General features: G+C 34.3%; 9 protein-coding genes across 16 annotated transcripts in view; 5 read left to right on the top strand and 4 right to left on the bottom strand.

Annotated features, from left to right (window-relative positions):
• Positions 1-4577, bottom strand: part of LOC106711690 (zinc finger protein 226) — a 9852-nt gene extending 5275 nt beyond the window's left edge. Inside the window, exons 1-6 of the mRNA XM_045684864.1 lie at positions 4329-4577; positions 2961-3117; positions 2194-2250; positions 1238-1303; positions 1099-1152; positions 467-628 (exon numbers count right to left, since the gene is read on the bottom strand). Coding sequence (XP_045540820.1) covers positions 467-628; positions 1099-1152; positions 1238-1303; positions 2194-2250; positions 2961-3117; positions 4329-4472 — 640 coding nt within the window. The 5' untranslated portion in view covers positions 4473-4577. The remainder of the gene's footprint in view (positions 1-466; positions 629-1098; positions 1153-1237; positions 1304-2193; positions 2251-2960; positions 3118-4328) is intronic.
• A 1259-nt stretch (positions 4578-5836) lies between these two features.
• Positions 5837-10403, bottom strand: LOC106711712 (zinc finger protein 28-like). 3 transcript variants are annotated; one of them, XM_014504095.2, is made up of 6 exons: positions 10360-10403; positions 10116-10258; positions 9838-9976; positions 8966-9037; positions 7561-7692; positions 5837-7264 (listed from the first exon to the last, which is right to left on the bottom strand). In XM_014504095.2, the coding sequence occupies exons 2-6, from the start codon at positions 10242-10244 to the stop codon at positions 6102-6104; spliced, it is 1635 nt and encodes a 544-aa protein (XP_014359581.2). In that variant the 5' UTR covers positions 10245-10258; positions 10360-10403; the 3' UTR covers positions 5837-6101. The 3 variants fall into 3 exon arrangements, with proteins under 3 accessions (XP_014359581.2, XP_045540866.1, XP_014359582.1); XM_045684910.1 differs by having other exon boundaries at positions 10116-10379; XM_014504096.2 differs by lacking the exon at positions 5837-7264 and having other exon boundaries at positions 7296-7692; positions 10116-10379.
• Positions 10404-11021: 618 nt separating this feature from the next.
• LOC106712988 (zinc finger protein 93) lies at positions 11022-32547 on the top strand. 6 transcript variants are annotated; one of them, XM_014505724.2, is made up of 6 exons: positions 11022-11274; positions 11813-11954; positions 12677-12766; positions 13303-13407; positions 31509-32368; positions 32473-32547. In XM_014505724.2, exons 1-6 carry the CDS (start codon positions 11137-11139, stop codon positions 32485-32487), a joined length of 1350 nt encoding a protein of 449 aa, XP_014361210.1. In that variant the 5' UTR covers positions 11022-11136; the 3' UTR covers positions 32488-32547. The 6 variants fall into 6 exon arrangements, with proteins under 6 accessions (XP_014361210.1, XP_014361202.2, XP_014361183.2 ...); XM_014505716.2 differs by lacking the exons at positions 31509-32368; positions 32473-32547 and adding exons at positions 20650-21438; positions 22317-23464; XM_014505697.2 differs by lacking the exons at positions 31509-32368; positions 32473-32547 and adding an exon at positions 29791-31501.
• LOC123722609 (zinc finger protein 93-like) lies at positions 26794-27523 on the top strand. The gene has a single exon (XM_045684924.1). The coding sequence runs from the start codon at positions 26860-26862 to the stop codon at positions 27481-27483; it is 624 nt and encodes a 207-aa protein (XP_045540880.1). The 5' UTR covers positions 26794-26859; the 3' UTR covers positions 27484-27523.
• Positions 30148-34972, top strand: LOC123722607 (zinc finger and BTB domain-containing protein 41-like). Its single transcript, XM_045684919.1, has 2 exons — positions 30148-30223; positions 33980-34972. Exon 2 carries the CDS (start codon positions 34015-34017, stop codon positions 34891-34893), a length of 879 nt encoding a protein of 292 aa, XP_045540875.1. The 5' UTR covers positions 30148-30223; positions 33980-34014; the 3' UTR covers positions 34894-34972.
• Positions 32517-33584, top strand: LOC106712938 (zinc finger protein 423). The gene is made up of 2 exons (XM_014505624.2): positions 32517-32631; positions 32929-33584. The coding sequence occupies exons 1-2, from the start codon at positions 32604-32606 to the stop codon at positions 33582-33584; spliced, it is 684 nt and encodes a 227-aa protein (XP_014361110.2). The 5' UTR covers positions 32517-32603.
• A 3482-nt stretch (positions 34973-38454) lies between the features above and the next one.
• LOC106712930 (exportin-7-A) lies at positions 38455-63004 on the bottom strand. Its single transcript, XM_045684927.1, has 25 exons — positions 62748-63004; positions 58707-58853; positions 56667-56762; positions 55954-56057; positions 55433-55532; positions 54638-54745; positions 53587-53711; positions 52422-52605; positions 51296-51511; positions 50995-51141; positions 50000-50172; positions 49325-49503; positions 47914-48062; positions 47026-47192; positions 46211-46355; positions 45771-45921; positions 45197-45356; positions 44905-45095; positions 43930-44059; positions 42382-42463; positions 41732-41870; positions 41230-41307; positions 40788-40894; positions 39539-39753; positions 38455-38963 (listed from the first exon to the last, which is right to left on the bottom strand). The coding sequence occupies exons 2-25, from the start codon at positions 58809-58811 to the stop codon at positions 38864-38866; spliced, it is 3351 nt and encodes a 1116-aa protein (XP_045540883.1). The 5' UTR covers positions 58812-58853; positions 62748-63004; the 3' UTR covers positions 38455-38863.
• On the top strand, positions 59542-61776 carry LOC106712981. Its single transcript, XM_014505677.2, has 2 exons — positions 59542-59647; positions 59922-61776. Exons 1-2 carry the CDS (start codon positions 59590-59592, stop codon positions 61739-61741), a joined length of 1878 nt encoding a protein of 625 aa, XP_014361163.2. The 5' UTR covers positions 59542-59589; the 3' UTR covers positions 61742-61776.
• Positions 63005-64305: 1301 nt separating the features above from the next.
• Positions 64306-68560, bottom strand: LOC106713053 (hemolin-like). Its single transcript, XM_014505761.2, has 6 exons — positions 68436-68560; positions 68178-68235; positions 67446-67575; positions 66670-67272; positions 65074-65276; positions 64306-64610 (listed from the first exon to the last, which is right to left on the bottom strand). Exons 2-6 carry the CDS (start codon positions 68224-68226, stop codon positions 64318-64320), a joined length of 1278 nt encoding a protein of 425 aa, XP_014361247.2. The 5' UTR covers positions 68227-68235; positions 68436-68560; the 3' UTR covers positions 64306-64317.
• Between the last annotated feature and the right edge of the window lie 2139 nt (positions 68561-70699).

Raw genomic sequence — 70699 nt, 5'->3', positions numbered from 1 at the left:
GGGAAACCATTTAAAGGGTATCATAGCGTCCCTTTATATGCGACTCTGTTGCCTGGGGTGCACAGGACGGTTGCCAACCTCACCCACCCCTAACACCGATGCGGAACAAACACTGACTTTAACACTCGTAAATTCCAAAATATTTAACTATTTCTCACATAACTATATTAAGAAATAAGGATATTATATATATATAAATAATTAATATCACTTCACTTTATGTCAAACTTTTTAAATAACTAAAAAAAAAACAAATATTGTAATGGTCGGACTGTAGGAAATTTGACATGACTCTAATGAATTTAGGCTTTCAACAGAAACAAAGAATAGAAACATTATTGTCCTATCTACTTTTATACTTGAAAGTACATTATCTTTATTAGCTAAAATGGAAAATATAGAAAAAAATAATACATTTCCATTGAAATTATTTTTATAATAGGCATTTTGTATTAAAAAAACATACCTTTATCATCCAAAGTGCTGTCTTTTTGTACTTTCTTAATTTCCTTTTTATTATTTACCTTTTTCAATTTATTTATCAATTTGCTCACTTCTTTGTCATCATTATTCACCTTTTTTGTTACTTTCCTTTTCTCTTTCTGTTTTGTCACTGGTTTTATTAAATCTGTAAAAAGAAATCGATGCTTGTAACGTATGTAAATTTGTATGTATATAAATTACATAAATCTTAACATTTGTGGAGTCACTTAACTCCTTTTCTGCCACCGAGCGTCTTAAAGGTAGTCAGTTAAGTTTTTCAGTTTTTGCTGCATAAATTTACAAAAAGCTGAAAATTAGCTTTTACTAATATTATAAATGCGAATGTTTAGATGGATGGATGTTTGTTTGAAGGTATCTCCGGAACAGATCTTGGTGAAATTTGTCACAGATGTAGAACATAGTCTGGAAGAACATATAGGCTATTTATTAAGTTATTATTTTATGCCACGCGGACGGAATCATAGGCGACAGCTAGTCTGCTTGTTATAAATAAAATTTGAAAGTTCCCATCTTTCCCCTGTATAGAATTTTTTTTATTCAAGATCAAAGGTCAAAAAAATGACTATGTTATGTTTGATGGAAAGTTGTTTTTACCTTCATGTTCCAAATCCAGAATGTTCTCATCATCGAGTGAACAATTCTTGTAATCTGAAAAGAAATTCAACAATTTTTATTATTTATATCTATTGGACAGGTGAGGGGAATATGTAAATAAGATAATTATCATTAATACCTATTAAAAACTCCTCCTCCACCTCCTCTTCCACTTTGATAGGCACGACACAGTCTTCATTTGAGTCTAGAAAAAAAAATTCATCACTGTAAGTGTTCTTGTTCCTTCTGTAAAGCTCAGCATCAATTTTTTTTAAGAATATCCTACTAAAGTTTCATTAAGTTACATTAATTTTATGTAGAACTAGCAGTTGCCCTCAACCTTGTCAGCGCAGAATTTAAAAATGTATCCCATAAAATGCTCGCATGCATCAGCTACCTTCCCATTAAAATCCCGTTGAAATAGGTCGAGCCGTTCCGGAGATAACCCGGAACAAACGCGAACAGACAAAAATATTTTTGCGTCGGTGGCTCAGGTATTAGGCACTTGACTTGTAATCTACAGGTCCTGGGTTCGAATCCCGCCATGTGTGTGTTTGTCGCCAATGTGTTTTTCGATTGAAATATATACATTTATCCAAGATTCTAACGGTAAAGGAAAACATTGTAATGCAACCTGCACATATCTGAGAAGAAATTCAATGATATGTATGAAGTCAACTTGCACTGGGCCATTGTGGTTGACTATGACCTAGTCACCCCTAACTTGGGATAGGCTCCGAGCCCCTCAGTGTAGACAAACTGGCCAGCTGATGATGAAATACGCAATATGATTTTTTTTTTCGATATTACATAAAGTCACTCTAATTTTATTTATATATATAATTAGTTAAATAATTTTTTAACTTATTTAGAAATAATTCCCATGGGCAACAGATCCCCTGAATAGATTACTAATATTATAAATGCAAATGTTTAGATGGATGGATGTTGGTTTGAAGTTATCTCCAAAACGACTCAAAGGATCTTGACGATGAAATTTGGCACAGATGTAAAGCATAGTCTGAATTAAGTTTTTTTAATCCGCACAGACTAGGCTAGTGTTTCATAAATTAAATAAATAATATTTATTGTTACCTGATAAAGAATCTTGCTCATCTTCTTTAACAAATACGACGGAATCACTTTTTGATACTGGAAAATAAAATTCAAATGTTCCAGAAATGAAATACGAACAAAGTATAAACCGATAAAGTTATCTGATCTGGTGGATATAAATCAAAAGAAATTATAATAGCTCTTTAGCGCCCTCCTAAGGGACAAACAAAAATATAGAGAACTGACCGCCAACCTTAGCTTAGTCGGAGAGGCACCTCAAGAAGCGCCCTTCTATCAATGTTAAAGGGTGACAAGATTCTTGTCATACTTTAGTTGTAGTCATATTTTTTTTTATCGATATGCAACGCCTTACCGACCCTTTTCAGATAACCTTATCATAATATAAATTTTTAAACTTAAGTTAAATCAATAAAACATGAACAAATTATCATCAACATCTGTCGCATACATTTGCCGGCTCAATGGTGAAATACTACACAGAAGACAGGTGTCAAGTTGGAGCATTTCGTCTGATGAGTGTGGGAAGTCTAATTTTGGTCCTCTTTCTCTTCCCACCCTATTCTTATAAGGATAGGATAGGAAAGGGAAGTGGATTTGACAGAGAGAATGCATAGGAAGGGGAAATATTATCTTTCTTTGTATCTCTCCTCTGTTGATTAGGGGTAGGCAACATATATGAAATTGCAGATGTGTATAGGCAGCAGACACTATTCTATTTCAATGAATTCAGGTGGCCATTCACTCATTAGCCACCTTATGATATTTTTTTTAAAAAAATTAAATACCTTTAACTTTAATGGCATTCCTGTTGTAATAGTCTTTAAATTTATTCTCACAGTTTTGCACCTGTTTCATAAAGTCATAAGCATCCCTGAGTCGCAAGACACATGATTCACAAATTTTATATGTCACATTATGTAACGGGCCTGGTACGGAATCTATCTGAAAATGTATTATATTTTTTTTTATATTGCCAACCAACCCTTGACCACAATCCTGTCTGATGTTAAGTGATGTGATCAAAAGATGGTACACACTAGCTTAGTAAATGCCTATTCACACTACTCTTGAAGTTCAACATGTCATACACTTTATCAAAACCATCCTGCATGGAGTATCCATGCAGCTATTGAATAAAATGGTCTTGGACATCAGCAACATCTGTTCCATGAATAGGCTGATTCTACCAGTGCAATACCACAACCAAACAAAAGACAGGCATGAAGTGTAAGCAATTCTGCATTAGCAGAAAACCTGTCTTGGCATGCCTTTAAGTTTTGTGAATATTTAAAATTGTTTTGTTCAAAATTGACTACCCCTGTAGCATTTGAATGGTACTATACTTGAAGTAATTGTTAAATTTCAGTGCTTTTCATCACAAACCTGAGTCAATCCACTACTGAACATGGTAAGGCACTAATACATTTCACATTATGCAGTCCTCTGCGCATTCCATTCAGAGATAATGTATAAACCATGAATATTTACTTAATTAAATTATTAAAGTTGTCGTGGTTACTATAGTAGTACATTGTTTATCCAAAAGTTTTACAAAAGCAAATCATGCCGAATTTTCATAAAATTTTTCTTACATGAATGATCTCATTTACATTTTTTTTTTTTTTATAAGAGAAGGGGGCAAACGAGCAGCGAGAACACCAAGGTGTTCATCGACGCCCATGGACATCTGCAATACCAGAGGAATCGCAGATGCGTTGCCGGCCTTTGAGAAGGTGATACGCTCGCTTCTTGAAGGACCCTAAGTCGTAGCGGTTTGGAAATACATTATTTCGAAGTTGTTTTTATTGCAGGTCGTAACTTATTATGAAGAAGAAAAAACTGCACAGTTTAGGTTAGGAACATTATTAAAGAGAAATAGCACTTGATAGGTTAGGTTTGGAACATTTTAAATTAAATTTAAAAAAAAAAACATCTAATAAGCGAAAACGTGTGTTCAGTGTTGTGTATTAGAATTGGACGTTTTTCTATCATAAAATGTGATTATTATAAAATCTTTCTCCCCAAAAAAAACTTCAAAATAGTGTAAAAGAGATCAATTCCTATGATTTAAAATTAATTTTAAGAATATTCGTATGATTTGTAATCGTAAAGTTTTACCATTCAAATTAATATACGAAGGTAAGCAGACTTACAACTACTTTAAAACAGGCTTTTAACATGTTCGAATAGATTTCCATTATCCCATTTAGTTCGCGCGGTTTCGACATATTAATAAAAACACCTTCGGCGTGACAACAACGACATAAGTCGCCTTCCAACTCCCAATTTTCAGACATTTTTGATTACGACACTAATCGTCACTATGCTTAACAGAGGAAAAACTTAATTAACAATCATTAATGAAATTATAAATAAACACACATTTGTTTTGTTTCGGCCATATTCGCTGCTGTTTTCATTATTAATATGAATCAAAGAGTATGTAACTACTTCAATGTTCGAACCATCTTTTATGCCTAATTTACATTATGCCAGTACAGTAAGACAGTAGCGCTCAAAATCAGAGCTGGCACACATCTAACATTTTGGAAACTCTAACTAGAGCCACGCCAGTGAGCTCAAACATCCCATGCCAAGCCAGTGCTACTAACTTAGTAGTACTGGCTTGGCATGGGATTTTAGTAGTACTAACTTACAGTACTGGCATAATTTAAACCAAGGATTATATGCTCTTTGGTATGAACTGTATTTTATCTGTCCCATCAATGAAAAAATGTATATTTTATTTGCTCTTTATAATGTACTCGTTCAGCGCCATCTATTGTTAGTGTAAATCCTGTTGTACTTTCTTTTTTTTTTGTAACTCAATGATAGTGCACAATAAAGTATATTTGTATTTGTACATCCTAAATCAGCCCCGGCTGGGGGACTGACTGACTGCAGACATGCAGAACGACTCGCACGGGAGGTGCACCGGCAATAATCAACGGTGCACCCCTAATGTGGAGCACGGGGAAATAAAACCACCTAATGCTGGTTAACGAAAGCCCTTTATTTGATACGTGTTTCGCCTTATATTTTTTCTTAGATGCCTGACCAAGCATGATCATTTACACGATCTACATAGGTGTGTGTGTGTTACGTGCGCCCCAATCTTCTAGACTTCCTGCCACATATCACGTATGCCCTACATATTTTTCTCGTTGCTGTGCAATCTTCCGGTACTATGCGCAGGCTCTGCTCTAGCCATGGTCGTTGATACGAACAGTTAGTGTTTTCTTCCTAAACTTTACCTATGATATTACATCAGCTGCAAGCAAGCGAATAATGGCTATTCTATCGTTTCAATAATAAATAAAAGAATATTTTTTTTCGTTTATTATTTACAAATGGGAACGTACTTGACGTTGCTTTGATTAGAGACTCTAATTATAATTCGACTATTTTAAATAATACACAATACCTTATGTTCTTAATATGTAATAATATAATTTTTGTCCATTTCATGAAAAAAAAACAGCTGTTACACTAGCTTAGTTACGCAGCTAATCACAGCTGGAAAAAAAGCCATTTTTGATAAAACTTAATAATTTATGAACTATTTATATAAAGTTACTTATTTTTTAAAAAAATAATTGAAACTTGACTGAGGGACAAAGTACTTTGTACATAAAATAAAGTGTTTTTGTATATCTGTGATATATTTAGTGCCACTGTCAATTTTCATAATACTGACATCTGTAGTGAGCAAAAGGCAGTTTTTCTCTTCATTCAGGGCCGGTATTAGTATTGCCGGCAGCTTCTTTTTTTCTGGTGTCGGTAGAAATCTTCTAAAGATAGGGTAACTTAGGGGACACCGAAGACTCCCCTTTATATCCAAAACTAGCCCCCTTATACTCTGCGCCCTGGGCGGTCACCCAACATGGCCCTACCCTAGCGCCGCTATTGTTCCCATTTTTGTGACACTATAAATTGGTTACTCCATTTTGACTATCCTCAAATTCCGCTAATGTCAAACCGTGATTTGACAGCATATGACTTTTTAAGCTACATTTCTGTACAAAAGCCAAACTACATAATCCACATTTGAAACGTCTATCATTATTATGAATTCTCATATGTTCCCTTAAAGTTCTTTTTCTTGCGTACGCTTTATTACACATCGCGCATTTGAATATTCTTTCACCGTTATGTGTGATCATATGTTCATTTAAAAGTCGTTTCATAAAAAAACCTTTCCCGCAAACGGTACATATGTGATCTCTTTCCATTAAATGATTTTTTTTTATATGTGTGGTTAATTTTGATTTTAATATAAATGTCTTATCACATACATTACATTTGTAATTAGATGTATTATGTTCGTTAAATATATGTCTATTCCGTTGATAATAACTAGTAAATGATAATTCACAGTGTGGACAATTAGTTATATATCTTATTGCTTTATTATGTGTATATTTTTCATGGAATTTCTTTTTAACTAGTGTACTAAATATTTTATCACAATGATCGCATTTAAATGTACCTATATCATGAGTTTTCATATGTGCTTTTAAACTATACTGATTCATATACCCCATATCACATATTTTACATATATAATATCTGTAATGTACGTTCATATGTTGATGTAGAGTTTTAAATGTTTCATATGTTGAATTACATAACACACAATTATATAATTGTGTTGTTTTTAATTTGAATTCGTATATACTGTCGTTTATTGGATAGAATTGTATATTATGTTGGATTGTCAAATGTTTTTTTAGATCTTTTATATATTTGATTTTGTTATCACATAATGTACATTTTAAATCTGTTATATCAATTTTTAACGTTACTTCACCTTTTCTAGCTTTCTTATATTCATTATTATTTGTATTCTTATGTACTTCTATATAATGTGTTTGCAATTCGTTTATATCATGATAAATGTTTTTACAAAAAGCACAACCTATGCCCATTATTGTCTTATGCGAGAACGGTAAACAATTGGAATACTTCAATATGTTATTTAAATTATTTATCTGTTTGATTTTATCGTTTAAGAATTGAAATTTCACATGTTTGTTAGACGATTTAATGTTTTCAAGTGATATTTTTCTACATGAATCATTAGGGCAATCTGTAAATTGAAAAAAAAAATTATCTGATAGCTATTTGCAACTTTTCCACACTTAGTAGTAGTAAAATGGGGTAAATAGAAACAAAACAAGAGCCTTTACACTGTTATATGCAAAGATTTTCATTGAAAAATCATGATTTTTATCTGATTAGTGAAATGATTGTTGTAAATATGATCAAGTCTAGATAAGCCCCCTTAAGAGATCACTTTAGCCATTCTCGAAATTTCTAACAAGCATTCATTGATCCATCCAAACATTCGCATTTATAATATTAGTAAGAAGTAAGATGTGTTACCTTCTAGGATAAGATTTTTAACATTCCTCTTTACTATTTTTTTCTCTATGGTGACATCTTCAAGACTAATAATCTTGGAAAGAACCTCTTCTCTTTTAACTAATTCATCATCCAGAAATTCCTCCTCAAAGTCTGAAAAACAATTTCCATTAAAAATACAACAACAAAGACTTGAGGTTTTCATTTAAATACATTAGACCCGTGGTAATCCAGCCCCTGGCTAATCTATCGCCCTTTGTAATTTAATTTTCATTCTTCATTTTTGCCCTGGGCGAGATTTTTGCGGCGCCCCCTTTTCTAGGTTGTCAGAGGAAATCTTCCAAAGATATCTTAAGGGGCCTCTTATCTATATCATATCCGACTCTGACGCCAGTAGTGTCCCCTTATACAGATCCTGGGGGTTTGCCCCACCTTGCCTTATCCTAACACCCCCACAGATTCAAATAATGATTTTTATGCATATTTTTTTAATATTTCCGTACATTTATTTGTAAAAAATCTTTTAATATAACTTTTTTTTTGTAACAAATAATGAGTTCTTTATTTCAGATTATCTAATACTAGCGACCCGCCCCGGCTTCGCACGGGTGCAATGCAAAATATACCTACTACAGAATAAATGCACAATTTATTTAAGGTACTTAAATGGATAAGGATTAATGCTGTATTGTTTAAAATCACTTCGTAAAAGAATAAAAATGGTTATGCTGGGTTATCCCTAAGAGATAGACATATACCATCGCGGACTTTTTTGTTGAACTTTTTAAGGTGAACAATACTGTAGTACATTATTTTGGTCTATCTCGTAGGGTTCAGCCAGCGTTTGCAATATAAGCGCAAAAAAACGTGCTTATTTACGACATCACATTAGAAAACTTTAAATTTATCAGTGTTTCTCTACTATATTATGCATTTATTATACATACAAACCTTCCTTAAGAATCACTCTAACTATTAAAAAAAACCGCGTCAAAATCCGTTGCGTAGTTTTAAAGATCTAAGCATACATACGGACATACAGCGAAAGCGACTTTGTTTTATACTATGTATTGATTGATATAAAATTCTTGTGTCACAGTTTTCGTTCCCGTACTCCTCCGAAACGGCTTGACCGATTCTCATGAAATTTTGTGAGCATATTCAGTAGGTCTGAGAATCGGCCAACATCTATTTTTCATAACCCCCCCCCCCCATTTAGTTAACTGCGCGCGGACGGAGTCGCAGGCGACAGCTAGTAACATATATAATCTGTAATTTACAAGGTATTCTTTTGTAAAATAGTGTGGACTATAGAGGGTCCTTAGTAGTATTCTATAGTACAGCATTGCTCTGTAAAACATTTGTAGGATTACCATGGGTCTATCTGTCATCTGTTAATATTAAAAAAAGTAAAGCTAAATCTTACCATAGTCAAAATGATTATTCCCATCCTCAAGATCGGAATATTCCAGTTTTACTAATGTGTCATCCATTTCATCTGGAATTTAAAATATTAATATATAAAAATCTTATTAAAATATATAGACACCAAAACCTGAATGCAGCGGCCATCATGCTATTTCACTTTTATAGTTATCTTGTGTGTACTTTGAGATATGACATTGTATTAAAATGTTAGTAATGTGGGAGAGTTTTTCAACATACATCGTACTAATATTATAAACTAGCTTTTACCCGCGACTACGTCCGCGCGGAATAAAAAAATAGAAAATGGGGTAAAAATTATCCTATGTCCGTTTCCTGGTTCAAAGCTACCTGCCCACCAATTTTCAGTCAAATCGATTCAGCCGTTCTTGAGTTATAAATAGTGTAACTAACATGACTTTCTTTTATATATATTGTTAGGACTGTTGAGGGTAGTCACACAAAAGGTTGTTTTATAAGGAAGTATGCGCTGCTGCTCGAGGCAGTCTCTCTCCATCCGTCATTGCGGAACGTCTGACATTCTTGTTACATTTTTGTTTACTTACGTTCGGTTAAAGTTTATACTACAGCGAGGATTATTATGAAGTAGAGTTAAATTCACTGTTTCGCTGTTAGTTTAATTCTTTTAAAATACTTTTGCATCAAATATCTTACAATATTGATGTTTGGATGAATTCTTGTTTGAAGGTATCTCCAGTACTCCTCAACAGATCTCAATGAAAGTTGGTATAGATGTAGCATAATACCACATGGACGGAGATGCAACAGGCAGCTAGTATTATCGGAGTTACAAGTTTTAGAAATAACAAGTAACAAAATCAAATGATTTAAATTGGAATATAATAATTTCACCTTTGACATTTAACTTTGTAAGAGTAGTCTGAAATTTCTTTTGACAGCTGATGACCTGTTTCTTAAAGTCAGCAGCATTGCAGAGTCTTGAGACGCACTCATCACATATTCCATCATCTACACTGTTGCCTAATGGTAGCTGGAAAATACATCATATTGTGTACATATGATGTCAAATTTTTTATAATGTTTATAAATGTTTGTAAACAAATAATATTTTATTTATTCATAACATCTATTGCTCCTATAATTTTTATCAAAGAGGAAATAATATTTACATGTATTTCAAAGCATTCTTTCAGCATATCTCCATATATTTCAGCTTTTCCGAGACGCGTATATGTCGTTTTAAGTTGTTTATCAGGCGGCTGTGCTAAACAGCATCGGCATAAACTGTACTTGTCCATGCCTTTTATTTTACCTCAAAATTTAAATAACAATTATTATTGAATAACTTTGAAAGCTGTAGAAAAGAAATAATGAACACTAAACTTTTATTTTCATAAATTCAAGTCGACTCACAAGTTACTGTCAAATGTCAATCGGGCAATCAATAAGATTGTTACTGACAATGACATTTGATTTGACATTGACGGATCCGTCCGTTTTCTATAGTGTTGTACCTAGGACCGAGTTTTTAACTATTTTTTATCTGAGTGTTGTCTATTCTTTATCTGAGTGTTGAACCTTTATAACAGACCTACTTAAAAACTTTAATCGAACAAGCTTATTATAAGTCATTTTTTACACCACAAAAGAATTACAAAGAATATTTCTAAAATAGCTATTTATATAAAATAATTATAAATGACAAAAAATATTAAAACACGAAATAAAACACTTCGATTGCCTTAGCATAAAATCCATTTCTTACCAACAACGACTAATAAGAAAGTTAAAAAAACTGTACTACACACAAAATTAACACACTTTGTAAGTAACTTTGATGTTTCAAATTCTTCCTTTTAAATATAAAAATAAATACATAGTTAAAAAATCTTAGAGTTAGAAATATTTCCTTACAATATACTTAAAATAACTCTAGCATTTTTAATTGACATGATTGATTTTTTTAATTATTTATAATATCATTAAAAATGTTTTAAATAAAATTATGAGAATGAAATAATTCCAATAACAAAAACACACTGTTTCTGAACGGCATTTTATCTATAATAGAAAATGGCGGAATATCATGGTACGGCGTCGATTGAGTTTCTGTAAATTTAGTATAATATTTTAGTGTATGTGCTAATGGATTTACAATAGTAGAAATAAGGGAATAGTGTAATTTATAAAATGGAGACTAAAGCCATAGACGGCATGTGCCGGTGTTGTGCTTCGTCGGGTATTTTCAAAGACATGTATGCGACATATAACTGGATGGGAGAAGACGAGATTTATGCAAATATGCTACAATATTGTTTTGATATAACAGTAAGTATTATGTAAAGATTATGATGCTATCACAAGTTAGTCCTTTATTATATTTTTTAGTAAATTAATGATTAATTTGATATTTAATCTAAAAAGTTTTTTTGTTTTTCTCAGTCCATGTATGGTCAATTATTATATTAGGAAACTATTAAGTAATGAAATATTTTAAATGCATTAATTATGTTCTATTTAGGTAAATCATAAGAGGCGAAAATTATTTGTTTTCTTTTACAATTCACCATGACAAATTTTTAAATCATTTTAGACCTGTTAAAATGTAAATGTACTGAGATTTAGATAATTGTATATATCTTAAGAAAACCTAAACTGGAATTTTGGCTAGCTATATCATATAAGAATTCATACTTTTTTCATCTTATTCATAAGGTACTGTAATTCAGTTTTGTTACTGAAAAACTAGTGTATTTCGCATATATGTATGTTTTATGTATATATATTTCATTGTGACCACCGGTTTTAATTTTTTAATAAACATTTTTTTTATGATTGTTACTATTTTATTATTCTTTCCATGCAGCTATCAACAGCACAAGACCAAAACAATGGTGGTATCTGTGAGGTGTGCATTACACAATTACGGAATGCTGCAAACTTTAAGAAGCAAGTTCAACAGACAGAGATACAGTTCAAAAAGTTACAGGAAGAAAAAGAATTCAGTCGTAAGTCTTGGAATTTTTATATTGACTTAGTGACCACTTGTCTAAGCTAGCGATGTTCCAAGTGAACCTCCTAGTCTTATAGTAGTCCCTGATACATTTATGAGGGCAATAATATATTTTTTATATCAAAATGTGGCAAAAGAGCAAACAGTCATCTGGATTTGCCGAAATAGTGAGGCAACTGTTGTCCATAGACATCCATAAATGCAGATGCATTGTCTAACTTGAATCAGTGAAGAAGGGGATACACAAAAATAATATATTTCCACTCTTTCGCCAAATCCACTTCCCTATCCTATCCTTTTCTAATAAGAAAAGGTGGGGAAGAAAAAGAGGGCTAAAATTTCTTCCACTTTATGCTGGTCTGTTGTGTAGTCAAGGTATTTCACTGAGTGAGGCCCATTAGTGCACCCAACAATTTTTTTTTGTGGGGTCTACCACTGTTTTGAATATAATAATGTTGAAGGTGTTTAAAAAAACACAATTCAGAATTTTATACAACAAAATGAAGAAAAAAAATGTGTTGAACCTCATTATTTAAAAATTACTCTTTAAAAAAATTGTAGTCCAATTGGGTAGGCGGAGATTACATACTTCAAATTGGAGTGGACTTCTAGGTCTCGCTTCCACATTCTTACATCTGATAGTACTATACCAACAGTATTTAAATCTTTTATTTAAAGTTTTTTCATCAATTTTAATAGTTTTATTATCTGTTGCAGCTAAACCTGTGAAAATAGAAATATCAGAAATGACAGAATTATTGGATGATGTGATTAATTCTGATAATGAAATGTCCGATTCCGATACAGGTTCGTATTTCTTGTTATTGTGTAATTTAAATATGTTACTCATAAAGTAAAACAAACTTCTTCTTATAGTTATGACAGTTCTGTTACAAAATGGACAAGGATATGATGAGACAGTGGCACTACAATAAGGATTTTACCAGACTATTGCAGCTTCTGACTTAGTTTCACTTATGACCACCAGATCTTTGTCTGCTTATAAAGTGTACTTCTTTAACGATGGTATAATATTTGCTTTTTTGCGAGAATTCAAGGGATTGTGTTATTTTTTTGCTTATAGAGATTTCTTTCCTTATACAAATTTTGTAGTGTGTTGATATTTGTAAACTTTAAATTTCTACTGTTGATAATTCCTTGTAGATTTATCTGATTATTAGCTGTCGCCCGCGACTCTGTCCGTGCGGAATTAAAAAAACTTAGCATATTTTCACCAAATTTTACCGAGATCCATTGAGTAGTTTTGGATATACCTTCTAACTGTCATCCATAGATTAGGATATTTGTCTATTTTATAAAACCACGTCATTTGTCTTTTACAGAATTTACTGTTAATATAAAACAAGAAAATCCGGAGCCAAAAGCGAAGAAGAGAGCGAAAGCAACAAGTTCTAGAGCTGATGATACTGGAGAACCATCGAATAAACGTAAGTGAATAGTTTGATATGTTGATGACAGTGGCCATGTTCTTATGCACAGATAAATTTTACCCTACTTAGATTTTTTGGAATTAAAAATATACTTGTAAAAATATATTGCGAATTTGCTTGTAATTAAAAAAATAGGCCATTGTTGAATAAGTTATTCAGTTTTAAAAGCTCAGTTTTCTGCAATATCATGACTTGTACTTGTTTTCCGCGAGGTCTTCAGACCAACTCTCTGAGGAATCAAAATAATCTCTTTAATTTGTTAATTACTAGCTGTTGCTTGTGACTCTGTCAATGCGGAGTTAAAAAATGATTAGTAGCCTATGTGTTCTTCTAGCCTATGCTCTACATCTATACCAAATTTCATCAAAATCCATTGAGCAGTTTTGGAGATACCTACTAACAAACTTCCATCCATCCATCCAAACGTTCGTTGTTGTTTTAACAAGCTTTTATTTAATTCCATCTGTCCCAATGTTTGTCATGAATTTTTGCAATCCACATCCCGGTTACTAATTGCAATATTATGACATGTTGCTGATCTGATGATGAAGCTGGAAGTCGGCTATAGGAACTTTGAGTTTAAAAGACATAACCTTATCAAGTTTAGACTCTTTTTGAATCGTCCTGACGATCTTTGTTTATATTTTTAGCCGACTTCATTAATTCTATTAAATAACAAGAATGTTATAAAAAAGTTTGTTCTTTTTTAATTTATTTAAATTACTTGAATAAACTTGAAACTTTTTAGAAATAAGCATAATTTTAATAGGAATTTCATTAGTCTTGATTGAATTTTAAATAGAGTTTTTTTTTCAAAGATTTAACATTTCGTAAAGTCTGACATATTTTGTTTTTTAATATATGTCGCCTGGGAACATGGTCACTGGATCACTTTGAAAGTTATTAGGAAAGACACCATTAAGGCAGTGCCTCAGCCATCTTACAGTCTAACCATCTTAAAAGACAGCTAGTGTTTTTTTTTTAAATTTAAATGCAAAAAATTACGTTGAAAAACTTGCTATGACTTGTCTTTTTTACAAATTTATAGTCAAATTAACCTAATTACCTAAAGCATTGTCTGAATTGTGACATGAAATGCAATATTGTAATGTATGTAAAAAATGTTTTAACATCAGATGAACCAAAACATAATTAAAAATGGTGTCTTTCCTAATATCTTTTGTGTAATTTTTCTTATTTTTTTATGATATATGTGACAAATATTGCAAAATTATAAGTTGATTGCAAAATAGGAAATTGAGTAATTTTTTTCGCGCTAGAAATTATTTTTGACAGTGATATAATTTTGCAATTCTGTCTTTAATGTTTTTTTATTAAGCTTAGGTCTCAAAAGGGATTTTTTTTTTATAAATTGTTAGAATCTCGTCATTATTTATAATTTCTATAAATGAGTATGCTACGCCATTTCGTTTCTCGATTAGACGGATAAAATGAACATTTCATTGTTGATGATTTTTTTTCTATATCTTGAACCAAAATATGTGAATTATGTATTTCTCTTTTACAAACAAATATTTAACACAATAAATAACAAATACACCAGATTCCTCAAAAGTTAACGTACGTCCACTGAATAAAGTAATGGTCCAAAGTGATACCCTTTAAATTATGTCGGTGAAAGTGGTACACCTTAAAATTATGTCGGTTCTTAGTAACATGTAACATTAAAAGTGTGCAAATATTATTATGAGAGATATGAAGTGATTTAAATATCAAGAATTTTATTTGGATTTTATGAGTTTTATTCGTTTTGTGTGGGTAAGTAGTATGGTTCACTTAGTCAAACGCTCTTGTGAAGTCGATGTCATTTTCTTTTTTAAATTTACTATTTAATTAAAATTCATTTGCTATTTGCAATAATAAAAAATAGTTTGATTCACTTTTATATAATTTTTTTTGATTACAAAGGAAGTACAATTTTTGTCAGTGCTAAAATACGTTTTGCAGGTTATGGACTAGTTTAGTTACGGTTTTTGAATTCGACATTTTAAGGATATACTTTTAAAATCACGGCTTAACTCACGTGTCACAATCCTATCCCGATTAATTTACGGCACCTACTAGGTTTTTTTTTATATCATAAAGTGGCAAACGAGTGATCGGCCACTTGAGTTCGCCGAAATAACAAAGCGACCGCTGCCCATAGACATCTGCAATTTCAGATGCGTTGCCTATATCTAATCGACTGAGGAGGGGACGCACTGAAAGAGAATATTTTCCCTTCCTATGCATTCCCTTCTCCGTCAAATTCACTTCTTACCGAACCTTACCATCAAGTTGTCGACACTTGACGATACCTATTAGTTTGTCACATTCGAAAACCCTGCATAAAAAGAAATAATCTCGATACATAACGGCCATTACTCTTTTATATTTATATCGGAAGTGCTATTTTAGGATAATTGAGATAAAATTATTTTATCTCTATTTTTTACTAGATTTTTTTTAGCTGTAAAATATGCCTTGTATCATATGTTGACAATACGCTTTGTTTTGGAATATGGAATACGAAGGGGTGTGTTGTTTATAAGAACTAGAACGTGTATTAATTTGATATTTCTGCATAAGATGTTTGCTTTTGAACTTATTTAACAACATTGTTTAATTAAACAATTGTTTTAACCCTTTGACCGCTGCTGATTTATATTAACCTCAAAGTGGTGATATGTTTCACCATATATAAGTATCACAACAATACTGTCGGTATAAGTACTTCATTATTTATTGGTGAAGATCGCATTTCTGAAGCTTACACATTATAATGTTTCAATAACCATGTATTGTCAAAAATCCGCACCAGCCTCTAGAGCAGGGATCCCCAAACTATTTTGTCAAGTGACCCCCTTTTTCGAAAATGAACCGTTACCTTATACTCATACCCCTATATGGCCAAACTTTTAAGATCAATTATTGTTATTATTATTATTTTTAATTCTGACTTATGTCAATAGAAGAAGACAGAGTGAGAATTAGCAATGCTTTAAGTTCAATATCGATCACTTTGGGAACCCCTGCTTTATAGTTACGGTATTAAAGGGTTGAAGTATGTTTAAACTAAAACACTGTCTTAGCTTTTTTTATAGGACTTTGATACGATCTTGGATTCAAATCCTGCCATAGTCAAATGTGATGTGAAACATCCTAGCTAAAGTTACATAAATTTCAAATTACTATCTATAATATGCTAATATTTCACTTGATTAATACTTTATTTCGTTAGCACAAATAATGTATCTTACGATAATGATTGTTCTCCTAGTTTAATTAACTACAGTGGAAGAAACAAATACGTAACTTTGGTAACAAAAGCGCTCTCTGTCGTCGGAAAATGAAAAAGAAGTACGAATAGATATGAAATAAGAAGAGAATAGATGGAGATAATTGAGATATGCTCGTTTCTTGTTATAGGAACGGACATCGAGCCGCCAAAGCGCAGAAAGAGGAGAAAGAAATCAACAGAGAGCGCAACACCGGAGCGCATTGAACATAGAGTTAATTTGACAGCAATACTCCAGCATTCCAACGCAAGTCCATTCCGTGATAAGACAATGAGGGGCTTCTCTTGTCTATATTGCGCGAACTACTTCCAGCATATAGATGATTTACGTAACCACACAGCGCAGCAAACGGAAAAAGATAAAATTAACACAATGATTGATTATAAACTCAGTTATAATCCGATTAAATTAGATATAACAGATCTCTGTTGTACTATTTGTAGTACAAATATGAGAGATCTTAACGAATTGAAGGAACATTTGGTTAATGTGCATAATAAAGTTATTTATAGGAACATTAAAGATATAATTCTACCTTTCCGTTTGGATAACGGACAGAATTTCACATGCGTTGTATGTTCTGTCGTACATATATCTTTTAAAAACCTCTATCATCATATGAGTAGTCATTACAGAAATTATTGTTGTAAAAAATGTGGCGCTGGATATATAACAATAGCTGCATTAAGAAAACACGGGAAAACACATTATCAAGGCAATTTTCCTTGTGATTTTTGTGATAAAACTTATACATCTTTAACGAAGAAACGTAATCATGAAAAAGGTGTCCATACAGGTGGCTGGTTGAGGAATAAATGTCCACATTGTCCTGAAATATTCGTCAGTTATTATGATAGAAGTGAACATCTCGTTAAAGTACATAATGAAACACCAGTAGTATACCCTTGTAATGCTTGTAATAGAACATATAAGAAGAAATTTGAACTAAATCGTCATATTAAACATCATCATTTACAACAGAAGAATTATCTCTGTGACAAATGTAATGCTAAGTTCTTTTCTAAGCGTGGTTTAGTTGATCATATGTTAAGACATACTGGTGCTGAATTATGCGCATGCGACGTTTGCGGCAGATCATTCTCTAGGGCTCGTACATTGAGAGAACATATGCGGACTCATGATGATGATAAGAAGTTTCAATGTGAAGTTTGTAAGAAGACGTTTATGCAGAAGTGTAGTTTGAAGAGTCATTTACGTTTACATCAAGACGATTTGGATATTTTCAAAGAGTTTGATGATGTAAAACATCTTATTGATAATAGGGAATTGACATTGAAACAGATTGCGGCTGAGAATAAGAAGAAAATGGAAACGCAGAAGATTATAGAGCAGTTGTCATAGTTATGGATCTCCTTAGTTTAGTGTGAGAATTTCTTAATGTGCATGTCACAGTTTTATTTTGAATTTCGATAGTAAATAATCGGTCTAGACATTTTACTTAACATCAACAAGGTTTCTTGCGTTTGATATAAACGTTAAATTGTTTGGTTCTCAATTTATTGTTAGATTATAATATGTCTAGGTTTTTTAAAAAGTGACTTAATTTTTTGTGCTATTCATTTACAAAGATTTACGTCATTTTTTGTTCTTTTGATTCCGGTTTATGTCTAAATTAACCTTAAGGGTTTAATTTATCAGCCATAGAGTATACAAGTATGTTATTGCAATTCTTTATTTTATAAAGTAACTAACTGTCGCCTGTGACTCTGTCCGTGCGGAATTAAAAAAAACATAATTACTAGCCTATGTGTTATTACTATGTTCTACATCTATGCCATTCAGTTAGATCTATGCAGCCGTTTTGCAGATACCTTCTAAACATCCGTCCATACATACATCCGAACATTCGCATTTATAATATTAGAAAGACAGATAATTAATCCGGAGCACAAAAGTGAGAAAAAAGTCCTCCTCAGGCTTTTTGTTGAGGTAAAAATTTCTAGTATTGTCATTTAAAATACAAAAAGAAATTTAAAAATTAACTTTAAATTAGACGTCAAACTTTTATGAAAAACTCCTTATCTATATATAACTAGCTTTTACCCGCGACTCCGTCCGCGCGGAATAAAATATAGAAAACGGGGTAAAAATTATCCTATGTCCTTTTCCTGGTTCTAAGCTACCTCCCCACCAATTTTCAGTCAAATCGATTCAGCCGTTCTTGAGTTATAAATAGTGTAACTAACACGACTTTCTTTTATATATATAGATTAATAATATTGATGTCTCTGTATATTATAATGAAAAAAAAATTGCGTGAAAAACGAAAAATCGTTTTTTCTTTTTAATTTTTGTCTGTTTGTAAATTCGCATTTGTTACGGGTAATCTCCGAAACGGGTGGACCGATTTTGATTGGTCTTTACTGGAAGGTAACTGATGTATACAGGAGTGACATAGGCTATTTTATTTTTATTTTGTGCCGACAAAGTCGCGGAAAACCTCTTGTATGTTATCTATGGTAATTGAATGTCTAAATCCAGTTTTACAACATCCCAGTCAGTGTTAGGTGTTTTAAGTTCTGTGAGATAGAGATAGCAACAGTTGTCTCTGTCTATTTCCTTTGTAGGAGTTATAAAAGGATACCTGTTAGTTTAAAATAATTTTAAGTTCATTATTGCAATGAAATCTTTGATACTTTAAAACAAAACATTCTGGACAATTAGACAAAGTTGTAGTCAAAATATAACTAGATGGCGCTGTTTCATATTAGAAACGTAACTGTCAAGATTTGTTTGAAATCAATATTGGGTTATCTCACGATTGGAATAAGATAAACGAGGAAAGAGATAAAAAAAACTCTTACGTCACTTAACCATAATAGATAAGAGAAAGATCATCAGCTCACTATACATCCCTACTGAGGGGTTCGGAGCCTACCCTAAGTTAGGTGTGACTAGGCCATAGTCAACTATGCTGGTCCAGTGCTTGTTGACTTCACACATATCTTTGAATATACGTGCAGTTTCCATCATCCTTTACCTTAAGAACGTCGGATAAATGTACATATGTAAATCGAAAATCGAAAAACACATTGGTATATGGCGCGATTCGAACCCAGGACCTGTAGAATAAAAGTCAAGTGCTTAACCCCTGATCTACCGACGTTCTCAAGAGAGAGAAAGATAGTTATTAAATGGTACTGAATTGTCTTGTGTTTTATGAACCGGGGATACAAAGTTATTTGAAATAAATTACCGTGATATAGATTTTACTAAAATATCTGGCTCGGTTAGTAACGCTGTAGTCGAGGTTAGTTCTGTCAGATGTAAAACCTGACAAGACTAGCTATAGAACGAGAAGGATCTTGTGACAATTTATAATTATATTTTACTTTGACTTGCGCTCACCGGGTCAGATAACTTTGTCGATGTATAAATCAATAGATCAGTGTTGTATTTTGTCCTGACAGAATTTGATACAATGTACATATGAAATCCAAATGTATTATAAATTTTTATTGCTGATTTTTCTTTTATTTTTAACAACCTTTTTTTTGGAAGAAGTATCCTATTAATATTTTGCTACTTGGATTTAATTGAGTTGAATCTTGAAAAAGAGCCCGATCACTAACTTCGTGTCAAGTGATTTGAAATACTTATTACTTATTATTAATTATTAGTACATATGTTCTTCCAGACTGTTCTACAACTATGCCAAATTTCAGCGATATCTATGCAGCCGTTCTGGAGATACCTTCTAACAAACATTCATACATCCAAACATTCGCATTTATAATATTAGTAAGATATATAGATCTTTAAAACGTTTTTTATACAGGGATTTGACGTATTTGGCGTTTTTTTTTTTTATTTGAACAAGGTTAAATTCGGTATAGTGCACGTGATTAAATTGTGTTGGTATTTATAGATGAGCTTAATAATACGACGGCCTGTCAAAACGTTGATTTTTCTTTTATAGGCCGCAATGCAGAGAGAAAGGCCCGAAGACGGGTAGATGAAGTCAACACGAAAATTAAAACTACCCATCGCGAAAAACATTTGCCGGAAATGCAAAAGCAATGGCACAATTTAACCACCTTACTAAAATATTCAAATGCTACACCTTTTAAAGATAGGAATGATGCTGGATACATCTGTGCGTATTGCTTCAAGACTTATCCAGACCCAGATGTTTTGAGGAATCATACGCAATACGAACATGTTAAAGAAAAACCAACCTACAAAGCAGGAACAGGAATGAGCAGTTTTGTCGCATTCCTAGATGTAGTTAATCTAAAATGTACGATCTGTGATCAAGCAATGGATAATTTAAAGTCACTTATAGATCATCTAGTCAAAGTTCACGATACGAAGTATTATGTTGGCCTAACTGATTATTTCCAACCCTTCAAGTTGACAAACGATCAGCAGATGAAATGCTGCCTTTGTAATGAAGTGTATCACAATATGAAATTGTTGATGCAGCATATGAATGTACATTACAGAAATTTTATATGTACGATATGTGGTGCTGGATTTGTAAATAGTTTTAGACTGAACAGACATGAAACTACGCATGCTAAAAAGAAATCTAGCTTCCCGTGTAGACAGTGCGGTCAAGTGTTTGCCGCGGAGTCAAAGAAAAAAGCACACGTTAATACAGAACATAAAGGTATAGCTGGGGATAGTGTTTGTCAGATTTGTAAGGCAAGATTTAAGAATTACTATCAGAAGACCAGACACATGATGCAGATTCATAATGTTGAAGGTATTAAATGTGAAGTTTGTGATAAGAGGTTTAACCTAAAATCTAATTTAATGCTTCATATGAGAAGTGTACATTTAAAGGAGCGACCATACGAGTGTTCGGAGTGTAACATGGGTTTCTTTATAAAGCGTCATATGATTGGTCATTATTTAGCAACTCATACGAATGAGCGAAAATTTAAATGTGACGTTTGTGGGAAAGCTTACGCGACGCAGAATAGTAAGAGAAAGCATATGAAGAAAAATCACGGGATATCAAAGAATAATATGATAACGAACTTGTCTAAATGAGTGAATTGAAATTATCGATTAGTGGAAATAGGCATTTAGTATTTGTATTAAAATTATGTTTTATAGTATTATAAGTGTGATATTTAATGCGATACGAATTTTATTTGATACCTTTTAAAATTAAAGACGAAATTATTTTTGTAGTTTTTCCGTCGGAAATAACTAATTTTGTCCGCATTTTGCGGTTATTATATATTATAACATTGGTTAAAATGCTTATATCATATTGAACTAGAAATTAATATGGTTTTGCCTGCAAATTGGGCATTACAAATATTTTTCTCGAAATGTCTTGTAAGTGCTTAAATAAGTTATTATTATTATCTTTCTGCTACACTATAAAAAAATATTTATATAATTTTAGCATTCAGTTACTGAGTCAAAGCTTTGGTTTGGCGTAGACATAAAAAATACTTTTTAAATAATAAAAATAATTTATTTACCAAAAAATGACTACTGTTTCTCATAGCATTGACAATTCTGCGTTGAAGTTTATTTTCATTATAATTTATAAGCAATAACATCAAATTGATTCAACTGCAAACTATGAAGAAATCAAAGTCAATAACGTGTAATTTTCTCTTGTAGGAATACATCGTACCATGAGAAAGATCGGAACACAATCAACCGTATTACTTAATAAAAGCAGGGGTCGCGAATTAATGAAACACAGAAATAATATCAGAGAGATTTTAAAATCCTCGAATGCAACCCCGATACGATGTCACGCAGGCATCGGCTATGCATGTGCCTTCTGTGACAAACAATATCCAGACCCTAAAGATCTCAAGAAGCATACATTGGAAGAACATGACTCGAAAACAAAGCGGAAGTTTATGGAGGGGAAACAGATGTTCTCTTATCTCGTGAAGCTCGATATAACCTCCTTGAAATGTAACCTCTGTGATAGCAACATTCCCACACTAGAACAACTCATAGACCATTTGATTAATTTACATAATAGAAAATTTTATATTGATATCAATAATCATATATTACCATTCAAATTTGATAGTGATCTGTTACTCAAATGCGTCTATTGTGTGAGTGTTTTCAATAAATTTAAGGCTCTACTGGAGCATATGAACATTCACTATAGGAATTACGTCTGCGATGAATGTGATGCTGGATTCGTTAACAAAAATATATTATTAAATCATGCAGAAGGACACAAAAAGGGTATATTCAAATGTGATTTCTGTGATAAAGTATTCGATACACATCGTAAGAAGAAGTCGCACGAGAAATCTGTGCACATACATTTAAATATGTTGAATAGATGTGGATATTGTAATCAGAGATTTAACACTTACAGTAGGAAATTGGAGCATTTGATTAAAGTCCACGGCGTGCAATCGCCATTGTTAAAATGTAAAGCTTGTGACAAACAATTCGAAACACAAAAGTCTCTAACAGTTCATGTAAAACGTGACCATTTATTGGAAAGGAGACACGAATGCAAGATTTGCGATATGAAATTCTTCGTGACACATCAATTGCAGCAGCATATGATTAAGCATACGGACTTAGCTAGTTTTGTATGCGAAGTGTGCCACAAGGCGTATAAACGTAGAAAGACTTTGAAAGAACATCTTCGTATACATGCGGATGATAGACGGTTTAAGTGCGAACATTGTGGCCAAGCGTTTGTACAGAAATGCAGCTGGCGAGGTCATATGCGTGCGAAACATGGGGAAGCTGTTTAGTATTTATAACACTATAAATTAAGAAGTATTTATCCTGATAAAGTCTTAAGATATGGACCTTTGTTTTCAATTTAATCGTACATTTATATGTTTGATCGTATAGGTAAAACAGAGCACGAACTAGACACGTGAAAGGTAATTACACATTTGAAGTTAATGCTAGTTTCTTAAATCATTTTTATAATATAAAGTGATACAATGATGCATGAGTTCTACCAACATTTGCGCAGGTACAATCGCGTTCATTAACTAAGCGATAATTACGTCGAGCCGTTCAGCCTACCGAATTTTTTTCTCATAGGCCATATCGATTGTATGGATTCGATCAGCCCAATAGGTTTTTTTTCCAGTCTAAGGAAAACCACCCAGCCATAATCGTTTGAATAACTTATACGCCCTGAAATGTTAACTGTGTAAACCATCGCGTGCGAAGTAGAAGAAAAAAGAGTACGTTATATTTATAATTTTTGATAATTTCTGTTTTTTTAATAGATGTTTCTATAAATTTATCAGCTTATTTTCGCGCTGTTATTATCTCCGAATTTATATTAATGAAAAAGTGTTAAGTTTCTAAAAATATACAATTAAAACAGTTTAAAACTAATGCTGTGTGTTTTACTTTAATTAGACTTAAAATTCAACTTTCATAGTTTGTTAACAACGGTGTCACCGACTCGCAAGGCGAGTTCACTTACACACATGTTCTCAGTTTCATATGCAATAAATCGTCGTGGCATGGAATGTTTCAACCAAAACCCAAAAGTACTTAAGTCTAGTGAAATTTTACCAATTCCGGGAAAAGGAACAGAAAAAGAACGCGTGAAGCGTATTTCTTCATGAATTCAAAGGATGAAAAGATTTGATGCTTTCAAAATTCATTAAAACCTCCTTTTGTTTGTAGGTACACGTATCAAACTGAAACATGACAGACTAAGCGATGAGGACATTAAGGAACCAAACGTAAGCGTTAATAATAAATCTGTACCTAAGAAAGGGATAGAACTATCCAAACATAGAAAGAACGTGCGCGAAATTCTAGTCAATTCGAACGCTACACCGATACGATGTTATGGCGGCGTTGGGTACGCCTGTAGCTTTTGTACAGATGAATATCCAGATCCTGCCGATCTTAAAAAGCACACAATAACCTCACATAAAAATATATCAAAATTTATGAATGGTAAAGATCTATACAGATTTCTTGTTAAATTGGACATAACAAATTTAAAATGTAAAGTTTGCGATGGTACTATTGATGATCTAGAACAATTAATTGATCACCTTCGTAGTAAACATAATAAGTTAATACACAATGATATGAAACATCAAATATTACCATTTAAATTTGAAAGCGAGACGTTACGCTGTTTTATTTGTTCCAATAAATTTCACAAATTCAAAACACTACTAGAACATATGAATGTGCACTACAGGAATTATATTTGTGAAGTTTGCGACGCTGGCTTTGTCACCAAAGGTATTATGATCAAGCATTCAGAGTGTCACAAATTCGGCTCGTTCAAGTGCGATTATTGTACCAAAGTGTTTAATACATTCCGAAAGAAAAAGTCCCACGAGAAATGCGTCCACACGCATTCAAACATGCTTAACAAATGCGGATACTGCAATGAGAAATTTAATGATTATCGAAAGAAGCAGAAGCATTTGAAAGATGAGCACGGTGTGCCAACACGAGAATTAAAATGCGAAGCGTGTGAAAAATGTTTTGCTAGTCAGAAGCATTTAAGTGTGCATATTAAAAGAGTACATTTAATAGAACGGACGCACCAATGTACGGATTGTGATATGACATTCTTTTCTTCATTCGAAATGAAAAGGCACATGCTGAAGCATACTGGGGCAAAGGATTTTCAGTGTTCAGTGTGCCATAAATGGTACGGTAGGAGACGAACATTGCAGGAACATATGCGTATTCATGCGGATGATAGACGATTTAAATGTGAATATTGTGGACAGGCGTTCGTACAAAAGTGTAGTTGGCGGGGACATATGCGAGCGAAGCATGGTGATACAGTTTGACTTCTGATGTAGAACAAGCTAAATGTCAATTATTATTCGATTCAAATAAGAATGAACTTGATCTGTAAAAAAAGGTAGAAGAGTAGAGGTTTAACAAAATTTAATCAAAATTATTTTTGAACTCGGAAATTCAGATTTTAAATAAACATTGTTTTTAAAATGTCTGTTTAATTGACCTATTTTTTAATTTGAGAGCTACGTTGCCACTATGCCACGCGCCGTGTTGATGTACATTCATCTTTGAGTCTATACAGTTAACTATTTCTTAATTAATTTAAGCGTTAAACTTTCAACCAAAACATTCATTTTACCCCGTTTTTTTTCTTAAAGAATGGGAGAGGTAACTGTTTGATTTTGTGCGAATATTTGACAGAACTAACGTTAATAACAAAGATTCTCAGCAGACCAAATAAGTTTGTTAAACTATACACAATTACTTTTAGTTGTATCAAGCTATGTATACCTATAAATAAAAATCAACATTTATCCTCTATGTATTATGTAGTAAACAGATTTGATGATGATGAAACGTTGCTATAGTGTTCCGTAGCGCGAAATGCAGCTTACCCAAAAAAAAAAAATTATAACTATAAATATTTAAAAAGTAAGTTTACTGATTATTTTTTTTATCAATGTGACGGAAGCCGGATTCTATTAGTTAAAAAAAACCTTACATGTTTCTGTAAGTCTGGTTTTTCTTTGTATCTACGTGGGTACGCATTATTTTTCGTTTATTCTCACAAATATAACATATTTGTTGTGGTCCAGTCGTTCCATCGTTTAGAATACCATCCATAGCTCCAGATGTGGTTCACTAATACGTATTTCTCTTTGTAGGTGTGACAGGATTGGCCAAAGTAGACAGGCGGTTAGTACAGAATACGAATTCTGCAAAACCTATGCTATTGAAGTTTACAACCAGGATTACTCCTGCTTCTTCGGTTTCTGGTAACAACTTACTGACCGAGTCTAAGAAAAATCAGCACAATCTCAGCTTAATCTTGCTCAATTCCAACGCAAATCCGATCAGATGTAAAGACAGCCAGGGATACGGTTGTGCGTTTTGTACAAAGCAGTTCCCGCAACCGACCACGTTAAAAAAGCACTTCCTCGAAGAACACAATAGCGATAGATTCATCAAATTCATGTCCAGTAAAGTCTTTGAAAACGTCGTCAAACTGGACATAACGTATTTAAGCTGTGCGCTTTGTGATACCGAATTTTTACAATTAAACGATTTCATTAAACATTTAAAAGCTACCCACAAAAAGGAAGTTTACGAAGATGTTAAAAGTGAAATTCTACCCTTCAGGTTCGATACGCCAGAACTGAGATGCGCGATCTGTTCTACCGAGTATACCTCATTCAAGATCCTCCAAACGCACATGAACCAACACTTCGGTAACTATACTTGCAAAATCTGCGCCGGGGGCTTCGTCACCGAACGTTTGCTGCAAAGTCACATTAAACGTCACGGGAATGGCGAATACAAGTGTACTCAGTGCGACAAGCCTTTCCCGACACTAAACAAAAGACAGGAACACGTCCAAAGAGTCCATCTCGGCTTAAACAAGAGAAATAAGTGCAATCACTGCGATGAAAGATTCGTGGATTACTGGCAGAAGGTTAAACATATGGTCAAGATGCACGGGGAGCCGCCGGTGGTCCTTAAGTGCCAAGCGTGTGAGCGGACATTTAACAACCAGAGGGTACTGTCGAGGCACCACAAGAAGGACCATCTGTTGGAAAGACGTTATCCCTGTTCAGAATGTGATATGAAATTCTTCACTAGAAGTGCTTTGATAAAGCACATGGCGAAGCACACTGGACTCAGGCAGTACACTTGCGACATTTGTCACAAGTCGTATGGCAGGAAGAATACACTGCGAGAACATATGAGGATCCATGCTGACGATAGACGCTATAAGTGTGAAAACTGTGGACAAGGATTTGTGCAGAAGTGCAGTTGGCGGGGCCACATGAGGTCCAAACATGGAGAAAATGTTTAACAAATTATTGTTAATTAGTTCTAGAATAAAGTCTATTTATACCACACATTGAGTTTTGTGTTACGTTCGGTAGTGTTCGGTCTAATTAACAAATAAAACAAGTTCGTTTAAAATCCTTTCAATTGCAAGCTTTTAGTCCACGCAAGTCCACATTTTAGTACGAGCAACTTTTTAGCAATATTTCTACGCATACTACAAATATTGAACTTCTTGGATTTTTTATTTTCAAGCTAGATGCATGTACTTTCTCTATGATACTTGGCTTGGACCAGACGGTAAAGAACAAACCTCCTATGTCGTAACCACGTTCCGTTCACTAAATAAATTAGTTCTGTTTATATCAGAGCCCGAAATTACTTTCTTGCCAAACTATTATTTTATTCGCCCCACAATAATAATTAACGGATAAAAACGAAAAATTATAGGCACTTTGTGAAGATTAATAGTCAACGAATGATTAAGATAAACCAGAAGAACTTAAGTAATGAAGTAGGAAACACATAAAAGAAAATAAATGATGAATAAAAACAACAAGCAAAGTTGAGCAATAAGAAAATGATGCACTTTTTTGTTTGTAGGTGTGGCAGGATTGGTCAAAATAGAGAAGACTGGACAAAATGAGGATTCTACTAAACCTGTGGAATCGAAGGTTACAACTAGGACAACTCGTGCTCCAGTTCGTAGAAACCGTGCATTGACCGATGCTAAGAAAAATAAGCATAATCTGAGCATCATCCTGCGCAATTCCAACGCAAATCCGATTAGATTAAAGGATGACAATGGATATGGATGTATGTTCTGTAGTAAGAAATTCCCGCAACCGCCCTCGTTAAAGAAACACTTCCTCGAAGAACACAACAACGATAAACTCAACAAATTAATATGCAGCAACTTCAACGACATCGTTATAAAATTAGATATCACATATTTGTGCTGTGTGCTCTGTGATAAAGAATTTTTGCAACTGAACGATTTTACACAACATTTAAAGACTACCCACAAAAAAAGCTTATACGTAGGTTTTAAAAGTGAAATAATACCCTTTAGATTTGACACACCGGAATTGAGGTGCGCGATCTGTTCAGCTGAGTTTTTTACGTTCAAGATTCTCCAAACGCACATGAACAAGCATTTCTGTAACTATTCTTGCGAGATCTGCGGCGAGGGCTTCGTATCTAAACATTTACTGCATGGTCACGTCAAACGTCACGGAGACGGCAAATACAAGTGCACGCAGTGCGAGAAAACTTTCTCAACCATAAATAAAAGAAAGGAACATCTCCAAAGAGTGCATCTCGGTTTAAATAAGAGAAATAAATGCAATCACTGCGATGAAAGATTCGGAAGTTTCTCGTTGAAAACTAAACATATGTTGGAGATACACGGAGTGTCGCCAGCGGTTCTTAAGTGCCAGGCGTGCGAGCGGACGTTTAACAACCAAACGGCACTGACAAGGCACCACAAGAAGGACCATCTGTTGGAAAGGCGGCATGCCTGTTCAGAATGCGACATGAAGTTCTTCACCAGTTTCGATTTGGTTATGCACATGCCGAAGCATACTAAAGTTAGGCAGAATACTTGCGACATCTGTCACAAGTCGTACGGCAGGAAGACTACTTTGCGGGAACATTTGAGGATCCACGCCAATGATAGACGCTTTAAGTGTGAATACTGCGGACAAGCATTTGTGCAGAAGTGCAGCTGGCGGAGCCACATGAGGTCCAAACATGGAGAAAATGTTTAGCAATATACTATTTTTAAGTTGTAGATTAAACCTATACAAAGAATTGAGTTTTGTGTTTGATCTAAGCAAAGGAAAGCGTACTATAAAATGAAGCCTTGATATTAAGCGAAATTAAAAAAAAAAAAAACCTCCATTGAAACCCCCACTTGTCTACAAATATGCCGCGAACGCAAAAACCGCGGTAAAAAGGCGAAAAAGGCATTTTGATGTTAGGATCTAAAATTTCGACATAAATAAATTTACGTTAGTTAATGGTCAGATGGCTTTTGTAATGAAAAATACATTTCAAACAGTTATAAATTGTAGGAGGCTATTTAAATTCATTTAAACCACGTTTTGCAATAAAGTACATTTTTTATTTGATTAAATTACTTCCTAACTACTAAAACATAAAAAATGGCGTACTAAAAATTTCTACGTCTATTTTCGATAAAGTATCAATATTTTATTCATTCACAGCGGAATAATATCTAGTAGGAAACTCATCGGTAGAAAAACAAATGATGCGTAACAACAGAGAGCTAAATTGGGCAATAAAAAATGATGAAATTTTTTGTTTATAGGTGTGGCAGAATTGCTCAAAGTAGAAAAAAAGATTGATCCAAACGGAGATAGAATAAAAACGGTAACATCGAATTTTACCAAAACAACTCTTCCTACAGTTTGTGGAAACCGTGTACTTTCCGATGCCAAGAAAAATAAGCATAATCTGAGCAACATCCTGCACAATTCCAACGCAAATCCGATCAGATGTAAAGACGATACTGGATACTGCTGTGTCTTTTGTAGCGAGAGGTTCCCGCAACCGACTTCATTAAAGAAACACTTCCTCGAAAAACATAAAAACGAGAAACTTGACAAATTAATGTGCAGCAGTTTCAGGGAAATCGTCATGAAATTAGACATCACCTGCTTATGCTGTGCGCTGTGTGATTGCGAATTTCTGCAGTTGGACGATTTTATGCAACATTTAATGTCTACCCACCAAAAAAATATGTATGTAGATATTAAAAGTGAAATCATACCTTTTAGATTTGACACACCGGAATTAAGATGCGCCATTTGTTCAGCAGAGTTTTTTACGTTCAAGATTCTCCAAACGCACATGAACAAACATTTCTGTAACTATTCTTGCGAGATCTGCAGCGAGGGCTTTGTCGCCAAACATTTACGGCAACGTCACATCAGAGTGTCTCATGGGAACGGCCAAAACAAGTGTGCTCAGTGCGATAAAACTTTCCCTAGCCTAACTAAAAGAAAGGAACACGTTCGAAAGGTGCATCTCGGCTTAAACAAAAGAAATAAGTGCAATCATTGTGATGAAAGATTCGTGGATTACTGGCAGAAGGTTAAACATATGGTTAAGGTGCATGGTGAACCACCGGTGGTTCTTAAGTGCCAAGCGTGCGAGCGAACGTTCCTCAACCGGAGGGTACTGTCAAGCCACTACAAGAAGGACCATCTGTTGGAAAGACGATATTCCTGTTCAGAATGCGACATGAAATTCTTCAAAAAACTCGAATTGTCACAGCATATGACGAAGCATAGTAAACTCAAGCCTTATACTTGCGATATCTGTCACAAGTCGTATGGTTGGAAGAAAACGCTACGAGAACATATGAGGATCCATGCCAACGATAGACGCTTTAAGCGTGAATACTGTGGACAAGGATTTGTGCAGAAGTGCAGCTGGCGGAGCCACATGAGATCCAAACATGAAGAAATTGTTTGAAGTTTTATATGCTGCAGAGAAAATTATAGCACAATTTAAGTTTTTATTTTGTTGAAAAGGAAGACTCAACTGTGTTAAGAAGTATATTTTAAAATATGTTTTCTATATTTTTTTACTCACCCCGTGAAAGTAAGCTAGTGAAAACAAGTTCTCTTTAAAATATACTCGAAGAAGTTTAAATGTATCTTATGTATGAACCTTACATTACGTTTCAGCTATCACAAAATAGTTTAGCACAAGTTTTAGGTTCCCTCCAATCAACAATCTATGTGTGGCGCAGTGCAGTTATTGAGCTTTTTGACAATTTTCCTATTTTCCCATTAAACGTTTTTGATTTGATTGGTCGTATATAAATTCTAAAACAATTGACTCTTAAAATGCAAATTTGTTACCATTTGGTAAAAATTACGGGACAAACAATCTTTAAATCAATATGATTCAGATAAACCAAAGGAAAATAAAATACCAGATATTGGTAGACGTAGAAGAACAAAAAAGTGCAAAGAATGTACTGGTAATAAGAAAGTGATTCATTTTTTTTGTTTGTAGGTGAGCAACATAAGAAAATAAGCAAAGCAAAAAAGAAAAGTGAAACAGTGAAATCGTGTATAACAAAACCAATAAGAGAATTCAAAAAACACCAGGAGAATTTACGATCTATCTTGAAATATTCAAATGCTAGTATGATACGAGGGAAGAATTCCGATGGTTACAGTTGTAACTTCTGTCCGAAGAGATTTCCTCAACCTAGAAAACTTAAATCTCATTTCCTCGAAGACCACAATGATGTACTGAATATAAAGTTACCAAAATTAACCGATTGCTTACTCAAAGTAGATATAACGGGTTTAAAATGTCACTTATGCGATAGAATATTTGTTAAATTAGATCAATTTACTACTCATCTATCCGATCATGGTATAACAATATACACGGATGTTAAAAATGAAATAATACCATTCAAATTCGATACGGAGTTATTGAAATGCGCTCTTTGTGATGCTAACTTTACAACGTTTAAAATATTACAAGAACACATGCATGTACACTTCAGCAACTACTTTTGCGATGTATGTAGTGCTGGTTTTATAACCAAACGACGTTTGATCGGACACAAACGTCGCCATGGAATCGGTAGCTTCAAATGTGGGTACTGCGAGAAAATATTCATATGCGATTCGAAACGACGCGACCACGAACAGAGGATTCATTTAGGGTTAAACAAGAGGAACAAATGTAAATTCTGCGATGATAAATTTGCCGACTACTGGACGAAAGTCGATCATATGGTGAAGAAACATAATCAACCTCGAATGGTTTTAAAATGCCAAGCTTGCGAAAGAACTTTCGAGAACAAGAGAACATTAACAAGACATATAAAGAAGGATCATCTGATGGAAAGAAAACATGTTTGTAGTGTTTGTGATATGCGATTCTATCTAAAACATCGTTTGAAAGACCATATGTTGGTACACACTGGTGAAAAGAAATTTCAATGCCACGTTTGTTCCAGATGGTATTCTACTAACAAGTCTGTGAGACAGCATTTAAGATCACATGCGAATGAAAGACGATATGTTTGTAATGTTTGCGGACAAGCTTTTGTACAGCAGTGTACTTTGAAGGACCATGTAAAAGTTCAACATGGGGTCTAACTATGTTTTGAATCTAGGTAAAGATATATTTTAATATCTTTAATGCATAAAATTTCAGTTAAGGTATTTTTAATGGTATATATTTTTTAAATGTACCTAGCATTGTTATGACAATTTTCTTCCTTTATTTACCCTAGGCATTAAAGTTTAAAGACTGTTACAATTTTTAATGAATGAATAATGAAATAGCATTCGTACATTTGTACAGACATAAATTATTGCCGTATTTCGTAAGCTATTATCGTATTTTTAGTATTCCTAAGTCCTAGAAAAATATATGAAATTAATCATAAGTCATATATTTTTAATTACAGATACAACATCAGAAGATGGTTTGGAAGATACAACAGAAATAACTCTAAGCAAGAAGAATTTCACAACATTCATTACCATCAAACCTCCTAGAAAAACGAAAAGAAAAATAAAGAAAACGAGTAAAAAAGCTACCGAATTGGAATTTCATTTTGATAATATCAAATCTATTTTACGTTATTCCAACGCTACTCCATTTAGAGGTCGTATAGGATCAAAATACGCTTGTGGGTACTGCACAAATAAATATCCAACACCGGCAGAATTAAAAGATCACACTTTGGTCCTTCATGAGTCGGATAAACCTGATTGTTTACGTATACTATCTCTTTCAAAATACATAGTATATCTTGATATCACCAATTTAGAATGTAGACTTTGTAATATATCTATAAATAAATTTAAAGACCTTTTATATCATTTGAAAATAGATCATGAAGAAATAATACATATGGATATAAAAAATCATATAATACCGTTTAATTTTGGTAATAATTTGCAATGTGTGATTTGCTCAAACACTTTTATGGTATTCGAAGATTTGTTAGAACATATATGTACGCATTATAAGAATTATTCATGTGATTTATGTGAGGATATGTGGTTTGTAAATAGAAGTCTATTGTTAGATCATAAAAAAGCTGTACATTTTATGTGAATTGTGTTTTTAATATCAATAAATTTAATCAGTCGATTGTTTTTTTATTGAGGCAAATCTGAGCGATGTTTGAGTAATATACTGTTCGTAAGAAACGGGATTCTTACCACGATTAGGCTGTTTGTGCTCCCGATATTTCGGCACAGTTGCATGCGTCATGATCAAGGGTTGACTGGTGTTGTGCGGTAGTGTGAAAAATTTGTGTGAAAGCTCAAAAACAGCCTAATCGTGGTAAGAATCCCGTTTCTTACTAACAGTATATTAGTAAAAACCACGAAATTTTGATGATGTTTGAGTAGTCTGAAAAGACTACAAATGGTTTAGAAGGTATTTGATTTGGCTCATTGGGATAAGACTATTTGTGTGTTTTAAAATAACAATGGATGTACTTCCAGGTGGACGCACACCGGGGTTAAGAAATAAAAAGAAAATGGCGTACATCGAAATATCAACCGAACCTCAAAAAGATCGGAATTCCAAAAAAGGGGAATCCCCAATTATCTTATTTAAGAAGAAAAACGAATTGGATCTACATTTAGATAATTTGAAAATAATATTATCTAATTCAAATGCGACTGTTATACGCTGTAGAGGCAGTATGGGTTATTTGTGCTGTTTTTGTGAACAGCAGTATTCAGATCCTGGTGATTTAAAACAGCACAATCTGCATCACGAAGACATTTTCGAATCAAACTATATAAAGAATCAAGCGATGCCTACATTTTTAATTAAATTAGATATAACAGATCTTTGTTGCAATATTTGCAGCAAGCGAATAATCGAACTCGACGACTTACTTCACCATTTGAAAGATGAACACGAAATTCAGTATAATATGGGTTTAAACAGTCATATTGTACCGTTTAGATTTGGCAGTGATAAACTTAGATGTGTCGTGTGTAAACATATTTTTAACAACTTCAAAGTACTTTTAGAGCATATGAATTTACATTTCAGGAATTATATTTGCGAAATTTGTGACTCTGGTTTCGTGAACAAACGTATATCACAAATGCACGGTTATAGACATAAAATTGGGGTATTTAATTGTTCTTATTGTGGTAAAGAGTTTAATAATAAAATAAAACAGAGAGCCCACGAAAGAGCGGTACATATTTGTTTGAATAAACGTAGCAGATGTGGTTATTGTGGTGATAGATTTTCTGATTACACTAAGAAACATGAACACGAAGTTCGAGAGCACGGCGCTAAGCCAGTGGTAGTTACTTGCTACGCTTGTGAGAAGATATTCGACAATCAACGCTCTCTCTCTGTACATATAAAGACATTCCATTTAATGGAGCGTTAGTTTAACGGCCAATAACAATCGAAGGGTCTAATAGTCAATAGCTTCGAGTTATTAGTAACTAGCTTTTACCCGCGACTGCGTCCGCGCGGAATAAAAAAATAGAAAACGGGGTAAAAGTTATCCTATGTCCGTTTCCTGGTTCTAAGCTACCTGCCCACCAATTTTCAGTCAAATCGATTCAGCCGTTCTTGAGTTATAAATAGTGTAACTAACACGACTTTCTTTTATATATATAGATGAGTACAGAAAATATTTGTAAATGATTTAACAGATATCTAAGATTTTAAAGAAAAAATTGCCTTGAAATCTTTTATTTGTGTCCCTAAACCTATTGAAAATAATTTGTAGGATGTTCTGCACAAGGCAGGAGTATTCTTGTGATTAATATAAGCGCCATCTAGTAATAAATACTAGAAACCATGTTAGTATCGGAGATTAATGCTTTTAACGAAATAATAATAATTATAACATTTTGAATGTTTTTTATTATTTGAACAACTAATACTTAAATTAGTCAGATTTTATTTATTTATTTATTTACTAGTAGATGAAATGGCTAATATTTTTTCACAATTTATAACTCGTAACGCCATCTCTTAACGTAAAATCTACTAATTGTCTCATATATTTAAGGGAACTCAATGTACAGAGCTACTTGTTACGCCATCTATTGACACATTTAACTAATTTCTTTTAATAACCATGGCTTTCTATCACCAAAATTTCTATGTAAAACATATAGCTATAAAATTTTAAATGAAGATTTTGGTCTCAGAAATCCACGGTAAGAGATTAAAATGAAATGTTTTTTACATATTTCCCGACGAAAACTATAGTTCATTGCCATCATAACTTTCATAAAGTGGTTAATATTACACTTCCATCTACATTCCGGACCGGCCATAAGTCATGGTATTTTGTGCCTATTTGATTTTGACAGCTGCGGTGTTGGGAAACTCGAACTAGAATACGTAGAAAGTAACTTAAATCGGCGCTTTTAAAAAAACGTAGAAAAAGCTGTCATTTCCAAAAGTAATATTTAAAATATGGGGGTTCAAATAAAAGGAAACATATTATTAATTACTTTGTACAAATCACAATATTTATTTAAATATTTACAATATGGCGGTCATTTGCGGCCGTCGCTTACAAATCTATATTAATGTATCATCTTCGTTAAACATTTAGGTCAATAGGAAACTTGTGGGGGGTAAACCACTGCATTAATAGTTGTTAAAATATCCTTCTGTCTCTTCTCTGTTGAAAACTTCGCCATTTTGGCGAATTCAAGTGACTACTTGTATTGACATATTCCTATACAAGTATTACAACAGTGAGAACCTATCATTATACGAAGATATTATTACATTAATTGCGTCTTTGAATAAGTTTTTGTGACTACTTATTTTATTTTCTACACAAAAAAAAAACTTTATACATAATTCATTCTTTTTTTTCCTTAAATTGATAGTATTTCAAAAATCTTTCATACAAATTTACTTACAAAATCCATACAAACGCAATACTTTTTATCTTAATCATCTTTTCACATATACATCCAATTTCCTTGCAATAAAAATTACATCAGCAAAAAAAAATTCACAAACTCATTCAAATGCATTAGAAAAAAAAACTATAAAGTATTTAGAATCTTTTAGTTGATAAAAAATGTATTTTTTTTTCTCCTAATATAGTAACATACATAGATATATAATATATAGATAAGGAGTTTTTCATAAAAGTTTGACGTCTTTTAAAGTTGATTTTTCAAATATCATTTTATATTTTAAATGACAACACTAGAATTTTTTTTTAAATTTCTAGTGTTGTCATTTAAAATACATTTTTTACCCCAACAAAAAGCCAGAGGAGGACTTTTTTCTCACTTTTGTGCTCCGGATTAATTATCTATAGTTTATATATCTATGGACTAGATACACACAGACATACAGAAAGGCCACAATTATTACAATTTAAAATTACTTTTAATTATTATAATAATATAATTAGCCTCGGTAAAAACAAAGTTCATTCACTGAATGATAATGAACGAATGAATTATATATTAATGGGAAATTCTACATATTTTAACAATGGAAAAACAGTTATATATAAAATTCTCGTGTCACAGTTTTCGTTCCCGTACTCCTCCGAAACGTCTTGACCGATTCTCATGAAATTTTGTGAGCATATTCAGTAGGTCTGAGAATCGGACAACATCTATTTTTCATACCCCCCCCCATTTAGTTTTTTTTTTAACTGCGCGCGAACGGAGTCACGGGCGACAGCTAGTTTAGTGTATAAAATTGTATTGAAGTGAGTTAATTTCATTACATGAAAGAGAGAAAGATGTAACATATGTAGAGTGAAAGAGAGATGTTTATTGTGAATTTTTTTTTAAATTCAAACATTTTTCTCTATTTTACTCATATGAAATTTTTTATTAGATTTTTTTTTAGTTATAATTTTAAGCTATCATATTTTAAGAAAAAAAAAATGTTCAAATTGGATATGAAAAAAAAATTAAGTATTTTCGAAATAATTAATTGATTGATGCTTTGTAAACGTAATATCGGTTTATTACAATTTAATTTAAGATCAATATAATGTTGTTATAACCGGTTTTATTTGTACATTTGAAATGTAATTTGTAAAACGTACATATTACATAAAGATTTAGTAAATATTAGAAGAAAATTATAAAAAAAAATCATTTACTCACATATTTTGCAATTAGGAATGTTTAGTCAAAAAAAACTTTGCATATTTGGCGCGAAATTTATCCAAAATGGCGCGTAATTTTTCACACACAATTATAGATTTGATGTTAAAGTTATTCACAATTTGACAATGAAAAAAGCAATAATAAAACATTTTAAATAGTCCATCGCAATAAAAAAACATCTAGACTTTTTTCGATGACGTCAAACGTTCAAATATTTTACAAGCAAATTAAAGGCAGAAATGCATTTAGACCAAAATCACTAGATCTTGTAATGAAATTACATTCATTTTTGTTAGGCAGAAAAACTTTACTTTATATTTTTCAATTTCAAATGACAACGAAGACCTTTTTCATTGGCTGAGAATTGCCGTTACCATGGCAACGGCCCATCTTCACTGCTATTGGCTTACAATTTTTGTCCCTCTCTCGTGTATTTTTTTTTTCAATTAATTCACCAAGTTTTATTATTATAAATAGGAAAGATATGCATTGTTTCTATGTAACAAGTAAACTAAAAAACTATTGGAGCGATTTTAAAAATTCTTTCACCATTAAAAAGCTAGATTATCACTGAGTAACATAGACTATATTTAATCTATATATATAAAAGAAAGTCGTGTTAGTTACACTATTTATAACTCAAGAACGGCTGAATCGATTTGACTGAAAATTGGTGGGCAGGTAGCTTAGAACCAGGAAACGGACATAGGATAATTTTTACCCAGTTTTCTATTTTTTATTCCGCGCGGACGGAGTCGCGGGTAAAAGCTAGTACTAGATATTTTTAAATTCGAAACAAAAAAGTATGAAAAATCTATATCGATTTTTGGGTTGTTTCAATTTTTTTTTCAACTTTTTCAACAAAATAACTTATCAATAATTATTTACATGAAATTATATCGAAGTGATGAAATTCGTTACACGAGAGAGAAGGAAGATATAATATATGTGGTGTGAAAGAGAGATGTATATTGAATCAACTATTTCTCTCTTCCACATATATTAAATCTTCAATGTATTTTACATTTCTGTACTAAGATCGATACTTAGTGAAGAATTCTCCACTTAGTGACGGCATTGAGCATTAAAAACGTGAAGATAGACAAAGTTTTCTAACAAATCTGACTAATTGGGAATAAGACAAATTTGACAGCTCACTAGCGTCTATCAAATTGTCATATATTTATTAGTTTTCACAAAATATACGTTTGTATGTATGTATGTATGTATGTATGTATGTATGAGTTATGACGTCATCATGTCGTTGCTCTGCTGAGAGCTGACGTTAGCTCCCTTCAGGAGATCGTTGATGTCACGACGGAAAGTAGACAAGTTTTGTGTGAATCTGAAAAAAATACAACATCATTTAAAGAAACTTTATCTATACTTATATCTCTTTTGTCTGTCTGTCATACACGGACTGTTTCAATGTATACAGCGATTGAAGTCGGTCCGTGTATGGTGGTGTCTTGTTTTTGTTACAAATGCGATATATTGGATGGATTAATGTTTGAAGAATTCTCTAGAACGGTTCAACGGATTTCAATAAAATATGTCACAGATGTAGAACATAGTCTGAAAGAACACATAAGCTACTTACTAGATTTTTTTTATTAATTTTTTTACGGACAAAGTCGCGAACAAAAGGTAGTGTTTAAATAAACTACATTACGTTGGCACGTGAGATAAAAGAGTACTCTTACAACTGACGTGCCAACTAAAACGGCTTTTAATTTACAAACACACAAATTACGTGTTTTTCATAGAATATTAAAGGTTATCGCACACTTGTAAATTAGTCCATTCGTAATTTGCCAAACAAAAATTACGTACGATTTTTTTAACAAAGGACAAGTGCGAGTTAACCTCAAAAAAAATCTTATGAGAATTTTTTTTTTGTTAATTATAGTTTAGACTCACCTATCTCTATTCTTAGTCAATAAGTTAGGTTCAATTCCAGCCATCAAGTTGGAGAACCAGTGCGCCAGCTGAGCCTGTTTATCTCTCGGCTGTCGGGAGATCAGGTCAGCTCGCAGACGAGAGAACTGCTCCTCATTCAGCAGCACCAGACCCAGCAGGGGACGGGACATTGACCACTGGTTGCAGCACTCCTCAAACATTATCACGTTCAATACCTAAATAATAACAAATACAAATTTTTATTTTTTATTTATTTATATTAAATATAATAACTACAGTCAAAATCTGTTATAACGACATCGAAGGGACTACTCATATTGAGTCGTAAAAACCGATAGTTGTAACAACCGGTGACAGGTATTAATAGGAAAGATATGTATATAACATTCAGCCAGGACCTTTGATTTTGGTCAATTTAACCGGTATGTTGTTCTAAACGATGTCGCCATAAACGGTTTTGACTGTATATAACAATAAGTCTTTTTTTATATATGGTTAGCAAACCAGCAAGCTTTCAAAATTCGCCGAAATGGCGAAACGTTCTCTACCTATCTGCAATTTCAGATGCGTTGCCTAATTAATCAATGGAGAAGGGGACACACAGAAATAGAATATTTCCCCTTCCTATGCGTCACCTCATCTGTAAAATCCATCCTCTTCCCATACTTATTTCTGTATTTTAAAATTAACTTTAGAAAGAACTGTATTATTTTTACTATATATGTTAAGTTCGTCGATGGCTCAGGAGTTAAGCACTTGACTTCTAATCTACAGGTCCTGGGTTCAAATCCCGCCATGTACCAATGTGTTTTTATATATACAATTTACATATGTACATTTATCCAAGATTCTAACGATAAAGGAAAACATCGTGATGCTGCACATATCTGAGAAGAAATTCAATGATATTTGTGAAGTCAACTTGCACTGGGCTATAATTGACTATGACCTAGTCACATCTAACTTAGGATAGACTCCGAGACCCTCAATGGTGATGTATACTGAGCTGATGATGATGATGTATTATTATTTGTAAATTATAAAGTTTTATCATGAAAAATTAGTCATTTGTTAGCATGAATTTTTGTAACAATCGACAAAGTTCGTACAGCGCCATCTATCGGATGAAAAGTAAACCAAAAATAACATTAATTTTGATTGGTTAGAGATAGTTACTCATATTCATGGTAGGACAATTGGATTTTCGTTTATCCAGGTTTGACTATATTTAAAGTTAAAATTAACTAACAGTGGCAAGCAGTTGTTGCATAATCTCCGGCCTCCTTTGTAGTACTTCAACAAACATGTTGCTCGTCTCAGGCGGAGGTTGTCTTGGATTCGGTACTTTATTGCTCGCTGAAATTATTAATAACTTAATGTAGCACTCAGAGAAGTTAAGTAACTACTAAGGAAGTTTAATGTAAAATATTTTATTCAGATAAAATTAATTAAATTAAATAATAGTTAATGATTAAATTAATAGTCAACTTTTCAATTAATTAATTCGCTTTTGAAGTTCTCGCCAAGATTTCTATCACAAAAAGATTACATCGTTTAATGTTTTTTTTTATAATTCTCCTAACAGATGGCGTTAAAAATGTAGTAAAATTCCAATCGAATAAAATCTTCTATAAAATATATATTTTTACGTAACAACAGATCTAGAAAAAAAAAGAACTCTGAATACTCACTTTTTTGTACTAATTGTTTGAACAAATATGTCACAATGTGGTCTAATGTTGCGCAACATCCAGTGCAAACGCTTGTATCTGAAACACAACAATTTATTATAATCATTCTTTTTATATAGATGACTAGCTGTTTCCCGCGACTACGTCCGCGTGAATTAAAAAAATAACTTAACAAGTAGACTTTGTTTTCTTCCAGACTATGTTCTACATCTGTGACAAATTTCATCAAGATCTGTTGAGACGTTCCGGAGATACATTCAAACAAACATCCATACATCCAAATATTCGCATTTATATTACTAATATTATTATAAATGCGAATGTTTATATGGATGTTTGTTTGAATGTATCTCCAAAACGGATCAACGGAACTTGATGCAATTTGAAACAGATGTAGAACATAGTCTAGAAGAATAGACTACTTGTTAAGTTTTTTTTTTAATTCACGCGGACGTAGTCGTGGGCAACAGCTAGTGTAATATTCAGTTATAATTGTACTCACCTAATGCAGTCAATCCTTCAGATATAGAAGATAATATATATAATGTAGCTTCAGGTTGTAATGAAGATAGAAATGGCATATGATCTTGTGCTAGACGTTCTAGTAATACATAATATGTCTGTGATAGTTTTGGATAGTCCTGAAAAAAAAAAAATGTTCATTTAGAAAAAATATATATATAACGTCTATTTTATGTTATCTATTAAATTAAAAAAAAAAACATGATATATATCGTCCTTTAGCACATAAGTCATTTAACACCTCATAAGTCATTTTTATTAATTTTTCATGAGACGAAAAAAAAATGTCTTTTTAAAAAAAATCTTTAGTAATTTCTTAATAAATACGCTATTTAGTAGTTAATAAATAATTATATCTTTAGTTTTTTGTCGATTTATTAAATTTAAACTTTATTAGTATAAACTTTATTACATTTAAATTATTATATGATGAATTTTTAGACGCGGAATGAGCTCCATCTATTTAAATTATGTGAAAACTGTCAATTTTTGATTTAAACGATATTATAAGCTAAGGGACGATATTTTAATTGCGATCACACACTTAAGTATACTAAGCCTTTAGCAAAAAGAAAAAAACAAAAAAATATAGTACTAGTATTAAACAATTAAAGGTTCACTTCCACTAACCAATAAATCGCTCTGTGGTATATGCAGAAGTAGTTTAACAAACATATTCAATGCATTATCTAACGCCTCGTCGCCGTACAACCTGAAAAAAAAACAACAACAGTTTTATTAGGAAATCGATAGATGGCGCTGTTATTAAAAATTGAGATTTCCTTGATTTTTTCCTTAGGAAATTAAAAAAAAAATATACACAAAACTTGTACTTTACTAAATACTGTTACGAACGTACAAAGTCACGTGAAACCCTTTACTCAACACTAGATGGCGTTAGAGGTACTGTTGTGAAATTATAAAACTGGAAGTATCTCGAAAACCGGCGGCGCGCGAGCGTGAGAAATGACTCATCTTTCCGGAAGCGTCCAAACCGGTCGATGACGTTCGCGCCTTTTGGAAACGTTCCAGAAAGGAACTTTCTGGAATGGTCTGGGGCTCGACTCGGCCTATATAAATAGCCGCAGGGAGGCGAGCGAGTCAGTTCAGTTTGAGCTACCTTCGAGGCGACTTCGAAGCGACAACCAGCGATACAAGTGAAACCTTCTACTTGGCTACGACCTAGGACATCGTCAATGCTTAGTGTTTGGACCTAGTACTTTGTGTTGGACCTAATGTTAGTCAATAAAGTCTTAAAAAGAGTCAGCAGGTTTTTCTCTCCAAATCCTTCGAACCCTAGCACGTAACAATACTATATGTTATTCATAAAAACTTATGCATTTATAATACAGTCGAACCTGGATAAGCGAGAGTCCAAGGCATGTGACATTTTTCTCGCTTATGGAGGTATTTCGCTATTCCAAATTCGACTAAATTAACATGTTTCACTCGCGGCTTTGTCCGCGTTTTAATTCATGTTCATAATCGTAAAGAAAATGAAAATTGATCTATATTTATACTTTAGTTAGATTTAAATTGAAATTTAAAAAAAATTATGACAAAATAAACTGTTCGGTACAGTTGCACTGTAGTTCGCTACCTTTGAATTTGGCGGTTTTAATTGTTAGAGAAGGTAGGTCGACTCATTTTTATTCTCCCGCACAAGCGGGTAGTTGGAAATTCCTCTCCGCTACGGACGGGCGCAGGGCCTGCGGGGGTCTTGTGCGGGGAAAGGGTGAGTCGACAGAGCGCATCGAGTCAGCATTGGAAGTGGTCGGCAGTTGGATAGCTCATCGGACGTGTCTATTAATTAGCGTACAGGGTCGCTAAATTTACGGTTCCGCGTTCGGTTCGATAAAGGACGCGTCTATAGGCCGCTTACGGGAAGCGGTGCATCGGGTGCATCAGGAGTGCAGCATTGCTGGCGCCTTTAGACTGTATGACTGTGACTTATTCGACTCGACTGACACCGACAGAGTGACCAGGCACCTGCAGGCGGTGAACGGGGCATCGAGTAGGTGAGTGCCAGTTCATATATTTACCATATTTACGCCAGGCCTTGTGATACGTAGTTTAAGGCAGGTTGTGCCGCGGGACCCGAACCCGTCGTGTACGGCACATAAACATTAAAATAATAAATCAACTATTTTTTTTTTATTGTAATGATCATAAACATACCTGAAGACACCAAAATTGGCGTAATTCCCGCAGAGAGCCGCTTTCAGTATACAAAAGCAGACAGATATGCCTTTCAATTTCATAGCGTACATATCCTTCTTATTTACTTCTATTGTAACTATTCTGCTGCCTGAAGTTATAGAAAATAATAATAATATTATAAATGCGAATGTTTGGATGTATGGATGTATGTATATCTCCAGAACGGCTCAAAGAATCTTGATGAAATTTGGTATACATGTAGAATATAGTCTGGAACATAGACTTCGAATTATTTTTTTTTTATTTCGGGAGGACGGAGTCGCGTACGACAGTTAGTATTTTATAAAAATAAAATGCATTTAAGAAAAAAAAAATTCAGTCGAATTGATAACCTCCTTCTTTTTGAAGTCGGCTAATAACAGATTAATTAAGAAAAATAATTAATAGCGCCATCTATTAGTTGCATTTTGTAACCAAGATTAAATTCCATCATTTCATAAGGAGACAAAACTGAAAATCGGACAAAATTATCAAATTAAAAATAAAGAAATTATATATTTCAAATTTAAAATTTCGCAAAAAGAAATAAAAGCATCGGTGGTTCAGGAGTTAAACACTCGACTTGTAATCTACAGGTCCTGGGTTCAAATCCCGCCATGTATCAATGTGTTTTTATATATACAATTTACATATGTACATTTATACAACATTCTTACGATGAATGAAAATATCTGCTGCACATATCTGAGAAGAAATTCAATGATATGTGTGAAGTCAACCCGCACTGGACTATAGTTGACTATGACCTAGTCACATCTAACTTAAGGTAGGCTCTGAGACTCTCAATGGTGATGTAAAGTGAGCTGATGATGATAAAATTTATTACAAACCATCTTATAATATGAAAAATAAACTGAATCCATTGTTGCATTAACCTTTTAAATGCTGAGTAAATCTCTTAACCGTAAATATAACCTTTTAACCGCTACATACCATAAGCACATATAAAAGCTGATAATTCTCTAAACAACAGTATCCCATTGGGTGAGGAGACGTCAAAGTGTAACCGCTGGTTCCTGTTCTGCGCCAACTCAGCGGCCAGCTTCAGCACCGGAGTGCTCAGCTCCGGCTGAGAGAACCACGCCTCCAGACCTCGGAGTAACACCTTCAGGTATACTGGATAACTGGAATTCATAAAAAACAATTCTAGACTCTAGTGATTTTGACTAAACACTTTGCTAAATTATATTTGTATGGGAGCACAGCAGCGCCCCCTACAACTTACATCCAATCAAACAGCATCATGTAAGTGGTCTTTGTGTTAAAGGCGAAGGCTAAACCGCGAAGGTCTCGCGCGAGTCCAATCAGCGTCTTCTTGGCATCCTCAGAGGCGAAGAGAGGACTCTCAGGAGGTCCCAGCAGACCTATTATACTCTCGAACGCAGCTGAAATATATAAATATTTTTATAGATTACATAGAAAGCACACTAGCGCCCTCCTGAAAATATCAAAGTGTTACAAGATCCTTGTACTGTACAGTCAAAGAAACCGCATCTCCGAAGGTCCAACTCCTGAGATGTACTGTACCTGTGAGCGGCATCATGAACGCGTGGAACCTCTCCTCATCCTCGCCGAGCTCCACCATCAGCAGTCGGCCGAGAGCGGTATACAACATGGTGCGGCATCTCATCTCCGAAGGTCCAACTCCTGAGATGTACTGTACCTGTGAGCGGCATCATGAACGCGTGAAACCTCTCCTCATCCTCGCCGAGCTCCACCATCAGCAGTCGGCCGAGAGCGGTATACAACATGGTGCGGCATCTCATCTCCGAAGGTCCAACTCCTGAGATGTACTGTACCTGTGAGCGGCATCATGAACGCGTGAAACCTCTCCTCATCCTCGCCGAGCTCCACCATCAGCAGTCGGCCGAGAGCGGTATACAACATGGTGCGGCATCTCATCTCCGAGGGTCCAACTCCTGAGATGCCCAGGAACGGGAAGTGTTCTGCCTGCGAGTATACAGATTTGATTCAAATATTAGTAAATACGCCATCTAATATTTTTTTTATTAATAAAAGCGCCATCTAGTTTTTCAATCACATAATTTAATCTTACTATAAATGCGAAAGTTTGGATGGATGGATGTTTCTCAGAAGGTATCTCCATAATGACTCAACGGATCTGAATGAAATTTGTCACAGATGTAGAACATAGTGTGGAAGAACACATAGACTAGTAATTAAGTTTTTTTTAGATATATTTGAGGGCGACATCTAGTGTATAGATAATTATACTCACAGTATGATGTGTCAACATAAACTGCACCTCCTCCAATGTGACCAGTTTCCTGACACAAGCGTACCCTCCGCTGAGGTCACTCAGCAGGCCGAGGGTCTTTGATATGATCTGTTCAGACCCGCCCCAGTATTTCAAATTCGTTATACTGTTGACAAAAATATTATTATAGAGTTCAAGATTCAATTAAATCTTGATAAATTCCTTTTTTCAGTCTAACAAATTTTTTTTTAGTAGAAGGAATTTTAGACCACGCAAATAGCTTATGAACGAAGGAGTAACTTAGGCTATTTTTTTATTCTAAGCTGACGAAATCTCAGATAACAACTAATCATTGTATCAATACATGAAGAGAAAACGAGATTTTTTATATTATAAATAAAGTAAGAGGCCACATAAATTCGCCGAAATAGCGAAGCGACTGCTGTCCATAGACATCCGCAATTTTAGGCAACCTACCTCTAATCAACGAAGGAGAGGGGACACAGAAAGGGAAACTTTTCCCTTTTTATGCATTCCTTCCTCCGTTAAAACCATTTCCCCTTCCCATAATTGCCTTACAAGAAAAGGGTGGAAAGGGAAAGGACTAAAATTAGGCTTAAGTTAAAGTTAACATAGCGAATAGCGAGCTTACTAATATTATAAATGCAAAAGTTTAGATGTATGGATGGATGGATGTTAGTTTGAAGGTATCTCCAAAACGGTTCAACGGATCTTGATGAAATTTGTCACAGATGTAGAACATAATCTGGAAGAACACATAGACTACTTCAAAATAATAATTTCGACCAATGAGCGACCAATAAAAAATAGCTAACATCTTCCTCATGAGCACACTGAGGAGCTGACTCTCATCAGCTAGACCGAGCACTTCGCTGAGACGGCGATACACCTTGCTGCTCTTCTGCACCTGCTCACCCACGTAGATCTTACGGAACTGCTCGAAGAACGACATCATAGCCAGCTCCAGCTTCTCGCAGCCACCCTGCATCATCAAATTAACAATTTCAAAAACATTTAATGATCTTTATCATCAACAGTTAGTCAATGTAAAAAAATATATATACTAATCTTTATAAATATTATAAATGCGAAAAGTAACTGTTTGTTTGTTTCGCTTTCACAACAAAACTAATGAATTGATTGAAATGAAATTTGGTACACAAATAGTTTAGATCCTGAGAAAGGACATAGGCTACTTTTTAATACGAATAAAGGTTGTCAAGGGTTGAAAATAGGGGTTGGAAATTCGAATAGAAGTAACGTCATTTTTACAGTAAAAAGCTTGAAACTTTTTTTGGCTGTTAATTTGATATAAATAAATAAGACATTTAAAGTTCGAAAAAATTCCCTCCAAAGTGTAAAGAAAAAAAGGGAATAGGGGATGAAAGTTGGTATTAGTTTATATAAGGTTTATGTGAATGTTTTTTAAATTTAAATTTTTTACAAAGACAGTATTTCACGCGGACAAAGTCGCGGGTTACAGCTGTAGTAGTACAGTCGAACCTGGATAAGCGAGAGTACAAGACACCGTGATATTTTTCTCGCTTATAGAGGTTTCTCTTTAACCAGAGATTCTCGCTTATAGAGGTTTCTCTTTAACCAGAGATTCTCGCTTATAGAGGTTTCTCACTTATCCAAGTAATTCACACCATTAAATTTCTATATTATGTGGGGCTTGTTAGATTACAACCAGACAGACATACCCTGGCCAGCCTGGAGTCGGTGAGGTCCATCAGCTGCAGCACTCTGCAGACCAGCTCACCGTCCATGGCATCGTTCTCATCGCATGTTGTAACTGATGCCCGGCCACCGATTGCTGCACCGATGATGTACACCAACCAAGTTAATTGACCTGAAAATAGAATAGAATAAAATAAAATTTTATTGCCACATAAAATAAATTTATGAAGTAATATTAAGACACAAAGATTAAGGACTTGGCAAAATGTGACCAGCTCAGCTGATACAGGGACGACATCGGCCCTTCCTTGAGTTGGTTTTCAGCAGGTCCCTTTGCTCTCACACCATTTGCACTTAGGTGGTAGGGCAACTTAACTTAATAACAAAAAAAAAATCACGATATACTTCATACACGACGGCCGTTATGATATTTGACATTTTTTTTAAAATACTTTCTCTTGTTATTATTATTTGTTTTTTTGTTGTTATTTTCATGTATTTGTAATTAATTTTTTCTATGGGATTAATATGTTCATAAAAACCAAAGTCCCTTTAAAAATAGAGAAAAAATATATTTTTTTTTTAGTTATTTTTAACAAAATTGGAGCAGCGAATGCGAGTAATGTTGAGAAAAAAAAATATTTCGTACACATGATAACGAAAAACTAATTTTTTAATTTTTTCTCCGTATGTCTGTCTGCAAGGTTGTATTTGTTCCGGATAATCTCGGAAACGACTGGACCGATTTTGATGGAACTTTGTCTGGAAGATAACTGATGTAAGCGGGAATGTTATAGAACGTTTTTTTTTATCTGCGCTGACGAATACCTAATATATTTTATAGTTTTATAAAAAATATGTTTCAACACAATTATTTTTCAATTCACGAGTTTTAAAAAGCACTTTGTTCTAGGATTCTGATTAAAATCAAGTATAAAAATTACATTCAAATTAATTTAATTCTAATAAAAACGATTGAATGCGACACTACAAAATTTTTTTTATTCAGTGTCACCGTCAAAATGATTAAGGATTTTATCCTTTCTTATGTAAACTGTCTAAATTACAATTCATGCCCATCTGTGGACATTACAGGATTTTCCACAGATATGGATTTGAGCACTAATTTTTGAGACCTAGGTTTAGAAAAACCATTTTATTTCTAAGTCTAGTTTCTAAATTTAGTAAAATTACAGTTAATTTTATAACTTTTTGACAGTGGACAGTTTTTTAACATTCGACATTAACAGGAGGGACATTAAGCAGTTACTACTAAATAAAAAATTTCCTAGCTAATATCAAAAATTAACCAAAATACTGAGATAATTATTAAAAATCCACACAAACTGATTTTTTTCAAGAACATTTTGAAGATTATTTAAAAAAAAATCACTGATTAGTAAATATATGAGGCTGTCAAGACGTTGTCAGTACCTTGCAGCACCAGTATCTGCTGCGGGCGCTGCTCCACGCTGTACTCAGCAGCAGCACGGTCAAAGTGCGCCACCAGCAGCTGACATGTCTTCCCGTACTCGCATCTCCCGATCACCGACAGCTGCTCCAGCTGCTGCTGTACCGTGCCCACGTCATCCAGCGGGTCCTCCAGACCTTCACTGATCACAACCACAACGTTAAACACGCTACTTCAATCAGCAAACTGAATTCGACAGCTGCAATTACAGATGCGTTGTCTATCTTCAATCAGACAGAGGAGGGGACGCACAGAAGACAGTCCTGTCCTTAGTAAAATAGACTTTCTATTCCTTCCTTATAAGAGTGGGAAGGGAAAGGAAACTAAAATTAGTTCTCCGGCACCACACTCATCAGACTGTAGTAATTACTTCCACTTGATTCCTGTCTTCTGTGTGGTCGTGGTATCGCAGAGATGTTGCTGATGCTGGATTCTACCATTATTATGTTCTTACTAATATTATAAATGCAAATATTTGGATGGATGGATAGATAGATGTTTGTTTGAATGTATCTCCGGAACGGCTCAACAGAACTTGATGAAATTTGACACATATGTAGAACATAGTCTGGAAGAACACATAGGCTACATACTTCGCGGACAAAGTCGCGGACGGCAGCTAATATTAGTATAAATACCTGACAACAACAGCCACTGAATCCAATCTAGAAGCAATGTATGCAGCAGTAACACCAGGTGCATAAGTTTCCAGCTGGTGAGGCTCTGTCGCCTTCACGTATGGCACCGATGCCACCATACGTTGCCATAATGACAACAAGTAATGCACCGAGTTGGGCGCAAACTGCCACATCTGAAAAATAGTGTCATAACCTTACAGTGAGACAAAGTTATCTGACCCAGTGAGAGTTGCTCATGGTAAGTACTATTTTACTAATATTATAAACTAGCTGTCGCACGCGACTTCGTCTACGCACAATTAAAGAAAAATTAATAGGTAGTCCATGTGTTATTTCAGACTATGTTCTATATCTGTGTCAAATTTCATCAAGATCCGTTCTGCTGTTCCGGAGATACATTCAAACAATTCATCCATCCATCTAAACATTCGCATTTATAATATTAGTAAGATTATCACCCATGGTATTATGTAAGTTAATTTGTTAATATATTTGTATGTATCAAATTTAAATAGTAAGAAATTACTACTAAAATTCAAGTTATAAGTTACAAATTAATTGCTTGAAATTGCAACATTAATGACTTTCCGAAGAAGTTAGGTAATTTTTGCTCATTGTTTACCCCTAAAACACCCCCTCTTTTTATATTAAACTAGCTTTTACTTTTGAAAAACTACTACTACTGCTTTTGAAAAAAAAATAGAAAACGGGGTAAAAATTATCCTATGTCCGTTTCCTGGTTCTAAGCTACCTGCCCACCAATTTTCAGTCAAATCGATTCAGCCGTTCTTGAGTTATAAATAGTGTAACTAACACGACTTTCTTTTATATATATAGATTTTACAAGGATCTTATGACACTTTGACATTACCAGGAGGGCGCCAGTGAGCTGTCATATTTTACTTTACGGGTCAGACAACTTTATCTGTATTTAAAAATGCTCATAATGTCCACTCTATAACTACTATATATAAATCTTTGGTTTATAAACTTACTTGTAAACTCTGCACAGTAAATTTGGCGACGAGTTCAATAAGTCGAGGATAATTGTCAACCATAACCAGCTCTCCGAGTTGATAGTTTGACTTTAAACGGGCGAGTAGACGACAGAACTCGTGATAATTAGCCGGTTCCGATAGACCCTGGAATATATTGACTTTTCTTTAATTAAAAAACGAAAAAAAAAATACAAATAACCCGAGTTCCTCGCTTATGGAGGTTGTCCATCGAGACTAGACACAAAAAAAAAAAACACAAACCTCCACAGTAAAAAAAAACATAAATAAACATACACACCTGCGTATTATCCAATATCCTAAGCACTCCAGCAGCTAATCTATTCAGGAATTTGGCTCGTTCATTATTACTGAACAGACTTCTTCGTACTGATGCCAGTTGTACTAGACATGCCAGCGCTAGACCGGCTAAAGAACCAGCTAAGGAGTGATACAGCTCAAAGAAGAGACCTAATGTTGATGGTTCTAGAAATGTTGGTCGCCATGATGTAGGGATCTGTGGACAAATGTGGCTGATTTATATAGAATTAAAAAAATAATTGAGTATGTTCGCGCTCCAGCGCCTGCTAGTTTATAATAGCAATTCCATAACTTAAAGATCTCGCTATGCGCCTGTCACTTTATAATAGCAATTCTTTAAGTTAACAGTAGCGTTTGCGCCTGCCGATTTATAATCAGCAATTAAACGATAAAAATTATTTGACATTTAAGTTTTAATTCAAAACATGTACATAATTTAAAATTGAACTATTTTACTGGACTTAAGATTTATCTGACTTCGTTAGTTATTTTGTAAAAATTGTTAAATAAAGTGACGTAATCCTAAAATAAGGATAGCTAATTTTATATAGTTAGCTGTCGCCCGCGACTCCGACCGCGAGGAAAAAAAATAGTAGCCTATGTATTCTTCCAGACTATTTCCTACATTTGTGCCAAATTTCACCGAAATCCGTTAAGTTGTTCCGGAGATACTTTGTAACAAACATCCATCCAAACATTCGTATTTATAATATTAGTAAGAAGTGAGAATTTGTGTTACCTGAAATATTCAGGTATTTTAGACTTTTAGCATAAAATTAGAAATAATAATAGTAAATGTAATCAAGTAAAGGTACCTGATCGGTGGTTCAGGAGTTAAGCACTTGACTTGTAATCTACAGGTCCTGGGTTCAAATCCCGTCATGTACCAATGTGTTTTTCTATATACAATTTACATATGTACATTTATCCAAGATTCTAACGATAAAGGAAAACATCGTGATGCTGCACATATCTGAGAAGAGATTCAATGATATTTGTGAAGTCAACCCGCTCTGGACTATGGTTGACAATAGCCTTACTTAGGGTGGGTTCCGAGAACCTCAGTGAAGACATGTATCGAGCTGATGATGATAATGAAAGGTTACCTGTACAGTGCAGAGATCATCTGCAGATTCATCGCTGGTGGTGCCTATAAAATCGAAGGTGAGACAGGCGTGTGCCAGCCGCAGGAGCGCCGCCAGCAGCGCCTGCTGCGCACTCTCACCCAGTCTCAGCGGAGCACCCAGCAGTGAACATGACAGACGGAATATCTCAAACAGCTGGTTGTCTCTGGAATTATTATTAAAACAACAATTAAGAAAAAATTAAAAAATTACAGACACAAAAACTAATGAACCAGTTTGAATTTTTTTTTTTTAATACAGTTGCTCAAAAAGTGGCGTATTGTAGGGACGTATAGAGATCGGGATGTGGGCTATTACATACTCGTGCAGAGAACGCAACTGACAAAATAATGTCTATTAAAAAGAAAAAAAAACAACCAACAAGGTTTTACAACAAAAAAAAAACAGAAGTTTTTATGATACATACAAATATTTCTAAAAAGAAGCTACTAATTTGTTTCAATATCAGATTTAATGATTTGATTCAATAAGTTAGGTTAGGTTTAATTTCATATCAATAAAAAAAATCTACTGAAGACTTGGCTGTATGGCCATAGTTCCTTTTGCCTACCCAAAATAGGTGAAGAAAACAAAAATAAAATCTCTGCTTATATTCTTTAACGGTTGGCGCCATTTTACAAAAATTTTCTTTTTATTATTCTACTAGCTGTCGCCCGCGACTCCGTCCGCGCGGTTAAAAAAAAAATGAAAAATAGATGTTGTCCGATTCTCAGACCTACTGAATATGCTCACAAAATTACATGAGAATCGGTCAAGCCGTTTCGGCGGAGTACGGTGACGAAAACTGTGACACGAGAATTTTATATATTAAGATTAAAAAAAATAGTTTTTCAGTAGACGTGCGGAACAGTCATTACAACTTGTTCTTACTATCAACTTGTAGACATTTGTCTGAACTCTGCAATGACAGATTTTCTACACTTGTTATGAAACATACTATTAATTGCTGGGAAGCTACACTATTTCCGGATAACAGCCTATTTTTTTACTAATTTTTCTTTAATTCTTCGTGAATAAAATCGTGTTAACATCCATCTATTCATAATTACTACATATGGCGAATTTTTATATATCTGGTCAGACTATACAAAGACAATGTTAATATAAAAAAAAAATTCTATCAGACCTGAATGAAGACGCGATCTTCCTGTGCTTTGTGAGCGATCGGCTGGCATCCTCAGACACTTGGTTCATCTCAGACACCAGCTGACACAACAACTGAACACCGATCGTGCAAATCTCCGCTGGACCCTGGACCAAAAGAATTTTATATGTTTAAGGGCAAAAATAAATTGATGATTTTTACTTTTTTATGTTAAAAGGTACCTCTTAGTTTAGTTAACGACATGCAATAAACAAAAATACACATTTATAAGTGTAAATGTTATTTTTTGCTGAAGTAAAAAAGGTCTATGCGAGCTATTTTCCTATATGGTTGAAACTTTGAGTGTATCTCCTATAAAGTTGTCAATTAGTACATTGGCCCTTATTCTTAGGAACCATTGATATATAGACAAACCAAGAATATAAAAATCTTGTGTTTCAATCAACTTCTTTATTACATGATTAATGTTTAAATAAATTACTTTCATGTTTTTGGTCAAAGTAAGTTATATTGTTACCCGTAGACTCAAAAACTTTTTTTTTTATAAGCGAAGGGGGCAAACGAGCAGCGAGAACACCAAGGTGTTAATCGACATCTGCAATACCAGAGAAACCGCAGAGTTGCCGGCCTTTGAGATGGTGAACTGAACCAATTTTGTCCAGTAAGGTGACATTAAATTAATATTTTACTTGTAAGTGTCATATATATAGTTAGTATGTGTTTTATTATTTGTTCAATGTATATAAAATATAGAGCGTAGGTGGCTCAGGGGTTAAGCACTTGACATGCAATCTGCAGGTTCTGGGTTCGAATCCCGCCATGTACCAATGTGTTTTTCGATTTTCGATTTACATATGTACATTTATCCGACGTTCTTACTGTGAAGGAAAACATCGTGATGCTGCACATATCTGAGAAGAAATTCAATGATATGTGTAAAGTCAACCCGCACTTGGCCAGCGTGGTTGACTATGACCTAGTCACCCCTAAATTGGGGTAGGCTCCGAGCCCCTCGGTGGGGACGTATAGTGAGCAGATGATGATGATGATGATATAAAATATGAAAGTATACCTGAAGGAAACTGGAGACATCATTCATGACGTTACGGAAGACATATTCCTCTTTGATCATATCAAACCAGCCGAGCTTCGTGATACGAGCAAACAGAGAGACAAGCGACTGAAATGTAATATATATACATTATTATATTTATATCATACTAGTTGTAGCCCGCGACTCCGTCCATGATGAATTAAAAATAAACTTAGTACACTATGTGTTCTTCCGGACTATGTTCTATCTGTGCTAAATTTCATCAAGATCCATTGAGCCGTTCTTGAGATACCTTCAAACAAACATCCATCCATCCAATCCATCTAAACATTCGCATATATAATATTTGTAAGATATAATTATCATTATAGGTTGATTAAGAATATAAAAAACCTAGGCATATTGCAGAAAATTGTGGAAGTAATTTCTTTGCATATAAGATATAGAAGACGATTGAAGCACCTCCATTTTTATATTCTAGTTAATTCTATCTTACTAATATTATAAATGCAAATCTTTGTATGGATGAGTATTTTTTAGAAGGAATCTCTGGAACGGCTCAACAGATCTCGATGAAATTTGGTATAAATGTGGAACACTGTCTCGAGGAAGAAATAGGCTACTTAACAAGCCTTTTTTATTTCCACGCAGACAAAGCCGCGTGTAAAAGCTAGTAATAAAATAGATAACTATTCATAGATTAATAAATGGAAATCCCTAAAAATTTCATTTTGATGTCCACAGTTAAAAAGTTCTGGAATCACTGGAATGTCTGGACTAAAAAAAAATCTTCTAAAACAAAGTACTACATACCTGTACAACAAAAGTGGCCAGTTTAGGTCTTGTAGCGAGATAGTTGAGGACATAATTTCTTATGTCTAGCCTCTGCTGCACAGATAGACTGGTTGTTGATCTGGACAAAGTAACATTTGATTGCATCAGTATAGTGGCTGATAGAGATGTATCGGAGAGTACTGTTTTTTTTTCTGTCTATGAATCCGCTGAATACTGTCACCGAAATCCGCCTAAATATTGAAGCGACCGCTGCCCATAGACATTCGCAATCGCAGATGCGTTGCCTACCTTTAATCAACGGAGAAAGGAACGCACAGAAAGAGGATATATCCCTTACTATGCATCCTCTCCTCCAAGAAATCCCCATTCCATTCCCATCCTTTCATTTATAAGAAAATTGTTGGAAGGGTAAGAGGACTAATTAAACCTCCGGCACCACACTCATTAGACGAAACGCGGAATTACTTTCACTTGACGCCTGTCTTCTGTGTGGTAACGCTACAAAGGGAAAAAGGCAAAATAATCGTAAAAAAGTTTACCTGCTTAGTAGTTTAGCTAGGGTAGTAGCTGCCAAGAGTTGGGAGTAGCTGGAATCAGCTCTCTCCAACAGTGCCTGACACTTGCTGAGGGTATCCGGAGATTCCTGTATAAAAAAAATTTGTAAAGTCACAAAACAGACCAACTGTAAAAAAATCTGTGACTGCAACGGCTCCAACAGATGTTTAACTCTGTCTCCATACTATCAACATTGATTATGAGCATTTGAAACGGATTGGCCAGTTAACCATTAGACACTACAGCCATGAGAGAGCCTGAACTCTATATATTTTTAGCAAAAGGTGACAAAAAAACCAATCAGGTACTTACATTCAAAGTCAAGTTCAAATAAAAAATAAACAAAGTGACTATACATGCAGATAAAGAGAAAATTTAGCTTTTGCAACCAAATCCAATGAGATGGGGAAGAGGCCTCAAATTACACCTTCATGTCTGTCTTCTGTGATTGTGTTATTACACCAGTCACTTCATTAGTACAACAGATGTAATTGTGAACTCTACCACTGTTAAAAAATATACAAAACTTAACATCGTGATGCAACCTGCAGATATCTGTGAATAAATTCATATGTGTGAAGTCAACCCGCACTTGGCTTGGTTGACTATGGCCTAGTCACCCATAACTTGGGGTAGGCTTAGAGCCCCTCAGTGGGGATGTATAGTGAGCTGATGATGACAAGACTTATGTATTTACCTGGAACGCAACAACCGCCTTCTCCGCCTGCTCCCTGATGATATGATCCTGGGAGTCATACAGCTGTTTGCACAACAACTCTATCTGACGCACCTCCTGGACAAATATTTACAATTGAACAGAGAAATTTGTAACCCTTATTAAGGATAAAAGTAAAATGTGTCACAGTTATTTCTATTTTCAATCAAAAACAAAACTATGTTATTATTATGAACTACGATTGAATTTTGACCAATAGGTGATCACTAACATTCATATATTAAACCTCTATTCCACTAGCTTGAGACACTGCCCTCATTGAAACTCTATGCGAGTTGCTAAAATTGAGCCAATGAGGTCCAAAATTGCTTAAAAGTTCCTAGAGTTATCATCGCTGAGGAACTCAAGCCTTGGTTTATTTAATAGAGAAGATTTAAATTAAAAAGACAATCAAACCAAAGTTGTAAACACTGGTTTCCGTTTTGATAGTGTCAGTTGGTGACATTGTCCTTTTTTGTAACAACTAACCTCAAAATATCACATTTGTAAATATGAAAAATAAAATGTTAAAACATACAAATTAATAATCTCCTTACAGTCATTCTTGAAAAATTATTATCTTACTAATATAATGCAAAAGTTGAGATGGATGGATGGATGTTTGTTAGCAGGTGTCTCCAAAACGGCTTAACAGATGTCAATGAAATTTGGCATAAACATAGAGCATAATCTGAAAGAACAGATAGTCTATTAATTGAGTTTACTCCAAGCCGACGGAGTTGCGGGTGACAGCTATTAAAATAAAAAAAATGTATGTAAATACATACACGATTACTCTGATAGGACACCAAATAGGTTCTGAAACTAATCCCAGTAATTGTCCATTTCATACTCAGTGAGAACCTGTTGCATTTGATACAACTACTACATGTGACTACTGCCTATCTACAGTCAAACCTGGATAATCAAGAAGTGTATAAGAGGGAAACCTTTATAGGTTAGTTATTGTCCATTGCAAAGAAACCTCAAAGCTATATAAATATTACTGTCCCTTGGACCTCCTTTTTCTAGGTTCGACTGTACTAAATTTTAATTTATTCTTCCCAAGTAGGTTTAGAGGCCGAGGTGTAGGCAGGTATCCAGCCGTAAAAATGATGCCAAAACTTTAAGATTTATAAAAACTTTGTGAGCCGACCCCATGTGAGTGGGATAAGGTCAGAGAAATTATGATTTAAGAGTAACTCTGTTTAAAACCTTTTTTACTGTTAAAAAGAATGTTGGACTGCAATTATCTTGGTAATTACCCTTTTTAATATGAATTCCTTTTACTGAAAACCTATTAGCACATACACCTACCAAAACAAATATTAACATTAAGATATAAAAAATCTGTACACTTAAATTTTATATTTTAATTACTACATCGTATCAAACTACAATTTTTGAAGACTTTTGCAAGTTATTAATACAAATTCAATATGAATTAAATTGTTACACTTATATAAGGCAGTTATTTTATTGCATTATGAAAATTAAACTGTTCACATAGAAATCAGAAGTAAATGATTAAATTTCATCATTGTTTTATAACTCCTTTAAACTTGGAAATATTACATGAATGTGTAATTTGAATAACTAACGATCTGTTAAAAACTCAATACATACTATATCATGAATGGTAAAGTGTAGACGAAATTATTTATGACAAAAATACAACACACATGACGATTACTTTCAAGGGTATATCGTTGTCAACATTGAAGTATAACCAAAATGCCGGTATATTTACGTTGCTTGAGTTTATTTTTCTTATTCCGATCGTTAAAACATTAAGTTTGATGTATGTTACAAGTAAAATATTATCAAAAAACTTTAATTCGGCACTGCAATACGCGGTACCAAATGCCGAAATATTCAAAGTGACTAAACTTAGATCGTGTAAAAGTGTTAACTTTTTAATTTGAACAGATGGTATATTATATTATTGTGTGTGTGATTTTTTATAAAGTTGTGTTTAATTCTGTTAAAATGTAACAAAAAACGCAATATTTTGATACTCACCTGTTCTTCAGCCATCTTTGTTATTTTCTCGCATCTGGAATGACGTTTCGTTATGAAGAATAACCAATTTGTGTTATCATGGGCAATGGACATTAATCGTTGCATCCAATTTTTTTTTTAGAATAAAAAATAATTCTAAATACCTTACTGAAAATAAAAAATGAATTAAGTAAAACGGAAATAAAATAAAACAACTATTGCCAATTTTAACACAAAAGTACAATTATTTTGCAAGTTGTGCTTAAAAAGCAATCAATGTATCGAGAAGTTTCGACTAAAGATAAATTTTGAAAATGAAATGAAGCATTCCTTCTTTATTTAGGATTTACTTACATATAACAAATAGTTTTAATTTCAACTATAGCTGTGTAAACACCAACAGAATAAAATAAAGAAGACTTAGGTCTTAAAGTATACTATACAATCCAACTGAAACCATTGACCTCCATAAATATGAACAGGCTGCTGCACGGAAATAGCAGCTTCTGCTTTGTTCCTTAAAAGAGCCTGTTACTAATAGTTAATTCTATTTTAGTTCGAATCCTCAGCACCGCTATCAACCGCCATCGTCGTCAGTACAAAAAAGGCGAAAACTAAATAGGCAAAAAAAAACAAGCAAAAACAAAGGTCAGTTGGTCATGGGAATATAAATATGACTGGCAAAAAATAGAAGAAAATAGAAGAAAATTACGATAAAATTATCTATGAAAGAAGAAACAAAAGAATAATGTGACAGATCAATATGAAAATGATTTAAGAAATGTAAAAAAAAAATCGTTTTTCTCCAATTCCAGAAAATGTAGGAAAAATATTTAAAAAATTGTACAAATTATATTTTTTTCGGTACCGGTGCATAAATAAAATTAATATATAAAATACAATCATGAATATTAGAAATCGAACCAAAGATGTAGGTCTGGCTCTATTGAAATTGGAAAAATGTAAGTATCAAAAAATTTCGAGATGTTTAATTATTTTGAAGGATAGACAATCGTAAGGTTTTAGACCCATCCAGTATTTTTTAAAACTACCTGTCAAGTTCCGCGATTTGGAATTGGTTAACGTACAATAATTTTGAATTAAAATACAAGAGAGCAAGTTTGTTTGTCGTTATGGCATAAAATCATTCATCGATATAGCAAATTCTAAATCAATCAATTTTTTCACAATTTACGTTTATAAAAATTTGTTATAAACCATGTATAACTTTTACAGTGTCTCTGCAGAAGTTGCGAAGAAAAAGTACAGTAAGCGGCTCTAAAGATTCCACCCCTGAAAATGAAAACTGCAAGAAATGTAAGCATTTAATTGAAAAATCGTTTAGTAGTGATAGAGAACATGTGTTGGGTGTCGCCTTTGTCGACAAGGATGAAAGGAAAGATAAATTGGAAACTATAGTTGAACAACCATTGGTGGAGGCGGAGCCTAGAGTTGAGGGCATGGACGCACCGCCAAAACTGTTTGGTAGCGAACGGTTCAAGCAACCGCTGGACCGTCGACTAAAGAGTTTTGACTTAAGCAAATTGACTGGATTAGATGATCTCGCCTGTAAGTTGATGAACGTGCCACCATCACAAATTGACAGTAAAATATTGGGTACATGTCTCAGCGCTCGCGTCGTAGACTTTGATAAATCACAAACCTATCCAGTAGTTGAACATTTTGCATGCGATGTACCGGAGTATATCGGACAAACGGTTGATGGTTTTTGTACCAACGAGGATACGGATATTGTGAACATAGTCAAATATTCCAACTTGACGCCGCTCTACTATAGGAGCTATGATCTGCACCTGGAATCGGATTCAGATGAAAAAACATTTAAAGCTGAGAAATCACATCCTCTGCATCTCGACGTAGAGTTTAAAATGTCTATTGAAAAAGATATTATGATTCAAGATTTGAATTTACACTCGTTTCCTATCAGACAAGAATTTATAGCTTACAATATGATTGTACCACCGCCTTTGCCCCCCAATGACACCTCTATATCGAGTCGAATGGCAGACGAGGAGGAAATCTACGACAACAACCGCCGTGATAAGACGATCCCGCCTTACATGAGAGATTCTAAGTTTGGCCGGAAGTCGCAGGAATCGAGCACAGAACAAAAAAGAAGCGAGGACAGTTACAGAAATTACTTATCCACATTATCCGAATCCGCCGCCATTCAGGAATCCTTAGGTACGGGGAAAGTCAGCAGAGGCAAATCCGCGAAGCAGGAAATTCCCCTCTCTGAGCTATTAAAGCAAGTGAGACAGAGAAATAAGATCGCGCAAGAAATGGACAAGAAAAAATTAAAATTTGATGCTAGTCGATTTTTTAGCAAATCCACGTGCTTCCCGCCGTTAGACCTCCGTCCCAAGTCTGCGACATGCCCCCCCAAAGCCTGCCCGCCCCGCAAGAAGGAGGCGCCCCCTAGGAAAGCCATGCCCTGTCCTCCGCCGAAGAAGCCTCCGTGCCCTCCACCAAAGAAGGGTCCGTGCCCGGTTAAAGCTAACCCGTGCGATCCTTGCAAACCTCCCCCACCCTGTCCTTCTCCGAAGAGCCCATGTGGCATGTACACTGGTAATAAATTCAAAGACACGATCACATTGATTCTTTGCGGTTTCAATCCATGTAACATTTTACGAAACAACATTGGGTTACCTCTGCTATGGATTTTGTCCAATAATCTTGTAAAAGATACTACAATCCACACTCTTTCTACTACTTCTATAGCAAACTCTAAAGCTCTAGCAGTGAAGTCTTCTCACAAATCTTGTTCTAAGAACACGTCTGATGAACTATCTTTTAAAGTTTCTAGAATTCTGATGGTTCCTGATTTAGGAAAAAAACAAAGGGATATAGAGAAGGTTTATTTAGCAAGGAGTTATGAGCCGTGGGCACCTATCCCGTCTTGGCCGATGACCAAAAAAATGGAAAAAAAGAAATTGGTTTGCCCCAAGGAAGGTTGCAAGTTGCCCAAAGTTTTGCCCGGAAAGCCCTGCAAGGAGTTCCCGTGCTCTTTCAATGCTGCTGATCGAAAACGTTAAGTGAAATAAATAAAATTATTTGGCAGACATATTTTAACATGGAATAAACAAATATTTGCAAATTTTTTAATCATTTAATCCAGTGTTCCCCAAAGTGGGCGATAACGCCCCCTTGGGGGCGTTTGAAACCTAGGAGGGGGCGATAAGGGACCCAAAAAATGGGGGGCATTGAAATTAATTAAAGTAATGAAATTGTGGTTTTTAAGTTTTAGGGCTGAATAAAAATTAGGGGGCTCTGAAATATAATTGATTTTCAAAGGGGGCGGTGAAAGAAATAAGTTTGACAATCACTGATTTAATCCAATAAAAAAAGATTTGTTTTTAAAATTACATGCCTTTTTTTAACAATTATCTGTTATTGGTTCAAACACTTTCATTATTTTCTCTCTTTTTTTGGTAAGCCAATAAGTCGTCATAACCTAAGCGCAAAATTGTTTTAATTTCTTGATTTCGTTATTTTTTTTTCGTTTTTATACATAGGGGAAATACGGGATATCGGACAAAAGTATGTTTTGAACTAGCACATGACTATTGTTTAAAAGTTAAGTAGCACTATAAAAGATTCTAAGAAATTTAATTATCATGCATTTACTATGACCGTTCTATTTGTCATTTTAAAGATAAGCCCTGGAAATTACCTGGACATCGTACTATTAAACCTAAACGAACTGTTTTAAGGTTTTAAATTCAACGTGAAAGTTAAACAGGAAATTAACGCCGTTTTCTAGTTGTTTTGTAAACTAATAATAATGAAGGCGTTTCAAATTAAATTTGCAATTGTTTCTATATTTGGAAATGAATGGACAAAAGAGATGTCACGTATTTCAAGTCAATAAATTATAGTTAATTTGAAAAACTATCCATTAGGCTATGAATAAATATTTGCATGAATGAATTAGGATGAATGTTAGAAGGAATTTCAAATTTGGTTAGATTACAGCGAAAAATTTAAATGTAAAAATACTTAGCTCTAACATAAACGTTTTAGCATTTTCGAGCCACTTACCTCTATCGATATCCGCTGAATATCTTTGGGAATGACAGCTTTTGCTTCGTTCCGACTTGAAAGCCGCCAGTTGAAGTTAGTGTCGGATATCTATAATTAGGATTAAGTCGAATTTCCAATACCACTACCTACCGCTACCATAAGCGCCAACATGGCGAAAATCATATAGGCACAAAATAACACTTCTTATATAGGACAAAGGCATATGATAGGAGGTCACATTCATAACAAGACTGTTTTTTCGTCTATGGTCACAATACAGATGTAATTGGCGTGAAAACTAATTCCCATTTTAGGTTAGTTAGGTATAAAAAACAACTTAAATCTGCCAACGTCTACAAAACAATAAATTTTTATTATTTTATAGTGGGAAACGGGAACAATTAACAACGAATGTCTCAAGGGATTTCTTTCAATCCCGCTAGACAAATACAATTCAATAAAGTAAACCTACGTGATATTCAAGTGGGTTTTTTCGGAAAACCCTCATCGCTAAAATCAAGAGGGCCTTGTGCGGGAAAAACGGGTAATCAGTTGGCACCAAGCAGTAGTAGAACAATTCTTATACACTTCCTGAAGAGCGTACAGTTTCTGTCGGAATATTGGGTTCGCATTCGGATGAAAATAAACTATTTAACGAGCTTCAATAGTACCCATACTTGACTCGGCTTACACCGGATAGAGTAACCTACAGTTGGTGAAGGGGATATCGAGGTGGTAAGTAGTAATTATTTAGTTTACCAAGTGTTTATGTGACAAACGAGAAATAGCGGAGTGACCGCTGACCCATAGACATCCGCAATTGCAGATGAGTTGTCTACCTTTAATCGACGGAGGAGGGGATGCACAGAAAAAGGGTATATCCCTTTCCTATGCCTTCCCTCCTCCGTCAAATCCACTTCCTATCCTTACTTTTAAAGATAAGGATGAGAAGGGAAAGGGGACTAAAATTAGACCTCCGGTACGTATAGGTTGTCAGGTCGCCAAACCTAATAGCTGGACAGACTATCAGACTAGCCAGTTTGGCCGGACATTTGGGTAGAAAGGCTGGACACGACCGTCAGTCGACTCTCGAAATGTAAAAGCCTAACAAAAGTCGGACAACCCGGACACCATTTATTTTGGCCGGACACGCAATCAAAAAGCCTACCATGTCCGGCTTTATCCGGTTGCCTGGCACCGCTAGATACACTCAGAAGGTGAAATGCGGGATTGCTTTCACTTCATGCCCTTATTGTATGGCATCACAGTTACTTTGAAATATCTTTAAAGAAAACCAAGAAAAATAGTTTTTGCACAAAATGCTTTATTAAAGTTTTTTGTATACATAAAATAATCACTAAATATCACAATACAAAAAATTAGGAGTAACAACAAAACACTAATATGACAACCATAGACAACTATAAATAGCGCGAAAACGTATTTTGTTAATAGGGATGTACCAATGAAAGTTCCGATTCATAAAAATCGTCATTAAATTATCGATAATTCAGTTAAATTAATAATCATTTTTACCAACATTCACATTTATTAGCCAATATAAAATCGAATCGAAATATATTGAAATTTAAGCGACGCGTAACAAAGTTTCAGCGTATACGTCACCATGTTGGTTAACACCATTGCAACCGTAATACCCTCCGTCCGATTTCTTGACACTGGCAATGTGTAGATCTGTTACCGTACGGTTATTTTCATTAGATTTATTAAAGTTGACGCCATTACGGTTAAGGGAATGGCCATTATATGTCCAGGATATTTCTGCTGTGGGAACCGCAAGGACAGAGCAAGGTATGGTGACTGCTTCACCTTCCTTTGCCGCGATATATGTTGGTGGTTTCTTATCGAATGATGGGGCACCTGTAAAATAACAGAAATATATTGCTTGTGTATGCTGTGTACTCCTAAAACTTGTATTATATCTATTGTTGTCTCTGTTTATTCCAAGAGAATGTGAGAGAAAATTATATTACTTAAATTTATTTGCATAGTTTAACTATAATCTACAAAAAATTACGGAAGTGTCAAGTTAGAGATACGATAATGTGAATATCCAACAATTATTAAGAATTTAACCAAATAGCAATCAGAATCTTATTTGATATCGATAAAATAAGTTCCCATCTCTATCAAAGTTGACATTAAAACCCTTAAATTCCCTAAAACTCAGCGGCATATCCAAACAGTTATGACTTGAGTTCTTCAAGAAAAGAACTTCTTCCTCTGTTAATACCATGGCTGTGCATAGGCGTCGGATAAATTTCGGCGGCGATTCGCTGCTCGTTTGCCCTCACAAAGAAACTTTTATACTTTCAATACTCACTGACAACTGTTACGTAGAACGAATGCTCTTTGGGTGTGCTCTTCTCATTATCTGCTTTGCAGACGTACTTTCCCTGGTCAGAGAGCCAGACATCTCTGATGAGGAGCCTCTTGCCTTTACTCTTGTTGTACCGCGTGACACGGTCTTGTGGCGAGTTGTTAACATCTTCACCGTCTTTGAACCAATCGGGATGCGCTAGAGGACTGAAATATAAATTATTATTAGTAACAACTGATATGCTATGTAGTGTGACGTAATAGTGCTTTATATTTGCATAGCAATAGAAAATTAATATATATATAGTGAAAACTTAAGGAAAACAACATATAAATTAATAATTATTTTGATAGCGTATGATGCAAGGTCATAGCTTATCTATATTTAATTGCTAAGTTTCGCCCGCGATTCCGTCCGCGCGAAATTAAAAAAAAAAAAACATAATAAGTAGCCTATGTGTCCTTCCAGATCTACATCTATGCCAAATTTTCATTGAGATCCATTGAGCCATTCTGTAGATACCTTCAAAGAAATATCCATGCATCCATCACATCCAAACGTTCACATCTTCTTATATATATAAAAAGAAAGTCGTGTTAGTTACACTATTTATAACTCAAGAACGGCTGAATCGATTTGACTGAAAATTGGTGGGCAGGTAGCTTAGAACCAGGAAACGGACATAAACCCAAGAAGTTTGAATGTTTTGTTTATGGTTTTTAGATATGGCGGGAATTTAAATAGAGCAATATAAAGTTGGGAAATGTGAAAAATTCTTTGTTTTAACGTTTTAAGTTTACGATTGAGTTATAATATTTAGGTTAAGTTTTTATTTTAACGATTTGGTTAAAATTAAATGGTTTTAAATTGTTTAAATGAATGTTACTATTAATATCGATGCGTGCTAATGATGTTTTAGTCACTTATAACCTTTGTGATAAGTATCTAACGACTATACGTCATATTTTGGATTTCCCTTGTCTCTTTAAGTATATTAAATTAATAAGCGTTGGTTTACAATAAACAATAACCATGATAGTTCATTTCTAAGTGGGATTTTGGTAACAGATCTCTAATTAAAAGATATTATAAGCGATATTAGAAATCTTTTACCAAACAGATTTGTATATATTAAAAAACTAGCTGTCGCCTGCGACTCCGTCCGCATGGAATTAAAATGTATGTATGTAGCTTATGTGTTCTTCCAGACTATGTTCTACAACCGTGCCAAGTTTCATCAAGATCCGTTGTACCGTTCTGGAGATACCTTCAAACAAACATCCATTCACCCATCCAAGGATTCGCAGTTATAATATTAGAAAGAGAGATGTTAAGACATCTTTTCTACTAGCGTAACTCTGGCCGCTAAAATCTTTGATTATACCTTTTGCTGATACAAAAATGCAGTCGCGATAATTGACAGGAATTTACGAGCTTGTATTTGTTAATAAATAGACTTATAATAGAATTCAATCACAGTAACATAATCTATGCGAGTGACATACTGGCTTGGTATAAAAAAAAACTTTAAAAACAAAGAAATGTATAATCTATGCCAGCCGAATACTGACCCGCTGTAAAAAAACAAAAGTCACTTACTTGCCGCCGAAAATGCAAAACAGGTAAGTACGCTCGCCGACTTTGAGAGTTTGGTTCTGGTTCAAATATTGTGGTACAACTTCTGTGTAATCATGTCCCTTATTCGAATCCAGACCTTCAATATAATGTTCAGCAAGGACGACCGGTTTGGCAACAGCAGGAGATGATGCGAGACAGACGTATTTGAAATTATCGAAAGTATCCGATTTTTCAACACTAGAAATGTATAATGCGCCATCTGGTGCCACCGTGTAACGTGAATTTGCTACTTCGTTAGACACTTTAGGATCACTTTCTAATTGCAGTCTCCATTCAATTGTCGGGTTAGGGTAAGCATCTGGTATCGGACAGTCTAATTTAACGGGTGAACCGTCAATCGGTTTGTGTCTTTGAACAGTAACTTTTGGTACTTTTATATAGGCTCTTTTGGCGTTTATGATCCTTGTGCTGGCGACTCCAACGTCGGAGGTAGCGAAGCATTGATAGTGACCTTCATCATCGTCTTTCGGTTTTAAGAAGACTATAGTTCCTTCATTGTCTGTCTTAACGATATTGGCGTGTTTGCTCCAGTCGAATGGTTTCCCGTCCTTTTGCCATGTGTAACTGTAATAAACAACGTATAAAACTATATCATATACCCTATTCCAAATCAGTAAACAGTGAAACGTCAGAACCCATACATAGCAGCTAATACGATTTTTTTTTTCAGTTATGTAAAAGAAAATTAAGATAAAGTGAATTAAATTCGTAAAAAAGTGTTTTATCAGTGTACTTACAGTACGTTTTGCGAGCGGCCAGTGATACTGCAAGGCAACCTCAGATGCTGCGGCGGGTCGGAAACCGTGTATAAGACCTCGGCGGGCACTTCGGCCAAGATGGGGCCATCTTCCACGGGGAGGGAGGCACCTAGAATACGGTTTTAATTAAGCAAGATGACTTTCCTTACCTTGGTAACTAAGTTAAAGCATTTAAAGTAACATAATGGAATACGTCTTTTCAAATATCTTGGCTGCTCAAAGTCAAGCCCAATTACACTTAAAATTATATTCGACTCGTATTGAGCAGTCAAGATATATAACGTTTATTATAGCATCAATGACAACATATAAAAGCCGTGAAGTGGAAGTAATTACTAGTTTCGTCTGAAAAGTAGGCGTGCCGGAGACCAATTCCAATCCTCCCTTTCTTACCCTTTTCCTATAAGGGAAACGAGAAGAAAGTGGATTTGGTGAGGTAGTACAGGAAACAAGACGTACAGGAAAGAGAAGTATCTCTTTCGATACGTTCCCTCCTCTGTTCATTAAAGATGGGCAATGCATAACTTTTTAGCAGGTTGCAGATGTCTGTGGGCAGTGGTCACTACGCTTTTTAGTGATTTCTGTTATTTTAAAAATGATTTTCTAAAAGGCTAAATGTGATATAATAATGTACGAAATTATTAAGCTCTAAAATGCAAAATATATTTTGAAATGACATGTAATGTTTCTAAATTAAATGAAAAAACTTACTCATGGCAGCAAAAGCTGCTAGCGCAGCGAAACTTTTAACAAAACTCATTTTCGAGTCCTAGAACAATCATGAAAAATACAAATGTACATTATGTACATCTAAATAAAATTAAATAATACAGTAATAAAAAATCTACAGATATATATGTATATGCAAATTAAAAAAAGAATAAAACAAATTAAGATAATCACAAAAAAAAATCATAGAAACTCTTATAAAATTAAAAAAATAAAAATAAAAAAAGACCAAGAACGTACCTTGTGTCTCCGTGTTGGCGGGAAACGCACTGATGCACCGTGTTTCAGCCACAGTTTATATATGCCAACCGGCCAGTCATTCAACCGCCATGTAAAGTACCGCGAATCATCTACGACCTTTTTATGTATTTAGGATAATACTCACGTATTATTGTTAATTATTAAATCGATAAAACATAAATAGTTATTTCAATTTTACGACTTAAGTACTAAGAAGTCTGGGTTCAAAGGAGGTCATTTATTGACACCACAGATAACTATGATAGAAATAGCTTTTTTGGCAATAACTTTATCCAAACTGTAAGTAGAGCTTAAGTAAGAGTGTTATGAAAAACTACATACTTCGTAAACAAGGCAACGTAAATCTAAGAAACTCTACGTAATTAAGCGATTTACGCAATACTATGTCAGAGAGATACACCGGCACGCGTCGGCGACATTTTCTTTAGCCGCTAAAACCAGTCGCTCGCAACCTGTGTATCAAAACCGCCGTGAGAAGAGTCGCGGAAATTTTCAAGATGGCGGAGCCAATCTATACTGTTGACATGTCGCCGGTACTGAGTAATAAATAGACGACACGCGTCGACGACTTAAAGCTTTGTGTACGGAGCGCGCACGCAATATTCGCGACGCAAGGATACAATATTGGTTATCAGCAGTACTATTAGGAAACAGTTAGGAAATGGATAGAAAATATGAGGGTGCATAAATAAAACATTTTTTACTCAAAAAAAATTCAATGAATTGCTGTCGGTTTCGACTGGAGTGTTACTTTGTCTTAATATATATTGTCATCCCTTACATTATCCTGAAAAAAAAGAGACAACTAGTGTCAATACCAAACTCTTAATTTGAATTAATATTAATAATATTAAATTATTCAAACTTTCGTGAGACATTATCACTAACTTATATAGAAACGGCTAAAACACTCACGTATATATATCCGGTGTCGTCACCGACTAGTTTCGAGCCCTACGGGGGCTCTTCATCAGGGTGAGTGGGATAGGGAGGAGGTTGGTCAACCTCGTCAACGACGCCGGCGCACCCCGCGCCCCCCGCCCCCTCGAGACGCGCCCTAAGAGCGCAGGCGCGCAGTGAGCGACGGGCCGCGTCCGCGAAATAATACCAATCCCACTCACCCTGATGAAGAGCCCCCGTAGGGCTCGAAACTAGTCGGTGACGACACCGGATATATAGACGTGAGTGTTTTAGCCGTTTCTATATAAGTTAATATTAATAATAGTTGTTCAAGACTTTATTAGGATGAATTACAAAAAAAAATATATCCTATTTTACTCTCGCATACATTAAAAGTCCTGTCAAAAAAAAAACAATCCAGTCGTTTTGGAAATTACAAGGAACAAACAGCGGACAGACAAAGAGAAATTTATAAACTTGTTTTTCTTTACAAGTAACGCAAACACATGTGTACGAAACACTTCTTGATATAACGTACAGCCACTAAAATTTTATTATCTACGAGGGTTACACTGAAAGTTCTTAGAAAATCAAAAACTGAGCAAACTAGCAAGTTGTTATTTATATTATATATTTTCAGAATATTACTATTAACATTAATACATCGCTGCATTCGATAGAACCACCGAGAAAACCACTTTGCCCAATCGTCCTTAGAGGTCTCTTCGATGGCCTTCTGGAACGCACCCATTGGTTGTTTGGCGTCCATAAAATTTTTTCCTCGAAGTTTTTCTTTTATTTTCGGGAATAAATAAATATAGCAAGGTGCGAGGTCGGGGCTAAATAGCGGGTGACCAAGCAATTCCACGTCTGACGACGCCAAATAGTCGATCGTTCGCCTGCAGGTGTGCGAACAGGCGTTGTCGTGATGAAGGAGGATCCTACTTCAAGGTCATTTTTCTCGATCTTTTTCCAAGACAAGTGGCAAACATTTGTTAGTATACCACTCTGCAGTAAGTAACTTTTAATCTTCTAAAACAATTATCACATAATGACCGGTCCTTCCGAAAAATGAGGCCACCATCTTTTTTCCTACACTTCGACCTTTCTTCAATTTAGTTGGCAACTCCTTGGAAGGAAACACCTCCTGAGCAGATTGTCTCTTGGTTTCCGGATCATAGCAATAAATCCAGCTTTCGTCACCCGTAAGTATGTCGAACACAGCTTTTGAGTCACCTCCGTTAAATATTTGTATCATTTCATGGCACCAATCAACACGACGGAGTTTTTGGGCCTCGGTCAAATAATGGGGTACCCACCGGGCACAAAGCTTCCTTATGGCT

Source organism: Papilio machaon, chromosome 28, assembly GCF_912999745.1.
Source record: "Papilio machaon chromosome 28, ilPapMach1.1, whole genome shotgun sequence".
Classification (NCBI taxonomy): domain Eukaryota; kingdom Metazoa; phylum Arthropoda; class Insecta; order Lepidoptera; family Papilionidae; genus Papilio; species Papilio machaon.
Note: the sequence above shows the minus strand (reverse complement) of the source record. Positions and strands in the feature narration are given on the sequence as shown.

What these genes read in the sequence shown, in the direction of transcription:
- LOC106711712 (XM_014504095.2), bottom strand. Translation starts at nt 10,244, where the DNA reads ATGGACAAGTACAGTTTATGCCGATGCTGTTTAGCACAGCCGCCTGAT. An exon ending in AAGAATGCTTTGAAATACAT is followed by an intron (nt 9,977 to 10,115) that starts GTAAATATTATT and finishes TGTATTTTCCAG; the next exon opens with CTACCATTAGGCAACAGTGT. An exon ending in TAAAAATCTTATCCTAGAAG is followed by an intron (nt 7,265 to 7,560) that starts GTAACACATCTT and finishes TTCAATTTACAG; the next exon opens with ATTGCCCTAATGATTCATGT.
- LOC106712988 (XM_014505716.2), top strand. Translation starts at nt 11,137, where the DNA reads ATGGAGACTAAAGCCATAGACGGCATGTGCCGGTGTTGTGCTTCGTCG. An exon ending in AATGTCCGATTCCGATACAG is followed by an intron (nt 12,767 to 13,302) that starts GTTCGTATTTCT and finishes TGTCTTTTACAG; the next exon opens with AATTTACTGTTAATATAAAA. An exon ending in GCAGATTCATAATGTTGAAG is followed by an intron (nt 21,439 to 22,316) that starts GTATTAAATGTG and finishes TTTCTCTTGTAG; the next exon opens with GAATACATCGTACCATGAGA.
- LOC123722609 (XM_045684924.1), top strand. Translation starts at nt 26,860, where the DNA reads ATGAACCAACACTTCGGTAACTATACTTGCAAAATCTGCGCCGGGGGC.
- LOC106712938 (XM_014505624.2), top strand. Translation starts at nt 32,604, where the DNA reads ATGGGGTCTAACTATGTTTTGAATCTAG. An exon ending in TAACTATGTTTTGAATCTAG is followed by an intron (nt 32,632 to 32,928) that starts GTAAAGATATAT and finishes TTTTAATTACAG; the next exon opens with ATACAACATCAGAAGATGGT.
- LOC123722607 (XM_045684919.1), top strand. Translation starts at nt 34,015, where the DNA reads ATGGCGTACATCGAAATATCAACCGAACCTCAAAAAGATCGGAATTCC.
- LOC106712930 (XM_045684927.1), bottom strand. Translation starts at nt 58,811, where the DNA reads ATGCAACGATTAATGTCCATTGCCCATGATAACACAAATTGGTTATTC. An exon ending in CAAAGATGGCTGAAGAACAG is followed by an intron (nt 56,763 to 58,706) that starts GTGAGTATCAAA and finishes ATATTTGTCCAG; the next exon opens with GAGGTGCGTCAGATAGAGTT. An exon ending in TTACTGTGCAGAGTTTACAA is followed by an intron (nt 50,173 to 50,994) that starts GTAAGTTTATAA and finishes ACTATTTTTCAG; the next exon opens with ATGTGGCAGTTTGCGCCCAA.
- LOC106712981 (XM_014505677.2), top strand. Translation starts at nt 59,590, where the DNA reads ATGAATATTAGAAATCGAACCAAAGATGTAGGTCTGGCTCTATTGAAA. An exon ending in TCTATTGAAATTGGAAAAAT is followed by an intron (nt 59,648 to 59,921) that starts GTAAGTATCAAA and finishes TAACTTTTACAG; the next exon opens with TGTCTCTGCAGAAGTTGCGA.
- LOC106713053 (XM_014505761.2), bottom strand. Translation starts at nt 68,226, where the DNA reads ATGAGTTTTGTTAAAAGTTTCGCTGCGCTAGCAGCTTTTGCTGCCATG. An exon ending in AGCAGCTTTTGCTGCCATGA is followed by an intron (nt 67,576 to 68,177) that starts GTAAGTTTTTTC and finishes ACCGTATTCTAG; the next exon opens with GTGCCTCCCTCCCCGTGGAA. An exon ending in GGCCGCTCGCAAAACGTACT is followed by an intron (nt 67,273 to 67,445) that starts GTAAGTACACTG and finishes TGTTTATTACAG; the next exon opens with TTACACATGGCAAAAGGACG.